At 38.1% G+C, this 72,089-nt stretch overlaps 1 long non-coding RNA gene across 1 annotated transcript; it reads left to right on the forward strand.

Moving 5' to 3' along the window:
* Nucleotides 1-25,969: 25,969 nt before the first annotated feature.
* LOC116784489 lies at nucleotides 25,970-41,075 on the forward strand. The gene is made up of 3 exons (XR_004356093.1): nucleotides 25,970-26,061; nucleotides 37,485-37,628; nucleotides 41,027-41,075. It is a non-coding gene; the product is annotated as an uncharacterized LOC116784489 (long non-coding RNA).
* The last annotated feature ends 31,014 nt before the right edge of the window (nucleotides 41,076-72,089 follow it).

The raw sequence follows: 72,089 nt of genomic DNA on the forward strand, positions 1-72,089 counted from the left end.
GCTGCCCTGCCTGACCTGCATGATAATGCTACATTTAGCACATTCTTTTCCATTAGTGTAGCAGGCCTTGAAATGGTAGCAAACAACATGTATTGTGAAGGTTTGTTTTAAAGAAAGCTGCTTTCCTAGGAGAGTGGAAATAAAAAATTATTTATTGTGTAGAGTTGGCAGACCGACAGCTGGCCCTGGAAATATTTAGGCACTAACAGTGGTGTGAAACTGTATATTCTTCTTCGTGTTTTTAGTAAAATTGCTCTGTGTGAAAGCTTACATTATGTAAAACACACATATTACGTATGAGCTTATACTGAATCAAGGAAGTTTTCTACCTATGGCATTCAGAGACTGATGAAGACAAAAGCGGCTTTTGGGCCTGTTAGGACAAAAAATATTCTAGCACTCTGGCATCTTCTAAATAGATTTTTTTTTTTGCTCTGGCTGTGCTCACAACCCCTTTTTAATGTGTTTATGTCAGTGAAGTTTTGTTTGCACAAAATGCTCCTGAAAAATTAATTTTAGCTCCTCTGAGCCAAGTTTCATTTAATCATAAGACAAAATTTGTGTCTCAACCATATGAAAATCATTAGGGGCAGAAGGATTCTGAGAACATAAACAATGCCATGTGACTTAGACACCCAATTGCACAGCTTGAACATATCAACTGGTGAACATATTAAAATGCTAAAGAGAACACTTACAGTCAGCATTTGGTGTGCAATGAGTAGAGAGAAATTTGTTTGCACAAAACTTTTGACTAACAAAGAGGAGTACCGAAGGAATTAATAACAAAAGACTGTAGATAATTTCTGAGCAGAGAAAGGGATTAAATCTGTTAAAAAAAGCTATTTCTTGCAAACTTTTTACCAAGTTAATTTTTTAACAATAGTTTTATACGTTCAGTTTTGCTCTTTCAGTTAAGGAAGAAGTAATTAGTGTAGTAAAAATTTCATACAAATGTGAATTGTTTACAAATAACATTCCAGATCCCTGTCAAGAAATGCTTATTTCTTCACAATCAAAGATTCCTAAAGAGCTTTCTAAGGGGAAAGAGACTTCCACTCATTGCTTTAAAAACAACACTCTTATCTCTTCTGTGGAGTGTATGTGGGCTCTGAGCCATATTTTGCAAAGGAAAAAGCAAATTCTTTAGCAAAACATCTGCTAGATAAGAGCAGCATTCCTTAGAATAGGTTTTCTGATGAAAGAGATCCCAAAGCCTTGATCCCAAAAGTACCAATATGCTAAAACAACTACTGTCTGTTCTGGTACACGCTTTCAGGAACAATGTCAAACCCTCGGTAACACGAAATATACGGAGTTGGTTAACAAGACGCTTTGGGACTGCTCAAATCAGCTTACCTTTTGCATGGTAAAAAAAAAAAAAAGAATGAAGTATCAATCTGATTTTCAGGTATGTTTAAAATAGCAGGAGATGCAAATGTGGACAGCTGATAGGCAGTCTCTGTGGCAGTTATGAAATGGATTTCTTTTCTCTACTGTCTTTGTGTCATGAGCAGTCTGTGACTCCAGCAGCGGTGCCCTCAGAATTTCTCAGGGCAGCTAAAGGGCGATGGCTGCTCTGCATGGCCTGAAACCTGTGTACTAGGGGAGATGTTTATGTACTCTTGCTCCACCAGGAAGGGATTTGCAGAAATGCACTGTTACTCTATCATGCAAAACCAGAATGTGGCATTGAAAAAGGAAATGGTAAATGGGACTGAATACAAATTTATCATGTGTCCATGAAAGCCCCTTGGTAACACCAAGATAACCTCTGAGCAGAGACCTTCCAGGGCTTGAAGGCTCTGGCTAAGGCCCTGGATTTAGTAGAGCACTTGGATAGCCTTGCTGTTTATTCTGGGGAAATGTTCATGATCCAAGTGAGTATCTATTACCAAGCTGGGTGCTTTCAGTTCCCATTTTTCACTCTCTGTCTTCCACATCTGTTGCTACAGTTCCAGGTTTCTGATGTCCCCTACTGCTTGGTGTAGTGACTGCAGAACATCTCTGCATTGTCAAATATTCCTGCATGATGATTTGAACCAAACTTTGGCACATGTTTATGGAAAGCACCAACTCGGTGACCTTGTCTAATGAGGCACCGTGATCTTTCCCGCTTAAGCTTTGGCTCAACTGAATTTCTCATGGATCTGTACCTTCATCACATGCTTTCTGTTTGTTTGTCTTCCTCTTCATTGCACTCAAGGGATGTTGTGGTCTGTGTTTTGGGAACTTCCTCAAGTGAAAGAGTCAGGGATTTGCACTGTAGCTGGAAATAGGAAAGGAGGAATACAGGGTCTGTAGTGAAAGAGTAGGGATTGGGAACGTTCTTATTCTTTTCATCCTTCAGTTCCTGTCAGGTGCTGACTGCATGTGGTTTTGATTTTAGTTTTTCAGATGGAATTCCACAGTTTGTAGACCATCACATCACAGCTTATATATGATTATGCCCCCACAACCAATGACTCCACCCAGCCCACCTCCTTGCTGGTCCTGGATTTATATTCTTGCCATTTTCTCCAGTTTTGCTTTCAAAGCCCTGTAGAACATATTTTTATCTTTGTTCTTTCTTCATAAATTGGTTCCTTAAGCTTCACTGTCTGAAATTCCCATATTCTGTATGTGAATACCACAAGATATTGCCTCCAGCTTGGCCAATGCATATTAGATTTGGTTTCTTCCAGTAAGTACTAACTTCTTGAGCAATTACTATCATTCAGACTTAATGTTGTAGGGGATCAGATCAAATTTCAGATCTGGATCTTTCCTGGATGGATTTTGTTAGGGGAAGGTAAGGAGAAGGTATTCATCTTACCCTGTTTTCCCACAAGCTTTTAAGTGTTCACATTACTGAAACCTGGAAGAGTTATGAAATTTTTCAGCAGCAGTACCCTTGCCCACATCCATGCTACTCTAAAAAGGTTAAATAGAGAGTTATGTTATGTTAAATATATATCAAATTGTTCTTGATAAAACTTCCAGGACTCCTTTGGTACATGTGGGCTTATTCGGAAAAGCATAACTGTTAAGAAAAGCATTTGAGCACAAGATAAAACATGATTCTGGATAAGAATCAACAAACATATATTCAGATGCTTTTCAGTATAGGTCTGTACACAGTTGATCTCACATCATCATTTCCTTTCTTATTCTGCTCTAATCTTAAGGCCATTTGCGATAGATACTTTTCAAATATTTGTATGATACCTTCTGATATCTTGACACCTCTAGATTTTTAATAGAGTTCCCCAAATTTCTCTATTAAAAATGGTACCAGTGCTCCTGTTTTATGAGTGGTGAGTTACAGAGAATAGCTTTTCCAATCTCACAAAAGAAAAATCGGGCCTATGTAGTTCAGTCATCCCTGCTTTCCTCATCACAGGCTCCTCTTGAAAACAGGGGAGATAATTTCTTTTGAGACAGTGATGTTTCACAGAGTGAGAGCAGCTCTGCTCTCATGTTAAGAAATTTAAGCTTTTGAAATCCCACTTGCTGGCAAAAGACTTCTCTTTCAAGACTTTTAGCTATGGGTGAGCCTCTGTTTAAAGTCTTGTCCAGCTGTGCTTTATAAATATCTCTTAACTGATAAATGAATTATTTCCTTCAGCTTAGCTCTCTATATTGCTGTGCAGAGTTTGCAAATGCACAGCTTTGCAGCAGGCTTGTTAGTTTTCCAAATTAGTTCTCTTGTGTTTTTAAATTTGGTAGTTATGCACTGTATATTTTTAACTTGGTGGCATAATTTTGACCCAATTTGGTGAAGTGTTGTCAATCATTGTTATAAGATGTAGGAAACAATATTGGAAAATAAGGTCTTGCCATTTTTAATCTGACAAAACAGCTCTGTTGCTGATCTTGCTGGCTGTCTAACAGATGGGCTAGTGTCCCATGAGAAGACAGCCACTTCCTTGCATAATAAACAAAGAAGGAGAAGTTGTCTGCAAGCCATTAGTGTATTGTAAAGTTAGATGCAATGTCTTGATATTGTCAGAGTGGGTTTCTCAAGCACATTTCTTTGGCATTCTGTCATAAGTCAGACACAAGACGGCATTAAATCAAAATTAAAACTTTAAAAGGCTGCCAGCTGTTTAACTTTTCCAACAAAAGAATCCCAGTAAAAATATCCTCCATTTCCTAAATACTGATAACCAAATCATAGACAAGGATGGAGTAGGCCATTTGATGGAAGCAAGATCATTTGGCCCATGTGACACATTACCAGGATAAGTGGAGATTCTCATCTCCACTCATCTCCATTTATACATTACCATTGTATAAATAAAGATGTTAGTTCTAAGGCTATGTTTGCTTGAATTACAATTTTTTTATCATATAGTAGAAACTTACGAAAACTTTGGAGAGTTATTACATTACAATGGGGTTTTTTGATGGGACACCTAAGGAAAATTATAAGACCCATAAAAATCAATGTGTTTTTCTTAAGGGGGTATTTTCCCTTAAATTCAGAAGACAACACACTGTTTATACCTAAAAGTCTATGTCTGACCACTTTTCACAAGAAGTTCCAGTGAAGTAGAAATAAGTAACAAGTGTTGTCATTTGCAGAAGAAATAATTTTTGTGCTGAAATGCATTCCCCACCTTTTAAAAAATCATTACATATGGGTGTTCCAATATTGAACTGGAAATTATTCTTTCTTTATGGTTCTGCCAGAAAAAAAATTAGTACAGCTCTCCATTATTTGTTTTTTAACCAATTACTCATGGTAGTTTTGGCATCCAAAAAAAGAGGGATAATCAAATCCCAGATTTATAATTCTGTTTAAGCCTGTAGGACATGAAGATGCTGAACAATGTGCTACTTACCTAGTTGCCCTGACAGGTCTTAAGACCTTCCCATTAAAATTTCGTATTTAAGTTAGAGGCAGAAATAAATCCAGTGATCTGGCAGAAAAAAAAAGTACACCCTATCTGAATAGATCGAGGTGATAATCCCTTTTTTATCCATCTTAAAACTAAAAAGGACTTAAAGACACAAATAAAGCCTTTCCTATGCCCATTGATAAAGTCTCTTAAAGAACTACCGTAAACTGAAAAACTGAAAAAATCCAATGAATATTACAAACAACACCGCAAGCTGTTTGTTTGACTTTTGTCATAGTTTGACAATTTGTATTTCTGTTTCTAGAACACATCAGTAGAGAAAATTTAAGAGAAGACACACTGAAGTTAGTGTAAGCCCCATGTCACAGTTTTTAATCTACTCTTCTCAGCTTTAGTGACTGCAATTGGTCCAACTTGTGGAAAAATATGCGGTCCAACTTGCAGAAAATAAAAGAGGGATTTTTCAGAACAGTCAGTCATGGCTGAGTTTTTATATTCAGAATATGTGAATGGATATGCAGCATATTACATGTCTGCTGAAGTGTTCTGAGTTTTTGGATTGGTAACTGTGTGTACTTTTGCCACCTGGCCTCTTTTTTGAAGTTCATGGAAAAAATGTAAAATTTTCTTAATTGGATAAAGGGTAGAAAATTCTACACATTTACTAGAAGCTTTACCTTGACTTGTTCACTGCTTGTAACTCAACTTGGTTTTGTTTTACCCCGTATGCTCTTTTATTTCATTCTGGAGATGTAGGCAGCAAGTTACTAGATCATCATAAGGCAGGTGAAGTGTTTATGATTTTTATGTTAACTAGTGAATTAAATGACCCAGATGTCTTTGGGAAACTTATGTTTAACTTTGCATCATATGATAATTATCAGAAAGCTAATTTTAAAATATCTTCCAAATAATCTCCCATCTCTGTTGATTGCTTTTCATCTTTACTTGTCATTCTTAGGAAATTAAATGAAACTTCTCCACAAAGGCTATGTAACCTGTGAAAGTAATAATGCCACACTTATAAATGGCAAGTAGTATCATAGGGAACAAGTGTCTTATTTCACTGTTCATTCATTATCATAGAAAATCTAAGTATTCACAAAGGACATTAGGACAAGTCTGTGGGATACAAAACAGAGCCAGGGGGCTTGAGGCAGAATTTTGATGCTTTGAAGCAGCTTTCCAGTGTATTTGAAACAGTATAAAGAATAGTAACTTTTTCTTAATCCTCTCTTTGAATAAAAGAGTGTCATTACAAAAGGCTGAGACAGTTTTGAAAACATAACTAAGCTAAACCCCTTTAGCTTTGCATCATGCTAATTCTGTGGGTTCATATGTAACAAATGGCTGAAGAGAATAACTGAATCAAGATTTGTGCCTCTAGTTTGGCAAGACCTCTGGTTCATATTTTGAATCAAGCCAACCCTGAACATTTTTTCCCCCATTGATCCCTGCTAGGAAGTTCTGTAAAAAACACAGGCAGCATAATGCATCAGGTCCTTTCATCAGGGTTTTTGGGTTATGGAAAAAATGAAGAGAACAAAAATATTCAGGCTGCTCTGTTTGTAATGAAGGTCATGGCACTGCACTTTGTATCTCTTATTTTCCTCAATAAGTTTGTATCCTTGTTAGTGTAGACTGGGAAAAATAGAGCTAGAATCTATAGGTTTGCTCCCTGTAGGCCATGAAACAACAGTTTAGTAAGGTGAATACTTTTAAAATAATATAATTGCAACATTTTTTACATAGCAATATGTAGAGTAATTCCTAGTATTCCTTTGTTATTCTTAATCTCTTATGTCAGAGGAAAATTTTAACTGCTATCATGAAATCGAAAGAAAGAAAAACTGATGCTACTGATACTGTGATTAAGAGGTGGAATTAAAAGATCTGGTTAAAATGATACAGAAGGAAAGCAAGGAAGAAAAATATATCAAAATCAGTGAAGGAAACAGTTTTCCATAAGTCTTCACTGCATCCTAAGACCATGACAACTATATGTATTCAATTTATATTAACAAATACAGCTGGTGGCCTGGCATCAGATACTGTGGGCCGATGTGCATTGAGTTACAGCAGAGATCTGCTCCATTCCTGGACTTCTGCAGCATCTGTCCTGGCATGTGGGGTAGCTGCAGTGATGCTCAGTGCCAGAGCTACCAGTTGCAGACCACAGCACTGTGTGTGGTTTGAGAATCTGATTATCAGAAAACTCTAACAAAAGTGAGAGTTTGGGCTCACTGACTCAACTCCCTTGCTGTGGTAGACAACCCCATCACTGTAATTGTGTTTATAAATCTAATGTCCCTACTAGAAAGCTGTGCCAGAATCATGCTGCTGTGACAGTTGCAAATGTTTTCCTAGTTTTCAATCGCACTGGTGGCTGTGCTGAACTCTTTGCTGCCTCTTCTACCTAGCACAGATAAAATAATTGAACATATGCACTCTTGGCCTATGTTTTATAAAGTTAATAAGTCAAGTTGTCTTAATTTTCTCTCATAAGAGAGGCTACCCATTCCTCTTATCATCCGAATAGACCTTCTTTGTATGTTTGCCAGTCCTTTACCTTTCTTGAATGTCAGTGATGAGAATTTATATGCAAGGCCTAAGGTGCATTAGTACTACGACATGGCGCAACAGTTTCAGTAATTCCCTTTTCTACTTTGCCTGAAGCTTTGTGAGGTTGCATTTGCCTTTTTTTAAGTGCTGACTCTGATCAAATAAAACACCATGGTCATGTTCCTCCTTTGTTGCATAAATCACAGTTTGTAAGGGAAATTCTGTTTTTCTCTTGCTGATATATTGTTATCCATGCAGCTGAATTATGTTAAGATCATTCCTGTGAAAGATACTTGCCTTCCTTAGCATGGGTAGAGCTCCCCAGCTTCATGTAATCACTTTGAATTGAGTATTTCTACTGATTGTTTCCAAAATCATTAACAAAAGTATTAAATGCTGCTACTAATATTCAGTATTATTTTTTTGCATTGGAAACATATCCAATAATTTTCTGAAAGCCAGATAATTTCCTTTTTCATATAGTAGTTGTAGCATACCTTTTGCATATCTTTGACACACCTCAGATGTATTTTATTCTGTTTTCCTTTTATCTAGAGTGGTCTTTACTTAAACTTTACTACTTATTCTTAGCTTCTAGCATGTTGTTGAGCCCAGGATGGGACCTGGGATTGCTCAGATCATTTCACACTCTAAAATACAATTCTCTAGTTGTGTAGTTCCAACATAATGGTATGAGTTCAGCATTTTTGTAGGGAGATTTCTTAGTGTTTCTTGACTTGAGTGCATTTAACTCTGAGCTTTTCTTTCATTTCTGCACTAGCATTCATATTAATTACCTTTTTCTGTGTGCAAGTGTTCAATATCATTGGAAAATGAGCTGCTCTCAACAGCAATAACAAGATCTTTGTGAGTAATTTCCCAATATCATAATTAAAATCTATGTTTCATTAGGTTCTCAAGTGTTTTGTTAACTCTAGACAAAGGGGGGATTTTCATAGTCACAGATAGGATTTAGACATCAAAACTCACCCTTTCACCTTTAGAAAGTCTTCCCATGAAAGTGTATATGATTTCTGAACTATTGTTTCTCAGGAGGTGGAGAGTAACATAAGGAGCAGATACCTCTGACTTTTTTTAATACCTGCCAGCTCTGTAGCACCTCTGGCCTTTTTCTTCAGGGCTTCAGTAATTAGAGCTGTGTGAAGTTTCACACGTAGAATGGAACTGGATGATTCTGGCATCTAATCAGGTCAAAGGCTAAATTCCTCTAGTGTGCAATATGTTACCATAGGCTGAATTATAGCCCTGTAAACTGGAATGGTTAGATCCTTAACTTCACAGTATTAACTTGTTCATTCACTTATTTATTTATTTATTTATTTGCAATAGATGAGGAATCACCACATCACACAATTGTCAACTTTGTATCCCTACTGACATCTTTTGCCCACAACTGAATTGCAGGACATTTTTCCATTCTGTGTTTCAATACCTCTTTGCTTTTCTAGTTGCAGGAAGGTATGTGGATGACACAAAGCATCACACAGCCTTCACCCAACAGGTTGATCCACTGCTGACATAAAGCACTGCAGCTGCCTAACTGAATTGTGTGCTCTGTGGATCTGGCCCGAAATGGAGCAATCTCACTGCAAGTGGTAACCACTGGTCTAAACTGGAATGTGTAAGCTGGCATGCTTGATTTAAATTCTATAAACTGGTTACGGCCTTGACATTGCCATGCAAATTACAAGCTCTGATCATGCAAACCACGGTTTTAGAAGAAGGAGGCTTTGAAAATAAGTAAGCATTTGGGTACAAGTTTTAAACAACCTCTGTAGAATTTCACTTTGTGCCAAGTGCCTGAAGAGCTAGACAGCCATTTGTTGCATGCTTTCTAAAGTTGGACTGCTGATACTATTTTGTTTCTAATGTATTTAAAGTACTGAAACCTTTCCTTAAGATTTATGTGTCCTTCCAAAGGGCACCCAGTGAATAGGCTAAATGCTTGGCATGCTTTCATCCTGGCTGCACAATCTGGCAAAGGCTATGGATAACTGGGTCCACAGTTGGAAAATACAACTCTCCTCCCTTTCTCAGCTGAGAGTCTTAACAGAACTCTTTAGTTTGGCAGTCGATCACTTCTATCAAGATGCAGTTGCCTTTGGCCAAGCCTCTGGGATCTCTGCAAAGCTTTTCTCAGCTACAAATCATTTCTTCATTCAGCATGTCACTTGACATCTTTGGTGTTATAAATTAGTTCAACGGGGTGGACACCCATTTCAGCTCCTCACCAAGGACTCAGTTCTCATGTTTTCTGAAGTTATTTATTTTTGCTTTAGGGGACAATGCAGTTTTACTCTCCTACTGCGCTATCAAGAGAACAAGTCCCTTTGAGCCAAACACCTGCTTTCCTTTAGAAAGAATGATGGGGAAATGCCTTTTTAAAAGCCTCTATTTATCTACTTTCTTAATTTACAAAAAGTCCCTTATTACTCAGATCCCCAGAGGTTTACTAAAAAAGTATGGCAGACCAAAGTCAAAGAGAAAAGGAAAAATAAAGTACTGCATTTCTCTTGCCACAACAGGGACAAAACCACGGCAATGTGCCCTCAAGGTTACCAGTCCTTTATTCTCTCATGGAGTCAAAATCCAGAAGCGAGTGGTCTCCACTAAGAAAACAATAGGTCACTTGGGAGGCTTTGCTGGCCAACACCTGCAAGATGGAAGCCATTTGAGACATACCGAATGTTACTTTACCACACAGGCTCCAGTCTCCTCATCCAGACATTTCCCCTCAGGTTGAACATGGAGATGGCTACGCTGTTTAGGAAGCACCGGGATATTCATGGAGGCTTTGACCTGTCATGACCACTTTCTCTTCTCTGACAAATCTGGAGAAAGGTGGCTCAAAGTTTTATTCTTATTCTTAGCTAAGAGTGTTAAATGCCTAAATCTTATTAAATTCCTAATTCTCATACTATTTTTGGGAATCACATCCTCAATTCTTCTTTCTCCACAGGTTTTAAGGTGGCAATTAGCAGACATAACATGACTGTGCTGCATAGTGTTGCCACAGTTTCTGGGTATGTCACATACCTTCTGTCCATCCAACATGAGTGGTGTCTTTTAGTGCCACAGGGAAGAGCTGGAGTCCTTACACAGTGCCAGAAATTTTAAGTAGCGGGATATGTTCTGTGGACTAGCAGGTAAAGAGCACAAACACTGTAAGTATACATGCAATAGACTTGACTACAATTAATTTATTGTGACCTCAATTACTCTTTCATTGTAACAGTGCCTGAAGAGTTCAGTCACAGACTGCAGCTTCATTGTACTGTACAAACACACAGAGGAAAAAGTATGTCTTGCTACCAAATGGTTTATAGCCTCGGGTCATCTTGCTTCTAGTTTATTATTTTGATCAAAAATGTGCAGAATCGTGTGGTCTAATTTGTTTCTAGTTTAGAAACATAGAAACTCCCAACATAGGACAAGGACATGACTATAACAGTGGCTCCTACACCTACAGCTGATCCTGAGCACTTCAAACAGTTGTACGGCCAGTTTTGGCCTTGGCAGATGGGCTGTGGCCCATGAACCACAGCACAGCCCTCCACTGCTGCCTTCACATGGCTTTCTGCATCTTCCTAAAGTGAGTCCTCTCTGAGGCTTGGTTATTGCATCTCTTTCTGCTTTGCCTTCTGGGCTGCTGTGCATTCAACTGGTGACTGAAATAATGGAAAAATCCATTGCCTTTGGATTGGATCATTTTCCTCCAACTCAGCCCAGATTTGGGAAAGTATCTAGGAGTCACAGGAATAGGAATCTCTATAAAAAAATTACGTTCACTAAAGGTGATTTTGCCTTGGGCATGTTGGGAATTTTTGCTTGTTTGTCTGTTTTTATTTGGGGTTTTTTTGTCCCATGTTAATGAATAGTCAGAAGAGCCTGATCTCAGTATATGTAACATTTGGATGCAGGTCTCAGATCGGGGTGATTTGGAGCAAGGACTGAGGTTTGGTTCTTCCCATCAGGAGCAACTATCTTAATCTGGAGACTACTGTGGGGAATTTTTCATGTTTTTCTCTGTTGAAGAGAGTTAAAATAAATAAATACATGTGGGTCAGATTTCTAATTAAAATATCCTGAGATTTTAAGAACTCAAAGAACAATTGTTTACTGCATGAGCAGAAGGGGCAGATTGACTCTTAACAGAGATATTTTGCAACTTAGCAGTGAGAACAGAACAAAGTTTTCAGAGAGCTGTCTTTCAAGAGGGGCAGGGATTCTTGCCTTTCAATGCCCTAAGCATTAAGCTTCCTCACTTCCAGCAGTTAGGTGAGGGCAGAGAATGAAATAAAAAAATCAAAAAAATCCTAATCTGGAAACCTTTACAGATGCAGTGAAGAACCAGAAAGTATATTAAGTATAATAGCGGATTGGCATTGGAAATTTGTGGAAAGGACAAATATCTATGACATATATTTTCTAGCTCAGCATTTATTTTCAACTTGGTCTCAGATACTGTAGTCTAGAGTATGTATACAGCAAATATGATGTATAGAGTCTCCCTTAACTATGCACTTAGGCACTATTTCACTGGCAACAGAGCATGCTTATACTTAAAAATATTTTCTGTAAGGGCAGTTTTAATTATATGTGACTTAAAATGTGAAATAGTTCAAGAAACAATTGAAATTGCACTTAAATTGAAAAACCAATTGCAGAAGCAGAATCTCATAGTTATAATAAATTTTACTCAATTTTTCAAGCACAACATTTCCTTTCTAGTAACCAGGCATATTTCCTCCCATTTTCATGCCTACTGTTTTAGTAGGACGGTGTCTTGGAATTAGCATATCCCTTTCATGTGAACAAATAAACTAGGCTTTATAGAGAATTGCAAAATCACTTGTGTCTTGTGAAGCTAGTTTAACTGAAGATATAACATACATAAAAGAACAAGAGTCTTATGCCTTTTATCCTGGATAAATATGCACTTGATGAGTAACCCCATAGACTCTAGTCTGCTAGTCAGTGGTAAAAAATCTGAAAGTCTGAAGAAATGTGAAAAAAATATACATTTTCCTTTTCATTTTCCTTTTTAATGCTTTGAAAATGTTAATTGCAGCTTGACTAAAAGTTTCTAGTGAGTGTGTGAGGGTAGTCCACGGGCTGGATCTCTAAAATATGAGGGAAATCCTTTGTATGTGCTTTCATTGGCAGAGTGTAGCTTGTGCAATAGAGAAGCTTCTTCAGTTTTGAATCCATTTTTGTTAAGGTAGCATTTTAACTTGCTCTCATCTCTCTGGATTTGGTTAGGACTTGCCTCAGAATGGCCCAATACAGATTAATTTTCAAAAATTGCTACACTGAGAAAAACAGTCATTCTCAAGAGCAAATACATAATCTCATACATGAAACACACCTTGGGTTTTACTCATTTCTCACTGACATAAGGTGTAATTTAGTTGTCTAAAATGGAGTCATTCGTGATGTACATCAGAAACAGGCCCAGAAAAGCTATTTTTAACACACACACACACACACACACACACACACACAGAGCCAAATGACATTTAATTTTTTCACATTCACTCCCCAGTGTTGTTATATACGTCCTCAGTGGCATTATTAAGTGGAGCTTTTCAAACAGATGAAGTATGTTACTTACTGTGGCTAAATTGTAGTGAAAGAAGATATGGCTGTTTGCCAGTGAATGGTGTGTAGCTTGTAGAAGCATGTAATTACATAAATCACAAACATATGCAGAAGATGTTTTCTCTTTACATTTAACTGGTGTTGCCTGGAGCTATAGCTGCTTGCAACTCTATTTAATTACCATAATTATTTTAAATGTATATATCTGGGCAATCTTTGAGCTTTATGAGAATGTTATTCATACCTTATCTGCAAAAATCTAAAGGGTCCCATTCTTCCCCAAAGGGGCTGCTGTAACCAGGTTTCTCTAGATTTCAGGCATAGGGTGGCTGTAATGTTTATACCTTTACTTTGAAATACAGGTTTTTAAAAAACCTGAGCCTCTGAAGCTAATCAGGTCTTGAAATCTCAATAGACGCCATAATTTCCTCTTAGGAAATTAAGCATTGTACATTGTTTGTGGAAAAAAAGTACCTAGAGAGGTCCTGATTAGCATCTTCTATGTCTTAATTTGCTGACTGTGTACATGCTGTTTGGTCAAACAGATTGACAAGTGTCTAGGAAAGGCATTGATTGTGTTAAAATGGATACTTCCTATGGGAAATGTAAAAAATCCCTGACAGACTGCTTGGGATTTTCCAGTTCATTTTGTCAAGCAGTCAAATGAATCAGAGTGGAGCATTTTTTTTAAATTCTCTTTTGCACTTGTATAAACCCTATTCAAATAGTTGATGCTAATAGAGTTGCCCCAGAAACACCACAGGATAATACAGGCTTTTGGGTCTTCTGTCATTTATGTCAGTTTTGTGTTGACTTTACGCCATTTGATATTGGTTGAGTTACTTGTAGCTCAGACCAATACAAATGAGAGAAGATGTGATCCCTGATATATAGGATGACTGGCCAATGTAGACATGCCTCAGTTTGCCCTGACTAATGTAAATTGGAGAGTATAGAATTCCTGCAGTTGAATACATTGGAAGGAGTAAAACACTCGGGAATAAGAAATCTGATAGCTAAATAACCTCAAAAGACCAAGCAGTAGGAACCATAAGCAACTGTCACACATAACTGATGAAGAATACTTAAGAGTACTGTTACAGAATCCTTACACACTGAAAAACCAAGAAAGGCAGGTTTTGTGAGAAGAGGGTAGTATAGTTTTTCTATTGGGCTCTGCATTTATAAAAACATGTGTTTTCAGATAAATGAGCTCTGCCTACGTTAGAAAAAATACCAGTTGGTCAAACACCTGTATGCAAAGATAGTGAAGTTGCAAAGGGTTCATGTTACAGTAAAACAGGAAATAGAAATTATTAGAAAATTTTGAAATCTAGTCCTAGAAATAAACTGAATATAAATACACACCCAGTGGAAAATAAGGTTGAGCCGACACAGTACTTTTACATTGTTCAGTGTCAGGGGAATAGGGTGATAGTTTGCACCTTCTCTCTTTTGTCACTACTGTAGTTAACCTTGTATGTGATATCACCTTAAAGAGCTTTTGTAAGTTATAAGATTGTGTTTGTTTGGTTATAATGTGACATGCCAGCTGTAGGTCGTATGTGAAGTTTTGTGACATGGCTTAGTCTTTTCTTCCACCACCCAAGAGGCAACATACACAAAGCATTATTGTCAGAGATCAGTTGCTACAATCTCTGGTGGGAAAAGAAAAAAAAAAGAAATGCAAGCTTCTGGAATGCTTCTGGAATGCCAGGGAACAATGCACTTTCCACATCAGAGACTGGTTTATTTAATAACCACAAATTATTTCAGGTAATTTGGCACCAATTTAATTGCACCCACAAGAATATCCTCAACAACAACAACAAAAAGAGGTAACAAAAGAACCACCCCTACTACCAACCCCGTCAGAAGGAACTGAAGGCAGAGTTTCCATTCATTAAATTATGATTAGCCTTGCTAATACCTTGTCTATCAAATCCCCAACCATGCTGCAGACATACAAAAAGGAAACATATATGTGATGTTTTGAAAAGGAAACTGATGGAAAGTAATGTTTTTCCCATGAGTTAGAATGACAATAAAATCCTTCAAATGAAGGTGCATTCTAAAACAGTAATTAAAAATGCAGATTATGAACAGCTGAAATTAAAATCCAGACAAGACACTGTCAGTTAATGTCTTTCATTAATTCAAAGATCAATATTTTCTAACTTAGAGGAGCAATTAATCTGGATTTGTTGGTAGATTTCATTTTGTTCTTTTTCATTTCACATACTTCCAAATTAGTGTGTGATTGAAAGACTCTGATGGTTGCGTTCATCTACCATCTCTGTAGTATCAGTATCTCTACAGAGAGTGATGTATGCCCTGTCAGTAGGTTACAAAGCTCTTTACTCAATAGCAGAAGAATGTGGGAATGGTAAATCCCCCTAGTTTGGCCTCTAGGAAGAATAAATCTTGGTAATTTCAAATAGTGAAACTGAACATAGACATTTGTACTCCTGGGAATGATGCTGTGCAGGGCTAGGAGTTGGACTCAGGATCCTTGTGGGCCCTTCCAAATCAGCATATTCTGTGATTCAGTGATTCTGTCATTTATTTTAAAAGCTGACACTGGAGAGCTGCTGTGAAATTCCATTTCATTCGCTTTGGGTTTGGGTTCTCTTGAGCACAGCAGAGAAATTTCCTTCTGGCCTCCCTGAAATGCTTTTACCTACAGTTGACCAAAGGTAGTGCCACAGAAAGAACAGAGTTCTTTGTAAGAAGGACTTTGTACTTCTTCTCATGAAAGCCGTGTTCACTATGTCTTTTTTCACAGTGAGATTTTACCCTTCCAAGGACCAGAGGAGAGCCTACAGGCCAAGTTTTGGTAGAAAGTCCTTGTCTAAATATAAGAAAATAATGTCATGCTAATTGAGTCAATATGATTTTTTCCTTAAAATCTGAGCATCAAGGATCAAGAATTCCTTAAGATAAAACAAAATAGCTGATTCCAAGTCAGAAGTAGACCATGGTCTGTGTAATAGGTTTGTAATTCTCAGACTACTTACTGTCCATGTTTCCAGCTTTGTTTCTAATGGCTATTTTGGCTCTGACCATTGCATCCGCCAAAAAGTGTATCTCCACATGTATTTCCTTTATGTTTGAATATGCTGCAGGCAATTGGATATGATTTTTTTTAAAATCCTATTCTTTATCATTGTATCTGTTCAGTCAGGACTTTCAATGACTAGCTGCAGAAATACTGCTGCAATTAAACAGAAATTTTCAAATCTCTAAATCATAAGAATTTTGTACTATGATCAAGTTTCAGCCTGAATTTTATTTGGTTTTGGAATTATTTCTTTTCATGGTGACAGAAACTGTTACATGATTTAGGGAGAGAGGAAAAAAATAAGTTCTGCATGTTAATAACTAGACGACAACTGTGAGATGAAACATCATAGCATGAATTACTTAACTTCATTTGACTTTGAAGTCCACCAGTTTGTCATAAAGTTTGCAAAACATTTGAGATTCTGTTAGGAATACATGGTAAATTCCCCATCTTAAAGTTGTACCCATGCAATGAAGGACTTGAGACTTGAAGTGAAAGTGCCTGGATGTGATCACAAATTGAACTGTAATGCAGTCTATGCTTATCCAGTCAAGTTTTCCAGTGATGGTTGAGGTTGGCTAATAATTTCTTTCCTGTGCACTGCCCTAAGAATCTGTTCTGTTTCTCCAGGGCACCTTGGCAAGAGACTTGCAGATATTTAAAAGCCCTAATTAATGCCAGGTATTTCACTTCACTTTTCTTTTTAAATCATGAAAAAAATAATTACGAAGCCAAAGAAAAAAACAAATATTTTCCATTTGCCATTCATTATAGATGTCAGACAGCCATAAATATAGAAATGGTCAGCTGCAGGTGTAACCTAGTTCTGTTGTGTAATGCACACTCTGTTCCTATAACATTACTAAAAATGGTCTGTCTGGCTAATAAATAGCACTACCATTACATAGTAAAAGGTGAAAATTAATGTGAATGCTGCTGGTGAGTTAGCTACATTAACAAGCCAATCATGTAGTATTAGCAGTTATAATGGGGAACAACATAAACTTTTAAGAGCTTCTGCAAAAGCTTTCAGTCCTTTCTATGTTGGGAATTTATTTCTTTAAATTTGGTAGGAAAAATATGTTGGAATTTTTAAAAGAAAGTCACTGACATCTGCATCTAAAAATAAAAAAAAAAAAATTAAGAATTGAGTCCAACCTAAATATATCACTATTATCTCAGATGTGCTGCTGATAAAGATCTCTTGCCTCCATCAAAGGTTCTGGCACATGTATGATAACCTTTGATAGCTAACTGATAGAGAACTGATAACCTCTTACTGATAGCAAAATCTTTTCCACACCAGAGCAAGAAGAGAGTGCAATCTGAAATGGCAGTGAGTAAAGGGAGACAATAAACAAACAAAAGACTAATTAGTGTCTTTTACTTAGACACAGAGCTGACCAACAGCCCATCTGGCCCTGTGTCCTCTCACTGATGTTGCATGGTACTTTGGGAAAAATTTAAGGTCAGATCATATAACCTATGTTACCTCCCTGGAGTTTCTTTCCAGATTGTGCCAGCATTTGAGGGAGTTTTGAAATAGATTTATCTTGGCCATTGTAGGTAATAACCAGTAACAGATCTATCGCCTCCAAATTGTCTAATCTTTCTCTGAATTCAGTTTGGCCTTGATAGCATCCAGTGTCAGTGAGTACCACAATTTAATTGTATACTGTGTGAAATGCAGCATGCTAAGAGTTACAGCCTTTGCTGGTATGGTTCTTACCTCCCATTTGTATGTCCTCAAAGACTGACTGTTTTGTATAGTCCTACAACGGCTTCTTCTATATCCTGTGCATCTGGGGAGAAACCACATGCAATCTGGCCCAAGATGATAAGTAGGAAGATGAGAATCTGCCTGATTAGTAACATATTTTGTGAGTTGCTTATATTTGAGTCAAATGTACTAATTCCCTCTCTCTGTCTTTCTCCCATTCTTTTAATTTTGTTCTTGGCTGCAGAAAAATCACTAAAGAAAAATACCTTGAAGGACAGCTTATTATGCTTGGCAATGCTTTGTTATGTTGCTGTGCCTCTATACCATATTTGATCTGAACTTACTTCTTGGAGACAAGTAGATTAAAAGAAAATTAATTGAAAATATTCCTATTTCACTTATTCATTGGTAACACACATCAGAGGGTAAAAATTAAAAGACAAATGTCTATCAAGTTAGAAAAGCAAGTCTGCTCTCAAATCTAGTGCTCTGAGTTCCTGTGGAAAACTTCACAGTGATATTCCTAACCTGCTTAAACGAGCACATATGGAAGAACTGATAGTCATTTTATTCTGGTTTACACTTCTGAAATTATTTCAGTGAAAAACTTCTATTTCCTTAAGTCAAGTGCCTACCAATTTGTAGACTGCATTTTTAATTGCAGTCTATCAGTACTGTGATTACATGCATGTTGTGGTGAAGAGGTGAAAGAGGAGGGAATTGAATTATTACTTATTTATAAAGTGATGTTAAATTCTGACCTCAGTCAAGTTAATATCAAAGTTGGGAGTTCAGTGGGAGCTGAATAAACCCTAAAGATCTGCCGTTATCACTTGTGACCAAAGAACAAAAAGGCAAGTTCAAAAATTCCTTGTCTCCAGTGTTCTGCTGGGAACACTGCTGCCCAAGAACTATCAACTGTTTTCAAATGGGGGCCCAAGAAGATGTGGATGCAGATTGGGAACAGGGGCCAGCAACTCAGTTCCTCTTTTTCCCCCTCAGCGCATGTTCACATGGAATTTGATTCTTACAGTCTTTAAACAATTGGAGAAGGCAGCGGTGGTATTTTTCATGGCAAGCACAGCCCTTGCTAAGGAAAGCAGTGTAGTGCAGATCAGAATTTGCTGTCTGTGGGTTTAACAGTTGGTTTGAGAAATGGCTGTGATTTTACAAGCCAGCTCCACTAAACCAGACAAAACTGCCCTTGGTGGTCTCTGTTTTGAGTAGTGTTTTAAAGTTATTGGACTTCCACAGTTACATTTAGCATACGCTCCCAGTGAAACCCAGATGAAATGCTGCTACCAGGAGATATCACCTGGGAAAGAAAGGACACATAACATAAGGAGACAGGCTTAGAAGTGCCCCAGAGGAGCAAGATCCTATATGAACTACTGCTTCTTGCATTATTTTCTCTGATGCCTGAGATGAACTAGACATCTTTCAAGAAAGCAGATTGCAGGGAAATGGCTTGTTGCTTTTGCAGTGCTGATGCTATCCTGAGTTAAAGAACTGCATGATTACCCATCCCTGCTCAAAATGCAAGTATCTGTTAAATGTTATTGAAGAGAGTGACATAGAGCCAAAACAGCTTGGCATTGCAAAAGACAAAGAAAGAGAGCATATCAGAGAGGCAGTAGTGATTCTATGCCTCCTCTTGTGTTCTGGAGTTTGTAGCGGTCACAGAAACAATTTATAGTTCTATTTAGGAAGGAAATAGTTATAAATTATAGCTAAGTTAGTTCATAATTCCTATAAAGTGTACTTAAGAATTATCACTGTCCTAAAAGAAACTTCCACTCTAGATAACTGTATACCACAAATGGTACTTCCAAATTCATTCTTAAGTTTTAACTGAATAGGCAGGAAGCACCCCAGAAAAAACACTATTGTTATATCTGTATAAATTATAAGGTGTTTTGGGGATCCTTTAAGAAAGAGCAGCTGACTGGCTCAAAAATAAACACAAGAACTGTTTTTATGATAACAGATGGCTTTTGTAAAAAACCTGTGTTAGACAATATCTGAGTAATGAGTTAAGCTAGTATTTTTCATTGATGTGTCATCTCCATAATCTTCATCTTTCCTATAACTTTTCACTGTTTTTTTTTTCCAGAAAAACAGCAAGAATTTAAAATAGTTTGCTACAGAAAAAAAAAAAAAAAAGGGAAGAAGTTGAGAGTGAAATACTCTTTTCTAAAACCCATTAGTGAAAACAGAAAGGGAAAATAAGAAAGTGGGAAAGAGATAGGACCATTTAAAAAGTCAGAGAGGAAAAAAAAAGGAGTGATAGGAAGGGAAAATGAAAGGACAGAGTCTGGCGAAAGAGCTGATGGGCAGGTAAAATGAAGTAGTAATAAAGAAGATTACAAAGAAGGGACAAAAAGGTAGTAACAAAGAGAAAGAGATGGAAAAATGATAGGCAGAAGTGAAAAAGAAAATAAAAACAGGAGATGGAAGGAGATCTAGGCAGGAAATAGGAAAATGTGGGAAAGAAACAAGAGAGTTGTATTTAGTTAACACATGTTGCTACCATTCATCCGAGGGAAGTAGATGCAGGGCAGTCAGGATGGAAATATAGAGGGGTAATGCCTCTTTTCTCTCATTTTTAAAACACTGTTCAAGCTTTGTTAGCCAAGGATGAGCATAATGAGGACCAAAAGAACATGTTTAAAACATGTAATGTGTGTTTGAAAGTGAAATGCAGATGCTAGCAGCACTCCCTACTGAGGAGGTCCCCATCAAGCACAGCAGGCACAGTGTGGGCACTGACATCCCTAAATCATTCTGCAATTCTAACCTCTGCTTCCAGCACTTGCAGTGTTTATGCTTATTTTGTTATATTTTACAGAAAAAATACGCAGCTGGGGTTGTCAGGCCTTATGCTGCTTTGTATGGCTGCAGAGTTATAAACAATCTGAATACTAAATATTCAGCCTTTGCTGGGGACACCCATTTCTGTAGTGACAAGGTATGTCAGTCTGAACCAGACAGCAAGCTATCAGATACAGGAAGCTACTGTAAAATGGACTCTTTACCCTCCATTTTTGAACTCATATTTTCACATTAGAAGTCTAGTGTTGGTGTGGTCACTGCTTCAAAGTGTTCTCTGTAGGCAGTTTTAATGAGTAATAATTTAAAAGGCAAATTGCAAGCTCTTCAGTGAACATGAACTGATGAGCAAATTTCGTGCTGAAAGGTGGTACAGTGAGACTCTTGCCCTGAAGTGCTGAGGACAGACAGCAGGGCTGCCAGTGGCAGGTTTTCCTCTGTAGGTGGATCAGAGTCCTTCACAAAACCACAGGGATCACACCTGCAGCCTAAGGGAGGGCCAAATCATGGACACGTTTTACTGAGCATTAGTTACCTTTGACTTCCAAACGGCAGTGGCTAGGAGAAGGTTAGTTTTTATAGGTTTAAAATAAAAGATCAGTTTTTATAATCCATCAGGTTTGAAAGCCTTAATATCTTTTATTTTTCAAATTTTGCTCAAGAACGCTCAGAAGACTTGGACTCACAGGTCCCTGCTCCCAGGCTACAATAGCCAGTGGAAAAATCAACACCAGCATCACAAAGCTAAGCCCTTGTAATGGTAGGTAAAGTCCTCTGACCAGCAGAGGGGAAATCCATAGGACACTGAAACCTTTTCTTCCTTGGGCCAAGAGGAAGTCTCCATCCCCAGCATGTGGAATATTTCTGAACATAATAAAGGTGTGAAGATGTAAAATGGGACACATCTACCACAGCTCCAACAGCCAAAGCAAACATAAAAGAGCTCAGAAGTTACGGTTTCAAAATTGCTTGTTCATCAGTCCTTTTCATATTTCACAAGCATCCTCACACACACTGGCCCATGTACATAGCAAACCCCAAACGGGTTTTAAAACTAACCTAGTAAAGAAAAACAAAAGTTCTGTGGGTCAGAGGAGTCTGCCTGACCCTAGATTCTGTATTACCTTAACATGTTTTTTTTCTTGTTGCTTTTCTCTCTCTTTGTTTGATTTTAGAGGGAGAGTTGGTTTTTTGTTTCATCCTTTCCTATTCTTTTGTCTTAAGTTTTTCAATGTACCAAACAGAAAGTCAGATCATCAGTTTTCTTCTACTCTTATTTTATAGACCACTGAGAGAAGTTATAAAAATTAAATTATTTTTTGGCTTCTTATTTTAATGCTAAAAGAGAAAATAACCAGAAATAATGTGGGCAATGATGTGATTTTTCCAGCAGTGTCATAATCATCAGGGAGAGTATTACTGCTGCTTGATTAAATAGCTCAGATTTACTGTGATTCATTATTTTCTGAGAAAATCTAGACAACAATGATTCTGTCTTTACTATTCTCTCAACATTTCTATCAGTAACCTCTTCGCTACATTTACATTTGAAAAAAAAAGAAGTTGAAGTTAAGTTTGTTACATTAATCTAGAACAGCAGAAGGATTATGCTTGTGGATCTGTCTACTCAAATAAGAAACTGAAGTGTGATCTACTTACTTGGCAACCATGTACAAACCACATAAAATCTACCCAATGTTCTGTTTGTTGCCGAGAATTCAATGAATTTCGAAGAAAAAAATAGTCTCTCAGAAAGGCTGACAGTGCAATATCAAACCTCTGTCTTTTCTCACTACCTGTTCATACCTGCAGACATGTGCATGGACATATCTTGCTGCTCACCTGTTTTAATAGAGCCCCTGGCTGCAGTGCAGCCAATTTGTTTAAAAATGATTGCTCAAATATAATTTGGATACTAGGTATCTCATTTTTTGTGTTATGTATTTAATTCCAGGTTCAGAGGTTACTGAGCACAGAAGCCTCTGAAAAGAAGTCATCATATTTACCTCTTTGCACTTATTTCACTAACAAATATGGCAGCCAGATTGCATATGTGTGCAGGTTTGGAACTAGGAAGTTTTCTTCAACTTAATTTTGCTTGACTAAACTTGACTAAATGGAATCATGCAGATTCCCCTAACTTTGAACTCTGTATGGAGCTGTAAAAACCATGCTTTGCTTTAAATGATCCTTGCTCTTTCAACCACAAACTTTTTTTTTTGGTACATACTGGCATCTCAAACCAGCAAGTACTGAGCACTATGGGGCTGATCCAGAAAGGCATTCCTGTAAAAGTTTGATTTCAGGTCTTGTTGAGTGCCAGTTCCTGAAAACATAAAGCTAGTTACACATTTGACTACTTTGTTGGATTGAGATCAGGGCACAGGGTCTTAGAGATGGACATGTCCATGCTATGCTGACAAACACCCACACCTGGCAATGAAGCCAGCTTCACTTACAGGCTCCAAGTTCCACTTGGCTATTTTAGTACAGGTTAGGTACCAAGGCTAGGTGAGGGGGGAGGTGGTTTATCATGTGAAAAAAGGTCAGAAGTTTGCCTGCTTGCTCAAACCAGCCAAATCTGGTTTTAATCTATGAAAACACACCAAAACACACTTCTTGGAGAAAAAGGTATGTTGTATTTTTCCTGACCGCTGTTTTCCCTGGTGGCAAGTTTCTCATTCAAAATTAAATCCACAGCTTTGTTTATGGGACTTTACAGAAGTATTTGCATGGGTTACCGAGGGGAGGGAATACTCCCATATGCAGAAACACAGAAACCATTAAAGCACATGAGGCTCTGTTGGTTCCCCTCCCCAGCTGCTACTAAGTTTATTTGCAGGCTGCAGCCTGGAAAAGGGGCTGTGGCCCATCTGCACCACATATGTGGGAATTAATTTCCAACATAGCCACAGGAGTGTGGGTCCGACACACCCTCCCCTAACCTCCTCTCAGATCCCCCTCCACGCTGCCTTAATTGGAGCCAGAGCGGCCGCCACCGAGCGCTGCAGTGTCACGGGGCGGGAGGGTCAGGGGCTCGGCTGCGTTGCTGGTCCTTGGAGGACCCCCGCCGTTCCCTCCCTCCCCGGCACATCCATGGGGTTAAATGGCATAGCGAACCTTGTGCGGGCCCCCCCGCGTGGGGCGAGCGTCACCCCTGGAGCAAACCTGGCGTCACGCTGGACAGTGGGGCAAGAGAAGGACATCAAAGGGGGCAACGCTGTGCTGCTGCACCGCATCTCCTGGGTCTGAGCCTTTTCCCTCTACAGCTGCAATGCTGACACTCGCTGCTCAGTGGTGGGACATGGGCGGGGGGGAAGGGGGATGTTGTGAGTAAGCATCCTGGGAGGAAAAATCAAAGCACGGCGTTGAAGCTGAGGCAAGGAAAGGAGATAGTATTACTTAAATTAGATCGCCCTCCTATACTCTCTTTTACACAGGAGGAAAAAGTTAGTTTCTTTTTATATTTTGGGCCTGCTTGGAAGATGCTGGAAAGGGCTGTCTTGGAGTGCTAAAGGCAAAGGCCTCATTTGTTTTAAGCTTTTGTTAGAGGCAAAGGGACAAGTGTAAGAGGGTAGAAAAAAAGAGATTAATATTAGCAAACATAATTGCATTTGTGAAGGTGTTTGTCCTGAGAAGGCAAGGACTAAGCTTTTGGGGGCTCTTTACTCTTTTGCACATATAAGAATAAGCATTAAAAAAAGCAGTAATTCTGTGGCTAAAGCGAATAACTAAACTAATGAAGAACACCGTTTTAAAACAAATGATTGCATAAGATGTACATGCAAGGCAAATGTCAGCAGGCAACCTAACTCTATAGTCAAAAGCTTTTAGACATATTAGCAGTTTTATAAATATCCACTTCCATGTCTGAGGTTCAGCTGAGTATCTGGCCCCAGAGCCATCTCCACCCAAAAAGTGAAGTCACATTTAAAGTAAGCAGTGACCTCTGGATCAAAAATAACAAAGTCATGTTCTGAAGAAGAGGTGTGATGGTCACATGTTGACTTTAAGCTTCAGGTTTGTTTTGTTAATACTAATTTTCTTAAGGCATTTTTTTTTAATAAATGAGATTTCTAATTATTTTTTTCTCAAGAACAAGAAATTATTGTTAATTTTTGACAAATAATTTCTTTTTATAAAATTCATAGTATGTAGAAGCAATAAATCTGGCAAAAGTGTTTTGCTTTCCTTAAAAGCAAGCAGAGCTGCTGAGGTCCAGTTCATGGCTGTGGGACCTGCTGCCATGGCCCCAAATACCATGTTTTATCCACAGCATTTTCCTGGGAGGGGTAATACCCTCTCCCAGTGCTGTCTCAGTGTGTTGGTATTCTAAAGAGAACTCCACAAACATCCATTTAAAACTCCCAGATGTTGACAATTGGATTTGGTAGCTGCTGGGGACGTCAGTTGCTGTTTCAGGCTGCTGCAGAGCGAAGCGGCGCTATCCGATGTGCCAGCGGTTACCACCCTCAGCTTCTCCTTGGTCCTTCCTCACCAGCTTTCCTCAGCGCCTTAAAAGAAAAATTATAAGTATTTATTTAGGACTTGTATTTCTCCGGAATAGATGAAAAGGGAATGGTTTACCTTGGAGTCTGGGAGTTTTGCCTGTAAATAACCATCTGTAATACCTGTCCCCTTTGCTGTAGCAAACCAAAGTCTAGTCCTCCTCTGATCTTCAGAGAGAAAACCCTTATTCACTCTGCTATTAGCCACCACCTTATTTATTACTTTTCCATGGCTACTAGTATTAAACCAAAGTTTGTTGCTGAGGCTGAAAGATGGCTTTAGTATTGGCTCTAATCATGTATTTTGCCTCAAGCCACTAACACAAACATTTATTTGCTCAAGGATCACCAGAGAAGTGGTTGAAAAGCACCTAAAGATTTTAACTGGAATTTGATTCGCGTTCATGTTCAAGAATTCAAATGATCCTTTTATCTGAAGAAGTAAAGCCTTAAAATATTGAACTGAAAATAATGTAGGCAAAAGCTTTCTTGTGGTATTTACAAAAAATTTGAACAGGGCAAAAACTCCTGGGAAGATGACTTCCCCTTGTGATTTTACCACTTCTATACTAAATTTGGGAACTAAAAGCAAAAGGAACAACTCTTTTGGGTTTTAATTCAAAATGGTCCAAAGCTAAGTAATTTGACTTTCTTTTCTCTGTAGAGGAAAGTGCTATGTAGGTCTAGCATTCACCCCAACAATAACTTGGGTGATGCTAAAAATTTGTGTTTCTAGGATTCCACCTCAAGTAAATACTTGTTAATTGTATGATTTTTTTGTAGAGATGATGGAGTCAAAATGACTGCTTTGCTTCTGCTGTATGTATCTTGGAGCTGGATTTTTTCGATGAAGTCTGTGGAAGCTTGTTACCATGTTAAATGCCCAGCTTTCATTAAATCCACACCTGAAGGGTAAGTAAATGAATCCTGAATTTCACATTTGTAGGTATGTGTGCTTTTCATGGATTTATGCCAACTAGATTTTAGATTTAAAGAAACATTGTCATAACCTTAACCACACTGTGGCTAGACTAAACCTCAAAGATCTTGTTCCTAGGGGCACTGCCCTTTGAAGTGGCACCACTGACAGTTTTAGCTACTGTAAGTATTTATGAGGTACAAAATTATAAAGTAAACAGGCATAAAATGTTATTTTAACAGCATGCAAGCATCACCAAACTGGATTATATTCTTGCGTTCCAAGGATTTGTTTACTCAATTTGAGTTTTGTTTTCTCTCAGCTCTTCTCTTTTTTTCCTTTTCTCTTCTTTTTTCCTCTGTGAACCTGCCCTGAAGAAACATAGAGGCACTGTTTGCCAACTGCAATAGAAGATCTCTAACAGCTCAGATGTATATGTTTACTATGAACTGAACTCTCAGCTCTTAAGTTATACTGTGTGTTTAGCCTGTTTACTCCCCAAAGTAGTTGGAAGAATATCTGTGCATTTTCCACATTGTTTCCAGTGTGCTGCTTTGTTTGATGGTGGTTTATTAATGATACTTGTGATTTATTACTCTCACTTTATTAGATTATTTGCAAATCGGTTACAAAGCACTGTGTGGATCATGCCTTGTTAGTCATAAAAGCATTCAAGAAGCCATGAAAATCAGTTAAGCTTGAATCTATTGAATGAAAGAGCATAGTGCTCTCTATTGATCAGTAGCCTTTAGATATGTAATGAATAGTAGTACTTTTAGCACTGTTTAGTGTTTTCCTTTGGATCTGATAAATTACACTCTTTTGTATTATTGGTTTGAGATTTGACATAAAACATTCTTGTACTATTATTTCTTTCAGCTCTATTACTGGGATGAATTTACATGCCCAAGGCATAAAAATGTTGTTAGAAAAACTGATATTTGCTTTTCTAACACAGTTTTAACCATTGAGTTAACACTGATCTAACTTTCATATATGGCAGAATATTTAGGGCTGGATAGTTTGCAGAATATATTTATAGCCTATATGCATGGTATATACAGTCTCTCATATGAATAACATACACAGATTTGGATTTTAGCTAATTTCTTTATTAATACAGATTTAATTTTGAATTTCTTATTGAACAGGCAAACAATATATGAGATTAAGTCTTCATTTGTTTTTTGCTTAAGGACACTGTGCAGCAGGCCCCAAGTCTTACATTTGTGTCATTCTCTGAAAGATATCCCCATTGATACCAATAGTCAAATGATTTGGAGGTGTTCACTAAGACATTCCTCTGGATCATAGAGTCACTTTCTCCTTCCATCCACTCCTCTCCCTTGTAAGAAAAATAATCAGAAGAATGAGCCCAGTAACCTATTTTATTAATAGGATTAGGGGCAATAAACTTTCAGAAGCTTTTTTTTTTCCTGGATGTTTTCTAATGCTCCCTTCAGTGTTTGCTCAGGTTATCGGTGTTTGAATTAGTTCCTCTCAAACAAGCCTGATTTAGGCCATAGTATCCATAACCTCTGGGGACTGTTTGGCAGCACAAAAAACAGTGATAGTAGTTTGAACATCAGCACTGCCCTGGGATGTCAAATAAGAAAAAGGTTCCATTGAGCTCAATATAAGATTCTTAGCTGTGTATGCAGTTACAGGCAAAATCCAGTCAGACTTCCTTCTAACCTGAAAGCAGGAGCAGTGTTTAGTAAAATCTGTGTCCCAGTGTTTTTTGCCTTTCCTGCACACAAGGATTCAGTTCCTTACTCCTCCTAAAGGCGACAGCTACAAGGGCTGAGAGCTGAATTAAAAAAATATGAATATAAGTAGAGATGTGATAGTAAGCACACAGGCTTCTCTGACTGGCAAGGCTTGGGGACAGGGAAAATGAAGCTTTTGTAAACCTCTACTTGAAGCTATTATTTTTCAGTCTCTCTGGAACATCTGTTTTGTGACTGACTCTAGAGAATCCAGTTGTAACAGTTCTTTTCTTCCAGCCAAAAACCTCAGTAGGTTAACCAGTAGTGACAATTTCAGCATACAAATAAAAAATGTTTGCTAAGGTGGATGAACTGTGTACTGCCTGTTGGTTTAGCTACTGATTTCAGGACAGAATGCATGCAATTGATATTTTGACCCTTTTTGTCTCTTCAATTACTTTGTTGTGAATTAATATAATTAATTCTTATATTCAAAAGCTCTCTTGGCAAGACTGTAACATGGTGACCACCTAAATAGTAAATGAAAACATAACTAAAAAGACTCAAAACTTAGTAACATCTGCAGTACATTAAGAAAGGTTTTGGAGCTCTAACATACGACCCAAGTGCCAGCATCCTTGCAGCATGTCTTTTACTACAGCCTGGTTTTGCCCTGGTCTTTCTAAGAGTTGGCTTAAAGGGCAAGTTGTCTCCGATGACCACATTAATTGACCCAACAGAATAGATTAAGGAGGGAGAAGTGATTACCATCTCAAATCACTAATTTCTATGTAAATTTTAACATTAAATGAATCTAGGTCAATGTCTAGCTCGTGTAATAAATGTTTCTTATTCTACGAAGGCAGCCATAATTAAGTTATAGAATTACAGAAGTCTGGCTGAAAATTTCTAGCTACAAAATATTTTGAGGTTAAGGCAAATAATTTCTTGTGACTGTGTAGCAATCCTGATAAAAAGATTTCTCTGCCTTTTATCATAAAAATCAAAGTCCCTGCACTTTGAATTTCATCCCATCATTTAAATCTCTACTAATAATTTCTTTTTCTGCAAACAATACTGAAAAAGTGTCTATAACTTGATGAGTCAAATAATGATACCATACTCAACCATGTTTTGATGAAAAAAGAGAGATCATAGTATACGACTTGCCACAGAAATCAGATAAACTGGGCTGAGAGACAGTTTAATCAGGAAACTCTTCCATTCATATTCTTGCAACCTTCAATGTATCTGTAACCATATCTCCTTACCTACCCAGAAGAGTTTCATTTCAGTAACAATTTCAGAGAAGCCACCTGTATGAGGTCCAATGTGGCATTGTGGCATACTGTTCTATCTTTTCACATCCCATTTAAAAAACTCAGTTTATCCATGCTACTTAGAGACAGTGAGGGACAATAACAAGCAATGGATATTATTCTGTCCCTATTGTGAAAAATCCAACTCTGTGGCCTGTCCTGCAGGAAATAATACACAAAGAAACCAAAAGGCAAAAAAAAAATACAGACAGAAAGAAAGGTTATCCTTCTCTTTTTCTCCATTAAATTGTGTCTTTTCATATCCTCCATTGGCTTCCACACCCCAGGTTTAGAAATATTTAGCTAGTGATATGTCTGTCATTACCTGCTCTGCGTGACTTAGGAGTTTTAGTAAAATTGAAACTCCAAAGGCTTCATAAATGTGGAACAGGACTGCCACTGTTAGCAGTGTGACAAGAACTAGCGCACTGCTGGTATGTAAATAATAATAAATAGTAGCAATATTGACAAGAGAGATGATTGACTTGAACACAGCTCTGTGCCCTGTGCAGCATGGACAATAAAAGTTTCTAATGTAGCTGTTTGTGTAGTTGTTAGGAGATCAGTAACAGTCCAGTAAATTTACTTTACTGTTTCTCTCAGTGAAAAAGGACACATATAGACACATAGCTTAAAAAGATTTATTAGTCAGCATAACCTGATGTAGCACAAAAGTAGTATTTTCTACTAATGCACTAAATTAAGATGACAAGCAATGTGTTTGGTGTGTACTCAATTACTATTCTTAAAGCAAAATACAACAAAAATTGAAGTAGTACTTCCTGAGAACCAGAAAGATGCAATTCATATTTTGTAGCTCATATATTTTCTTGGTTCTTGATTTGGGAACTGATTAAGGGTCTGACAGTCTTACCTTGGGGTTAGTCAAAGCAAGACTCTCCTAAACTGTTCTGTTCTCCTGTCTCTCTTACTCCTTGTGTCTCATGTATGCTTCAGGGGACTTTCTTGTAGACCAGCTATGGGGACCACCAGCACCACCATCAAAAATAGTGGCTTTGCTATTATTATTTTTTTGCAATAATATTGTTAAATGAAAGTAGATTCTTGATTCTAGCCTCCGCTTCCCCAGGACTAGACTAAAGAGAAGACTTTTATTGTTGCAGTGAAATCTCTCAGCACTAACTCAATTTGGTTAAGAAAAGAGAGTGAAAGCATGAATAGGGTTGATTTTTTAAACAGTTTAGCACAGTGCTGATCACAGAGGTTTAAGAAAACCAGCTAACCCACATTCAAGTAGATAACAAACCCAACTTTGTGAAATGGGTATTTCTTTTTATAGCACTGAGAAATAATTCCATCCATAAAACATTTGCAAGAGATATAAAATGGTGAAAGGTGTCCTGAATATTTGAAACCTCGCTATTTTGTGACTTCATGAGCAAAAAATATGTTAGTAATGCAATTTCTATATATTCTGCATGGACCCATGAAGTTTCATCTTAAAATTAGCATTAGTCTTCTTGTACTCTGTTCCAGTATCCCACTTTACGAAAGATTAGATACAATCATACCACTAAATTTTTGTCCCACTGAACATTTTTACCATATTTCTCTGTTTTTGGACACGGAAAAGAAAAAACAAACACTTAACACAATGTAGCCATGACACAAAGTAACATGACCATTGTAAAAGACATTTGTGTTGTTGACATTGGAAAGGAGAGCGCAATCTTCAGACATTCATGCCAGTATTTTGGGTAAAAACATTTTTATTGAAGAGGAAAACTAGGATTGAGCTTGCTTTGGTTGATTATTTTTAATTTTTTTCCTAAATAGAAAGTTCCAAAAAGGAGGCCAAATAGTGCTATAAATTATTTTATAAGATGACTGTAGGTTGTATATTACAAAACAACTAAACCAAACAAACCAGAAAGCTTTGGTATTAAGCAGATGAAAAACCCATTCCAGATGGAAAAGAGATCAAGATTCAGACCTGCCCAGAGTCCAGAACACTCTGTCAAAATTAGGTTATATTAGTGTAGTCTTGAAAAGGAGGTTTTGAAGAGACACAGAGTTAAAACAGGAGTTAAACTGTATTTGACAGGCTGAATGGAATACATTTCCTATCTCCAAATGGCAGCACAGTACACCTGTAATGGGTGTTTTGCTCAAAGCATAATGAGAAGAGAAGAGAAGAGGGAAAATTATTTCATTTATCTAGACTATAATCAATCACTTCCAGGAAAAAAGTCTTTCATTATTTTCCAGCAGCAATAGCAGTTGTTAAGTATATTAGTTAGATGTACATTTGCTTCATGAAAGACAAAATGAAAAGTTATTAGAGAAACAAGATGTACAAAATTAATCTGTAAATTATATAACTATTCTTAGTCATTCTACTGTCTTTGTGTCTCAATACATGCCTTTTTTCTTTATTATCTCTAAACTGCCACCAGTCATAAAAGCATGAAAGCAATAGAAAAGATGGAGAAGTCTCAAAAGAGAAGGGATTTTTTCATCTGGCAACATGTCCAGCCCCAAACCATAAAGACCTTTCTTGAAACTTTTTGATAGTAAAATCTTACTGAATTTTGCGAGATTGCATGATTTTGATGGAAATTCCCTAATGGTACTGGTGGTTTCTGGACAGTGATAGGATTACATAAGGTGATGGTAGGCAAATGATTAGCAAATACTGTGCACAGCTATAATACCCAAGAATTTCTCAATGCTTAAATTTGTACTGTCTTATCTAGTCACGAGAATATTATCACTCCCAAATTTAAACATCAGGAATGTTGAATCACAGTAAAGTCAGTCTTATTTTCATTGAAGGTAACACTATAACGCCTGGAGACTGTCTTTGGTAAATAGAATGCAAGACCAAACCCAGAACAGTAAGGATTTGATTTTGCTTGCCAATGTGCACTTAATTAAAAAAAAAAAAAAATGGTCCATGGAGCAAGTAAAGGAAGGAAGTTAGTGGCTGCACTAAGTATTAGCTTCCAAGAATCATTTGGCACGGAATATCCTACAGGCAATATTGTGTCTAAATGCAAAACTGATATTTTGCAAAGAGTCTCTGGTAGGCCCCTGGTACAAGGAGCTATCAGGTAAATTGGTTATTGAAGCAGCAATGGATGGATGGAGTCTCAGCTGTGGTCCTGAACATGCCTATACAGTGCTCTCCTGCTTTGCAGATGTCAGGAAAGTCATCTCTTGTGATACTGTTCTCTTTTCAGTGCCACCTGTATCAGTCTGTTATCTAGGAAAAGCCTGGGTTTTTTAAAATAGTAAGTCAATTCAGAAGCAGACAGCTCTAAAGTGTAGGTTTAGGTATTATGTAGCTGCATGTCAGTTTTATGGACATAATCCCCCAGTTTTAACTGAGCTTTCTAATTTCACCTAAAAAAGAAGCCAGCTGAATTCTTCCAACCCCATTTAATTCCCATCTCTGTGTGCAGCTTCACTTTATGTTTCTTATAACAAAAAGGCTTTTAAAGTTGATAAATGGCTGAAGAGATTTTGCTTTTACTTTGTTGCTTTTCTGTTTATTTAACCAAGAGCAGTTCTTTCAGTCCTGACCTCAGTCTCTTGTCAAATAGACTGTGTTTGTCAAACTGCTCATGCTCCCATTAACTCCTAGCTGTTTCAGTTGTCACGTTTGATGAATGGCTCAAATGCTGTGAGCATCATTAAAAGCAGGGATACTGAGGGAAGTATTATGCTATACTGAGTCCAAATACACACCATAAATAGGAAAATTCCAGGCAAAGAAAATCTTTTATTGCATAAAGGAAATTGCAAGTGGTTTAAACTAATCTCTTTTAATGTGATCTTTCATATGTGCAGGAGCAAGAAAAGGCCCCTCAGGTTTCATGGTTGGTATTATCTCTTTATGGTTAAAGGACATTAGTAGCTTTATAACCTTATTTATACATAGTTCATGTCAGTGTTTGGGTCTGCTTGGAGGAATAGGGCTGCTTAGTGGGAATAAAAGCGACAGAACTGTTCCCACAGTGCTCTGTAGGTCCAGAGGGTCTGTCCTTTCCCAAAACAGAGCCTGCTGTTTCTGTAAGTCGGAACTTCCCTTAAGTGAAATCATGAAGCATAGTTACTGCACATTGTTTCCCCCTTCTAGACTGACAGGGTGCAGGGTGCTGGGCGCCCATCCAGCGCTGCCCTGGGCTCTGCCCACGGGAGCAGCAACCACAGCTGAGCTCGCTCTGATGACCTGCTGGTAAAAGCTGCACAAGTTCAGTCTTGCCAGGGACTGCAGAGCTCAGTTCTCCACTTACACTCAAGCCAGCATTACAGTTTATATTGTCCAGTGCTCCTGTCTGCCCTTTGTCGTACTTACAGCACAGCAAGAAGCAGAGTTCAGAATTAGTGCTGGGAAGTTGGGTAATGGCTTCAGCAAAAAGAATAAATATTCTTGGTTTTGTTGGTGTTGTGGTGTTGTTTGGATTCTGGGCTATTTTTAACTGTTGAAGTCTACCTAAAGGCCAAAGAACTTCGATTTGATTATTTTATTTTTTTTTTTTACATTCTTGAGGCAGATAAAATTATTCAGAAGAATATTTATATAGATACATTTAAATATGCAAAGTTATACACTTCTAGACTGGTGGCATTTCTGTGCTTATTAGGCTCAAGACAGTATTAGTGGGGCAGGTTTTTTATTAGTTTTGTTTTTAAAATTTGTAATTCTAACTATAAGTGCATATACATACAGACTGGTTTTAATATTCCTGAGTGTTACTCATGTGGAATTTTCATCATGAATAAGTACACTGCTGGAGTATATTTTTCCTGGGCAGTGGTACAAACCATTACAATGAAGACAGCAGGCAAACCATTACAGCAATTTTGAAACAGCATCAGAAGTAGGTCCTCAAAGTTTATATTTTCCCAAGCTACAGCAGTACATCAAGGGGTTTTTTGTTACTAGAAGATAGAAGTTATTCATTGATCTCAGTTTTTTATGAAACACAGAGAAAGCAAATAAACTTCCATTTTTGTCAGAAACTGCATCAGCTACTTTACCCTCAGTGAGTGTAACTCTGTCTGGCTGCTCGAGGGCAAGCAATGGCAGAAATTCTCTCGGCTTTTGCAGATAACTCAAACTTTAGTTTTGAGATCATCTTTCCAGCTAAAGTTTTGGAAAGATGAGGCAGGATGTCAGTTACTGAACTTGAGGCATCATTACTCTAAATCAGTGATTCGCAACACAAGCAAAGCATAAATTTAAGGATATCTTGAGAAGAATTAATAGTTAATCAATTCATATAAGTAATTTTTCCCTTTCTTAGATGCCATAAGTGGAGCACAGAGGTGGGCTGAGGGCTCCCAACAAGTTACTGCTGCCAAACAGGGTGCAAGGGTGGGCAATGAGTTCCACAGAAGCCTTACTCCTGCCAGCTGTCTGCACTGGGTGTATTCAAATCTCCCCATGCACTCACTGGGTGAGTGATGATAGAATTTGTTATTTCCTCCCAGGTGGAAAGGTGCTTCTTTTGTCTGGACTAGATTTCCCAGATTTGTATGTATTGAGATCAGAGGGACTGGATGTTGACAATACAAACTTAATTAACATATTTCATCCAGACAAACTATGAAATGTTATTACTGTATATAATCAAGAATGTGTGTTTCTGTTCTAGGGTGCATCAGGTAACTAATGTTTGTTGCCTAGAATACTAAATATATGTTTGGTTTCCTAAATAGTTGTGGGGTTTCTTTAAATCAATGGAATTCACAGTTCTTTTGTTATTCACTGGGTGGTAATACTGTTAGTAAGCAAAACACTTTCATTAGAATAAATACTTTTTTTAAACCTCAACCTTTTCTTGTTTCTGCCTGTACCAGAATTAAATATTAAGCAAAAAAAAGTAGGAAAGCTGCAGAGATTCCCTAATGACGCTTCCTGCACTTTTAATAACGATATGTTGGTGTCGCTGGATTTCTATTACTCTGAGGAGTACTGAATATGAATTCGTTTGATTAACCACATTCAAACTGAGCCTATAGGAACATGCTCTATACTTAATATTGCTTTCTATAGGAGAGAATTATAACCATCAGGGTACCTGCATCTCTGAATTAAATATAAGTATGTACATACACAGGTAGGTGCCAAGGCCCCAATGCACAGGTGCTCTCCCACTAAGATCTGTGGAACCAGCATTTATGAGAAAATAGACTCCGAGTTCTGCAGGCTCAGTTGGTCTCTGATGAAACATGATCTTGACCTGGAAAAGTGGGATTGGAGATGTCAGTATCTACATACTTGTTAAAGCAGTGAAATGAGGAATCTGGCTCACAGTTCACTGAAAAGGCATCGGCAAGGTTAAAGCAAAACATAAGTTAAAGATTGTTTGCTGGGCCCCCTTGTTTAGGATATAAATGATACTGTCAGGAGTTTTGAATCGAGCACTTCAGTCTGTTCCTGGAAAGCATCACTGGCAAAAAAAAATTATTTTCAGTAGAACTCAAGACTGAGGGGGAAAATACTGTATAAATTAGTTAACAAGCTGACCCACAGGCAGCCAAACTGCAGAGGACTCATTTCCTATGGATTTATGTCTCTTCTGCCTCACTGTTTGCTTTCCAACTCTCCTCCACCGTCAGCCCTCCCTGTCCTTCATGCCTTCAGTGTCTGGCAGGGAGGACTGTGCGCGTGGCCAGGGCAGCACGGCTGTGTATGCAGCCGTCGGCTGTCCCCATTTTCCATGAGACTTTTAAGAACTTGACACTCATAGAGGCCTCTGCCCTTCTGCAAAATGGAGTTAAAACTAGGGGGAACGAGCAAACAGATGATAGGCAAACATTTGTATGACACAATTATGTTGTAATCTCATTTCCCCAAGGAACTATGTACTTTTGAGCAGTCAGTATTTTTAGAGATTGGATATTTTACTTATTTTTAAAAGCAAGTAAAAAGATGCATAGAAACAATCAAAGAAGTGGCACCATGCTTTCTCTGAGTAAATATCCAGAAAGACTTTCCAGATTGTCGTACTCAACAACATACATATCCTAACCCTGCTGCCTATATGGCTTGGGTTAAGCTGCACTCCAGCTATTGAGGACCTGCAGTACAGAAGCCCCATAACAAACAACCTGCCCCCCTCACCAGGATTGCTACATTTATGCCATCTAGACATGTTAACATTTGAGAGAGAATTTAAAACTGAAGGAAAGACTCCTACTTGACAAAACAAAAGAACACCAGTTTCTGCCTTGGAACAATGCTGGTGGTGTCAGTAGGATTGCAACACATCAATTTACTTCAGCATTTCTGAAGTGGGAAGTTCTCTTTGATAATGTATGTCATATTTTTTCTATAATGACCAATTAAAATTGTAGGACTAACTCAACAGCTATGATACCCTCAATACCCTGCAGCATAGTTGTCAGAGCAAGTACACACTTTTCTGTTTCTTTACTCTGTTTTGCTTGTTTGCTTGTCACTTCAGTTTGCTCATGAGTGTTTGCCTTGAGCAGTTCCCACCCAGAAAGAATGTTAGGGCTGGGTGGTAAATAAACGACAAAGATAGTATCAACATAGATAACAATGAGGGGGTTTGTATATGGCTTTTAAGAAAGAAATGTTGAAAAAAAAAATGTGTCATTTGAAATTTTGTAGCTTTTATTAAACAAAAAAAAATATTTGCATTTCTATTGAAATCAAGTAAGCTATAAGTAGAGTGGGTTGGTTTTTGGGTTCTTTTGCTCAGTTCTGAAATTCACAAACGTGTGACTGAAAAGAAAGATTTTCCCTGACCTTAAAATGGTAAATCGTCATCCAAGCTTGCCTCTGGACTCATAGGCAATAGTGTATGTATCTCCTGTTCTCTATTTTACTTCTGTATCACACACATAATGTAAGAGCCCTACTTTTTTCAAAGAATGTTCTAGTACTGTGTAGTTTGGACAAATTTAGCTAATAAGTTACATGTGCAGCAAGTCCTTGCTGGTTAGAGAGTTCTTGGTATTTCTCCTTTAATTTTTCCCTTTCCAATATATACATCCTACAAAGTTTGAAAGCTTTGGAAAAGACTACATGTAACTTAATCACTTACCAGCAATTTGGAAATATTTACCTGGACCTAAATTTTGTTCTTCCCTTTCTCTTTGTCATTTCTGGACCAAGAAAAGTATTTCTAGCAGTGGCAAAAATATTGGCATTGTCCCACAGCACCTAGAAACCATAGAAAAGGTTTTTAGTCATATTAAATGAAACTTAAATGAAGTTTTTAGTCATATTGTGTGATCTCTGACTCTCACCAAAGTGAGTGAGGCTGAAATTCCCTCATGTTATATCTCTTGTGCTATAAGTTATGATATTGCCTGTTTCTACAAAAGTTTTGATTTTATTATCTAACACTACTTTCTACTTGTCTTTTTTGCTCGTTGTCCCTCTAGTCATGTGAATCTTCAGCCCACCCAGCTTGACTGAGCATTTCTATCTGGAAGCGTATTGGGACTAGCTTTCTTCTGAGATACCTGGTTGTTGCTGCTCTTTTGCTTCAGGATCCTAGAAATTCAAGGGTCTTCTTTACTTCAAAGGTATGGGAGCTATTTCAGTCAGATAAACTGTAGTTTTAGAGGAGAATAATCAGCTGCTTACAAGAATATTTCAGTGGACTTCCCTGCAATTCTGTGTTATTATTTCATGTTACTATTTCTAAATACTCTGTTATGGATCAGCTCCTCCAGACTATTTAGAGGTATCCTACAGACCTTTGTCCAACTTTAAGGATAGTTTGCGTGGGTTTCATTAGGTTGTCGGCACACTGCTAATTGGGATTATATCACTGAGACTTAAGTGATGCAGAGAACCTAGCTAACTCACAAAGGCTAAGGGTATCCGAATTGTTATGATCTGACCCATAACTGTCCTAAGGAGTTAAATTTAACTAAAAGCTGAGAATCCCCATGTCTGAGTACTGCACCAATGTTCTTAGATTCCAAATCATCATAAATGCATGTTTTTCCAAAAACCAAACACTCTTCTGACCTCTCTAATTTTCTGATATAAACTAGGAATCTTTTCATGATAACCAGAGTCAAGTATCAGTTCCAGAAAGCCATCACTGTGCATTATAGGCACTTATGCACATTAGAAAACAAAACAAAACAAGCAGTCTACCACTCTCCAGGATTAATGCTATGAAGGATTTTATGTGTGGTCCATAAGTGGACAGAATGTTGCACTAATGTGTGATTGCATGGCAATTAAGCTTAATTAGGGAAGGTTTTGAAAAAGACAGACGAAAGTAAATTATGGGAATGAAAGCAACTGTGCTTTTGGGGACCAGACTGTGCCACACTAGTTCAGCAAAGTGTTGCTAAAAATGTCCCCTTTCTGTCACATTCTGACACATATCCAGCAGTTTGTCAAACCAAGCGTTTTTCTCTAGAAGAGGAAATCTCTTAGGAGCACATTCTTCACCCGGTCGTTGCTGAACTCACTGGTTTCTTCAGGAGACAGCTGTGCTTCCATAGTAAGAGCAGCAGCAGATGACCCTTAATACTTGGCCATCCGGTTTAGTTTAGCATTACCTCTTCTCTACATGGACTAACAATGGTAATGATGAATGTGGATTTTCATGTGCGCTCTTGGGAATTTTTTTACAATTTCATATTTTTAGTGCTTTCTCAGATTTACAACTGAGCACCTCATATGGAACATCTGATTCTGGTTGCAATGATTTTCCCTGGTGAGAAGAGCTCAGTAAGGAGACCTGGAGCAGTTCCCAAGCTTCCACACTGCGTGGTTTGAGGGTATTCCTTCAAACAGGCTCTTTCAGGGCAGAAAACTTCAGGGTTTCTGTGCTCAGAGACAGACTTTTTCAGGAGCCTATCCCTCCTTCAAGGAAATTTTAAAGGAAACAAAATTTAATATGCGGAAATCCTCAATGAATTGTTTTTTTCTGCTCTGGACTAAGTGGTTGTTACTGCAGGCACCATTATAGTATGCTGTATTATACTGGATATTATTAAATTATGAAAAATAATTAAGTAGAAAGATGGGGAGGAATGTTACACAATCTGCAGGCAGATCTATTTTTTTTTAGCTTGGATGGTGTCTGGCATTGCTTTCCAGCAGGACACAGGGATGCTTTTTTTCCCTAATAAACTTTTTACATCCGAGATGAAATACTGATTCTGTGGACAATTTATTAAGAAAAGCATCAGTTTCATGAGAGTTTTCAGTCCAACAGGGAATTTATAAGTGGAAATCATATATAGGGTATAGGGAAACACCTCATAAAAAGAATGACTACATGATCAGCAGCTGTAATTTATGTTCATTCTTTTTTAATAAAAAAATACATGTTCAGACCAATCTTCTATTTTTTTAATTGAAGCTCAGTAAGGTACCCTCAACTGTAGTTGTTTAACCTTTTGACTTTCTTTGGTTTGTTTATGGAAAAAAGAAAGCTAAAACCAGCACTTTGTGTTTTCAGTTATGAAGTTTATTCATATGTGAAAGGTGCGATAAGGATGCCTTTCTCCACTGAAGGCAGCTGACGTAAGTGTTGATAAAAACATCACACACAAAAGAGTGTTAAAATGAAAACAGACAGACAAGAGGATGCTAAATAGGAACAAGAAGCTAGATCTGGATTTTGATGGCTGACCATGACAGCTGTGCACAGGTAATCCAGATATATACCCTATGCCAAAGTTCTCCATGTTAAGGTATATGTTCACCTGCACATACACAGATACAAAATTTGCAGATGAGATATGCGCCACAACTTTTCTGCAGGTCAAATTTTGCAGAAATCTGTCAAATTAAAATTTATATTCCTAGCAAGAATGCTCTAATGAAACCTCTAGATGGGATCTCATATTTAGCACAAAGTGCTGTTTCTGAAGAGAGATCCTCTTAGCTGGGGATCAGATCCCCAGCTTACTCAGATCCCCTACTCGCTTCCATCTCTGTAACTGGGAAGTGAAGGCACAGCTGAAGCCTTGCTGGTACATGAGGTAATAAGGAGTTCTAGGATATGCCTGAGTCTGTGGTAACATAACACTTGTGAGGGGAACTGGCACAAATCTCCTTGGCAGAGTTGTTACAAGACATTCATAGACTCATTCTGTAATGGTGATGATCAGATGTTGGTGGAAGTTCGATGCAGTTATGAAGCAGCAGGTGAACAAGCTCCACTAAAAGCCCAAACCCAGCATTTACTTCCCAGTTACTTCCTGTTAGGTCACAGAAACATCACTGATCTGTCATTTTGACAATAACTATTCTCTTTCATCTTCATCTGCCTAAATACTCTGTCCTACATCTCTTTTGCACATGCTGTAAATGCCTCCCCTCCAGCAGGTTCCCAAGATTTCCTGTATCCCTGCTGGCACCTTCTGCAGCAGCCTCTTGGGAGTTCCTGGGACAGACTATGAAAGGAATTTTCTCAGTTGAATAAATTAGTAAGGGTAAAGGCCGGCTTTTGCTCAGTTAATGACAAGGAAAATTCACCTGGATTAGTACTGGCTACTTAACAGGAACATACAGTCCATTGAGATTTGGCCTTCTATGATTTGGATACTTTCTAGATCATATTTTTTACCAGAATGCTGCAATGTTTCTTGTTGGAAGAGCTAGGGAAAAGCAAATTTTTACAGCTTGAGGAGCCCTGTGACACCAGCTGGAGCTATTCTCCTTACTCTTTCCCCACACTGCAAGCCTTCACAAAGCTTTAAAGCTGTAGAAAGTGAGGCTTCCAAAAGGGACCTGCCAAAAAAATATACTAACGAAGCAAACAAGTCCATTATTCCCAGTTTTCTAGAAGACATGTTTCTTTCTGTGTGTAGTGTATTTCTGCAAGAAAAGTTTAATATTTGCAGTTGAAGGAACTCAGGCTTGCTGGTATTTTTGGATTCCTTTCTATTCAGCTCTCATTTCTTTTTCTCCCCACCTCCTTCCCTCTTTTGTGGCTTTCCTGTGTAAGTGGCCACAGCAAACCCCTGTTCAGAATCCAGGAGGAATTCTTCACCACCAGCCCAAGGTGAAACTCGGCAACAGCTGCTGAAATGCCTTGATCACACACTCCCAGCACCCTACCCTGGCAGCAGCAAGAGGAAACTCCAGTTTATGTTAATAAGGTGAGGAGAGTGGCCAAAATATTTTGCGAATTTTCCAGCTCGAAAGGGTAATGAAGCTACCTCTGTCTCAGTACACTGGCACAGGAGCAAGCTAAACAACTGGGAAACATGTTTCAAAGGAGAAATACACAGCACAAACTCCCTGGGTTTCACACTTCCACTGAGGGCTGAGCTTTGCCTCTTTCTACGTCTTTTCCAGGCTGGCTGCACCCTTTTGCACAAAAAGAGGGAGGGATGGAGGAGGGCAAGCAGGCTTTTCTGTGGATTAGCTTCAGGCAGCTCTTGCCAGACCAAAAGTTACACTGGAAAGCATTTCTTAGTTTATACCAAAACAATTAATTTTTTAATATGTTAAGTAAACCCAGAAAGTTATTCTCATAAGTTTGGTTTAAAATCTGCCTTTTTATTAGCTCTGAGCAAAAGCTCAGATTTCTGCGAGCACAGTCAGATTCTTTGGGCTTTCTTCAAAAAGCTCGCTCTTTTTGTCATTCCTCTCTGACCTCCTCCCTGCTTGTCCCGGGATGAAAAGCAAGCCAAAGATCTGCTGAGAAATGGGCCGAGCCACTGCTGACCTTTGCAAATCCAATTTCTTCAAAGCGAGAGCTAATCGACGTGTTCCCACGCTGTGTATTGCTGAAAGTTACGATGCAATTCAAGGAATGAATTCACCATGGTGCAATCTCATTTTGAATCCAGTTTTCTTGCTATGTGTCAGAGGGTGAAGGAGGCAGAGTGTGGTACAAGTTATACAGAGCAATCACACACAAGTTTCACAAATCATGTAAGTCTTTCTTTGCAAGATTTTACACTTTGAAGGGGCTCTTTCCCCTAAAATTTAAAATACATTGGCCTTCCCCCCGCCCCCTTCTACCTTTCTCCTCCTCAAAAACAGAGAGACATTTTGTAGTGATTTAAAACAAAAATAAGCTGATGAGAGCTTGTAATAAATAATCTCCAAATAGAAAAAAAAAAAAATAAGTCTCTGAGGGTATTATCTGATGTGTAGCTGAGGTGCCCAGTGGGAGATTTGTGTATACAGGAGCTGTAGGTTAATGGGATTGTGCTAGAGGGAGAGCTTTAAAATTCATATTTAAAATTCATATTCTCTCACTTTGCATATCTGCTTTGGTATGAGTGCTATTCTGATTTCACAGGAGCCAGTGCAAAACTCTGTGCAAGTTTTGCAATCTCTGTTAGGTACTGCAGCTGCGCCTGCAGGATCCGTGCAGGAAGAGTGTATTGGCATTCTCAACCTAAATCTTAAAATCTTATTTCAACAGGTGCCTGGAGACTGGCCCCCTCCCTGTTTTCCAGAAGGAGCTGCTGTTTGTTTCCCGTGCTGCTGGCCAAGCCCTGCCTGAGCCCAGCGTTAGGCAGCACAATAGACCCAGTGGGAGCAGCGGCAACGCACCGCAACCTGCTGATGTGCCCCAAGTGGGCACGTTTGCATAATGCTGCAACTTTTTGTCTGGGGCAAAAGGGACAGAAGAGGACTCTCATTCCTCATTTAACTACTGTGGGGCGTATGTCATGGGTAACACATGTCAAGTCCTTTCATCAGCATCAAAGAGAGCAGTTATGTCATTCCTAGCATAGAGTTGTACTTGGTGTGCCTCTCTAGGGACGACACCTCTCCAGCTCGGAAGCCCTGGCATGACAGGTAGGAGTCAGGCTACTCCACATTTGGTGCCTTACCACAGACCTCTCAGCCTATCATGCATCTGACCAGTTTGGTCGTACAGTAGAACTAGATATATCACAACTTACTTATTTTGTTCATTACCATCTTCATTGCACGATTCCATTAAGGTTGATGTAATGGATAATCAAGTCCTTGGGCTAATGAGCTAAGCTCTACCCTGGCTGTAAACTAATGGCTTCCAGAGGAAGCCTCAATGCTCTAATTTTGTAGTTTTCCTTAACAAAGCAAATGAAAATATATCACTGTTCTCAAAATTGCTGAATGAAGCATGTCCTTTTTTAAATTTGATTTCCATAGCCATGAATAGCAAATTTCCTCCATTCATAACTGGTTTATAAAAGAGTTTGCTAACTAACCAGATCTGAAGAACTTTCTTTCTCAGCAAGTATTGCAATAAGAGAATTGCTTGTGTTTTTATTACTTTTTCAATATTTTTGTTATCCTCGTTCCCAAGAAACGATTAGATTTTCCAGTCTTCTGGACATCAAAGATTTTGGAGAAGAGATTGTATGAACTGGATAGGTAACAGCTGTTACCAGATGGATTTACTGGTGGAAAGGGGAGAGGGCTAATTTGTTTTATGTGTTTCCTCCCACTGCTGGCACCTTTCACTGTGGCACACTGTTCCTGTCCTGTGACAGGGAGTGTCTTTGCACAGAGGGAGCCATTGTCCACAGGATTACACTTAACTTTGGGTTTTGCTGTTGTTTGTAAGAGACTTTTCCAACTGCCTTCATCATAGCTCTTTAATCTGGTCTTCCAGTAGTTTATTAGAGAGAAAAGAATGGGGGAGCAGCTCTAACTTTGTTAGATAATAACACTGATTGACAGATTTTCACTTCTGACCTTTTCAAGCCAGAGTTTTGTTTGCTCTGCTTCTGGATATCTGATGACACTTTAAGTTGGATTTATTTCTGTAAAAAAAATAATTGAATTCTTCAAGAAAGGCCACAGTAAGAAAGGAGAGTTTCAGCTTGAATGAACTGTATCATCTCTGCTGCACCCTTCCTTTTAACATGGGAATGAACATTTGCATGAATCCTCTTTATTTCCTCATCTAGTGTAAAATTCCTCATGGTCCTCTTTTAGGTTACTCACCGTTTAGGAAAGGTCTTGGAGGGGAAATGGTGATTTGTAATATTGCAAAGTATTAGCTGGTGAAACAGATTGTGTGCATGTATAACATGATTTTTGTGTATTGTTATGCGAGCAATATCTGATTCCATTGAGATAACAGTAAAACATCCTACAGCTTTGACCAGATTCAAAGAAACTCATACTGCTTGTTCTATTCTTTCTAATTTTAGGGTTTCATCTACTTGACATTTCAGTGTTGTGTTTTTAAGTCCCGACCCTCATGTTCTTTAAGCTTCAGCAAAAGAGAGCACTTTCAGTATACATTGTCTGTAAAGATGTCCCATGTCCTACAAATATTCTAATACATCCAATCTGTTCTAAAAATTCAAGAAGGACTGGTATCTTCTCAATCTAGTCAACTTCTTCCTGAGGTAGCCTAGATTAATACTTTTGATCCTTTCCTGCTTTGAGCAACTTCAGAATCCATTGCTATTGCAGGAGAGGAGACTGGCTTTACTCAGTCTGTGAGGATCCTTAGGTCATAGCAAAAAATGCTCAGATTCTCACAGAGTTTAACCATCTTCTGCAAGCTGACCTGGGGGCACTGGGCACCACATCTGGGGGACCATCATTGGAGCAGATAATCTGGATCAATGGCTGCTGAGCTGCTGTCCGGAGGATGAATCCTGGCTGAAGAAGGACAGAACAGAAGCCATATCCAGAAAATCATCTCTAATGTACTTTTTTTCTTTATGCTTTAGGCCTCAATTAATTTCATACCGCTTTCTTCCATCTCCTTCATTAGCCCCCTGACTACTCCTTCATACAGTTAAAGCAAATGACCCCGAAAAGTGAGGATGTCCATTTGAAAGAGCAACTGAGTTTTGTGCAAAGCCCAGAGTATTTTTTTCTACACAATCAGTGGAGTAATGACAACAGCTCTGCCAGTTTCAAGGTAAAGTTTTCCATCTTCAGGGAACGTTTAGACTGCAATAAAGATCAAACTAAAACACCAAAAGCAAAAATGCAGAGGAGGCTCAAGACTAGCTGGGCAGTTTGCTGCAGGAACAGGGAAGTAAGTTCCTTGATTTTTCTTTGAAGAAAACAAGTTTGCTGTATACAGCTCCTACAAATAGGGAGAGAAGGAGGTGTCTGACTAATAGTGAAAGATACAGTGAAATCTAGATTGCAGTCCTTGTTATACACACAGCCCTTTCCATGTGCCAAGTTAGGATCCATGCAGGTGAATGTACACTGGCAAAGACTGGTGTAAAGATGTGTTAAACAGGACAGTCTCTTGCATCCAGAAGAGGGGATCTTGTTGGCAAGCCTAAGAATCAGCAGGAGCTTGTGTAAGTGGTCCTACCAAATGGTTGTCAAGCTATGAAAGCAACAGGTAATTCAGTGTAGGCTTGTAGAGATAGTGTATATCAAGATAAAGATATCTTTCATAGAATCATCGAATCACAGAATGGTTTGGGTTGAAAGGGACTTTAAAGATCATCTAGTTCCAACCCCCCTTGCTGTGGGAAGGGACACCTTCCACTAGACCAGGTTGCTCAAAGCTCCATCCAACCTGGCCTTGAACACTGCTCGGAGCAGGGCATGCAGTAATTTTTTTTTGCTTCACTCCACAGGCTGTTTGCACATGAGCAAAAGGACTGGGTTCAGCACTCTATTGATAGACACTGTTATCATTATTTTTACTTGTTACTTATCATGTATTTCAGGCTCTGCAGTGACAGTGATAGTGATTAAATAAAAACTGAAAAATCGCTAGCTTGACTAAGTATTTGCGATAAAGGAACATTTATTTAAAATGTCATAGCAATGCTATGAATAGTACAGAAACTGTGAAGTTTAATGTATATAGCAAATGGGATTAAAGCTCTGTGGCTCAAGACCTCCACTACAAACCCACTACGATATTTTTCTTCTAACCTAGTTGCATCTTCATAAAATCTGTTAAACTGCAGCTTGCAGGGGAAGTGTAAATCACAGGGCAAATTAAAGTACAGTAACTCTGAAAGGACAAATTGATTTAACCAGAGATGTAGTACTTACAGGAAAAAGAATTGAGATTACTGAAGGTTCAGTGCACAGAAGCAGCATTTAGTATGATGGAAAAGTGTATACCACGAATTAATTCTGTCAGTTTTGTGCTGGCCTGTTTCTCATTTTACATGGCAAATTGTTTGATCCATGTTATAATGTAGGTGCTTTTACAACCCAGGGAAATTTGCTGCCCCAATCTAAAGATAAATAATTTAATCATAGGTATTTCACTAGGCATCTTTCAAACTAATTTAATTAGGTTTCATTGTTTACAGCCTGTGTCTGATGGTACTGCATCCAGAGTTAATTTAGGAGAACAACCTGCTTGTAAACTGTAGTTTGAAAAAAAATCAAAAATTGGTTACTTGTTATTATTTATAACTCCAAAGAATTCCAATTTGAATATCTGTGTTTCCTCTTTCTCTTAAGGAATTTCCTCTTTTTATGAATTTCTGTCTGTAATCTTGCCATTCCTGTGCCTGTAAATACATATATTCTCATGTAGTTTAGGAAGGAATTATAGCATTACAGTGGTTTTGGACAGATTTTGAGCTCTGCTATATTCCTATAACATCTCAGAATTTCCAGGGGCCTCAGAAGGGTTGTTCCAGATTTATAGTTGTATAAACACCAGCAGAATTCTATTCCTTTACATTTGCATTCGGAGCTAATGCGTTAGTCATCCAGGTCCCTAAACAGGTTAATTATCTAGTCCAGTTCTTCAGTGCTGTTTTTTAACTGTTGCACTCATAACTTTTATGAATTTCATATAACATTAGATAACAATAAATAAGCTTAAAGATAAACTAAACCTTTAAGGATGGAAACTACTGATCTTTTTTACTGATTTCTAGATCTTTTGTATTATTGGTACTCTTTGGGAAAGTTCTGATTTACAAAATATGATCTCACAGTGTGTTTTATCTTACTGGCTTCTTGCCATATTGCCAGAATGCCGTGTATTCAGAGAGAGGCAACCAAAATGCACGCTTCAGCATGCAGAGAAAGAGTGCAAAGCTGGTTTTCATTTTCTAGAAACAGATCCTAGTTAGTCTTCCTCCAACTGAATGGCTTTCTATTGTTGGTTTTGTGCTTTTGATTGGGTTCTTTGGTTTTATGTTTTTGAGACGTGTATCATACATTGACAGGAGAAGTCCAAGTTTCAGAAGTTTTCTTAGAGTGAATTTAATGCTTCTGAAAGCATTACTGGAAACCATAATTTTCTGCCTGCTCACAAATTCAGCACTTACTTATAGCTCTATCTGCACCAGTCAGGAAAGATCCCTTACAAAATGCTACATATTTTTCCACCCTTTCTTAGAAGGTACTACTCTAGAAAAGAAAAGATAGCCTGTTTTGTATTATGCTGAGTTTCAAAAATTGTCAAAAAAATTCTATTTAAGAAAATGCATCTTAGAAATAGTATCTTGAAGAAGATATCAACTTAAGAAGTAATATCTTGTTGCTAACCTCTATGAAGAGTTTTTTGGTTTTCAAGCATCTACGTAGTTCATACTGTAGCTACACTGTTCATTCCCCTCCCACTAGTAATTTAATACCGCTGTTTTCCATAGAACTATTCAGCAGTGTGCAAAATGTCATTAGCAGAAGGGAAAAAAGAAAGAAAAAGAAAGATTCTGATCAGAAATGAGAACTGCCTCAGTAAAAGCCTGGTTCAAATATGCGCTGAACAGGAGTTGTCAGTTTCATTTGTGGGCAGTTCATGTGAGAGTACTTAAAATGGTCTGAGAAAAGTGGTGCAAAACAGCTCCTCAGTGATGTCTTTTCTTATCTTGAGCACTAATATTTTTTTTCTCCTTGCCTTCTTTTCATCTTTATTCATCTAACTGTATATATAAATTAATGACTAGTAATAGATGGATGGATACAGATACAATAATATTGCTTTCCTCCCCACACCCCGTCCTTTGTATTTTTTTCTCTCTTTCCCTCCATTAGCTTATTTGAGTAATATTTTATCTCTTTTGAAGCAATGCAAATATCTCTGTTCTTATTTGCATTTAGGTCCCAGTGATAAAATTCTGGTAAGATTCAAGACAGAATTTTAATTTCCAAGAACTAGACAGATTTCTGAAACTAACTGTGGAATACTCAGTATAATTTCTTGAGTGATAAGTTAGCACTTGGTAAAATAGCAAGGAGCATTTAACAACTCTGCAGAAAGGATTATTTTACTGAGAGTGTTCAACACAGATAAAACCAGGGAATTTAGAAATTGTGTGGAAAGTCATGCTCTCACAACATTTGGTCACAGTCTAGGTCAAGAGTTAGACGATGTTTACACAAAGTTCATGTCCTGATGCTTTGCCACCCATAGGTGAAGAACTTGATATGAATTTGAGCATCTGATTATGCAAATGGTGCACAATTTATTTGTTGTTAGCCTTTTTATTTACTACATGTTAAAAATCTTCATATTTTTCAGCCTGAATGGTGTTTCTCTGGCAACACTTTTTATGTGGCTTTATAGTTGTGCCCAACAACTAGTTTTGTTCTTGCTTCTGTAACATTTTCTGCAATTTTGGCCAAGGTATTGACATATGTGAAGAATTGTGCATTTGTTGAACTCCAGGGTTATTTACATTTCATAGGCTTTAATCAATAACCATCAGCTACTAAGATAAAGTATGAGAAGTGATATTCACTGGAAGAAGCACAGAGTACTACAAGTGCATTGGAAGATGAAAAGATGGTATACAGAAATACTATGCTATTGGGAAGTTTAGTAACGTCAATTTTGGAGTTCTTTCACAAGCTTGCATAGGAGGTGGATTACTGGATGTAACAGGTTCAAATCTGTCTTACCTCAGGAGTGATTCTACTGAACACAGCTGACTGCACAGTCTACCTCCCTTTTAATCTGAGTACAGGGATGGAGTTGTTTATGCATTTTAGACCACACCACCAAAGTAGTATCTGGACCTATGTGAAGCTTAGCAGAAAGAGGCTGAATGTGGCAACTTAATTTTTATCCATCACTCTCACTTTGGTTTATAAAACCATTTGAAAAAAAGCATATCATATTAGGTCTTCTCAGTTTTGATAGTCATAGTTAACCTCCTGAACAACTTGCCTTTAATGATATTTTCTCAGTTAGAATGTAATTCATGAGCTGTCTTGCTGACTGAGGAAGCTTCAGATACTTTTTCTTTCAAAACAGATACTTACCCTTATCTCCCCAGCTGGACAAAGCCATTGATGAATAATCACTCTTATAGTTTTTCTGAAATATCAAAGTTGTCTCCCCTCAGGGTAGAGAATTCCATACTGTCCAAGGGGAAAGTAGGCCATGTGAATATCCTTGCTGAATTCCTAATTGTTTGCTCTGGCACTTTCCAGTGAAGCAGCTGGTTGTCTTTGGAAAGCTATGCTTGTTGTTTTGGGTTTGAACATCATATGTCTTTAATTTTCAGCACTAGCCACAGGGATAAGTATCACAAATATCTGCTTGAAGGCCTTTTGCCCTTGGGAACCCAATATATACTTGGCAACCTCTCTGACGGTGGGACTGAGAGGATAATCAAAGTTGACTCATTGCCTTATATCCCCTCAGGGAAAAAAAAAAGAATAAAAAGGGCAATTGGTTCTTCCTTAAGTTGCCTGAAGCAAGTCTTTCCAGTTTTGTAGAGAATAAACTAATGTAATTTCTAAAACAATCTTCCCTCTGTATGAAAAAATTATTCCATCCTGTATCATACAACTGATTCTGGGGCTGGATTTCCTTGCATCCTATTGTGGTCCTGGGTGGACTTCAGAAATCCATAACCACACACATAACCAGAAATGGACATTCATATCTTCCATTCAGTACCTACTTCCAACAGAATCTACTGTCATTTTCTTCAACTCAGCATACAGTAAACTGTAATGAAAATGAGTTTGTATGGTGCTGTTTAAGCTTGCAGGAGGAGAGAACATGGAGTGTGCTTTATTTATTGTGTCCAAGCTGTTTACAGACTCTGATCTTCTATTGCACAATTAGGACCAACATAAATGGGCATCTCACTACGTGTTTTAGTGAGGATATATTCATTATTCTGCCCATGGGTATAACTTCCCAAATATTCCTCGTTTTATATGCCACACTGAAGTGAAACAGTCATTAGTGTACTGGTAATATCATAACACAAAGAGGAAGTCTGAGCCCCAATGTATGCATTAGCTAAAGATTAAGCAGGGTGCCAGATGAGCTTTGATTCATTTTAGAAATGTTGCTAGGCAGAGCTCCAAGCTCACACCAAATGATGCCAAGATATTTGCTCATGTCTCCTTCACCCCTTATCTCAAATGGTGCAACTGCCAGAAATAATTTTCCTTAATAAAAACTTCATGCATTTTGTATGTTGCTCTTTCTTATGGCAATCTGATTAGTTTATGATTTTGATTTGAAAATAGAATTCAATTGTTGTATTTTAGATCTGAAAAGCAACTTTCTTTAAGAGAGCTTTTCCATTTTTCAAGGAAACACATTCCTTTTATTTTATAATCAGCTCAACGCAGGCACAAGGATCTTACAGGAGGTGGTGGCAATTATCAACTAGGTCCATCACTTTATTTTTAAGTCTCAAAGTTTCGCTGTTAGTCCTGTAATTCAGTGCTTTTCTAGGGAGTGTGCTTTTGAGTTGATGAGGGATTTGTTATACTACTCAAATACAAAAGAGAATTTTAGCTGGAGAAGAAGCTCTCCAAGATGAATGGATGTATTATCTTAGCATGGATCTGAACTTTGTCTGCAAAACACTGCACAGGCTCTCAGTGATACAGAGCCCATTGAAATCAGCTGTTGTCTCACAGCTGAAAATAATAGGGCTCAAAATGGTTCTAATCATTCCTAATTTGAAAGGTAAGTTGGTTTGACTTTTTCAATGCTTCATTTAAAATATGCTTATATAGTATTTAATTATATTGATATATGTAATTAATCACTGTCCAACAAAGAGAATATGGCCTTGACCTGTAAGCAAGATCCACTCTTTACACTTGCAGGAGTGTATGCCTGCACATAATTGTAAAATTTGCATTGTTTTTGCTTTGTAACAAGTTCCTTAAGTTATAAGCACTTCAGTTTTCATTAAAGTGTGATTCCATTAGCATCTTTTATGTTTACTTCCATTAATTTATTTACATGCAAGGACCAAAGCTCCTCAATCAGTGTTGTGTGTTTTATACAGAAGAGCCAGACAGAGGTGTGGCACAGGGTAAGGTAATTTTATTTCTCCTTTCTTATTTCTTTTAGCTCTGCTTCACACTAAGGTACAGAAACCACCTTGCACAACATTACATAGACATAGGAAGGCACCAAGTACTTGAGCAAGGACTGAAGCAAGAAAAACAAATATGATGCTAAGAGCAAAGCACAGCAGAAAGTACTTTAGGAGGATCTATAAAAAGTTTAAATTGGTAAAACATGTATGTGGGTGGGTTAGAAAGAGAATAAAGCATAATTAAGTTACTGAAGCCTCAGCAGGCCTCTGAACATTGTTCGGCATGCATTGCAGTTTGCTTTAAAGAAATGTCAAGAATACCCACATCCTTAGAAAGGGGACTTTTTTTGTAGTTTAGCATTAATTTTAACAAATGCATGAAGGCTGCCCTTTCTGAGACTTTGAGTCATTCTGCTTCAGGGTACTGAGTGTATTACAGGAACACATGAAGGCAAAAGTCCCACCTTCTGCAAACTAGTGACAGAGCAGGGCTGTGCATTCTGGGTGCAGCTGAAAGTTAGAGGAAACTTTGCCATCCTGCATGACAAAGGGCACTGGGTCACAACTTCTCCAAGATCTCTGCCTCTCTGCCTTGGTGGGGATAGCCCCCAGTGGGGGTCCCTGCATGCACACTAAAACCAGGAGAAGAGTGGATGGCTGAGAGGGAATAACTTTACCCTGAATGCCTTTGCAGTTGTGGAGAGCAAAGAGTGCCAATCACTGAAAAGTATCCTTGCAGCTACTGAACAGCATTTCTAATTCCTCTATAATGTAGACAGTTTAGGTCCAAGGACCCCATGCCATGAGTGATCCAGACACTGTCCTGTTCTCCTTCCCCCCAGCCCCTGCTTGTCCTTCTCTTTTCCTGGAGCTGGGGGTGACCCTGAGTGACCACCACAGCGAAAGACTCAGGCTTCTCCTTTACAAAACCCCGTGTTGCACCAGAGGCTGACAGAAGAAAACACAACTGTGATCTTCATAAAGCATCTTTTGAATGATAGTACTTCTGCTATCACAGCAGACCAAATCTCCTGAATGCAGCCGTGCAAGTGCCACGGTGCACACAGTGCAGTACAGGCAGGTCCCAAAACTGAAGCCAGACAGAAGTTTTGGCCTCCACTTCAATAGGTAGCCTTTCATTTAACTCTCCTTTTCACAGTCCCCAAAGCCCAAGGCCTCTGCGCATTGGTTCTGCCCCTTGTCGAACCTATGTCCTCCCCAAAACATCCTTAGAGGAAGGCTCAACAGGCTCTGTCAGAGTGGGGTCTCCTGCACTGGCAGATTAGTGTAGTGTTGTGGCTGGGAAGGTAATGTACAGCAGCTATAATTGTGAAATTATGAAGAGTAATGAGGATTTGAGCTGTTATTTTTCTCATAAATGCACATTCTAATGTGCAGAAAAACCACAGCGTTGACTGAAAATATTGTGATCTTCAGGGGAAAAAAAAAGATGTAAGCCAGAAATGTCGTGCGTTTCCATATGGTCCACCTAAAAAAGAATTAAAAATTACCTTTTTTAAGATGGCTGCCAGCCAACATTTCAGAAATATTTCTTTTGTGTTTCTGCTCAAAGTGATTTATGTCCAAGTACTCTCTAGCCGGTTCTCAAATTGCAATAATGATTTTCATTGTTTGTTTATAATTTTATCTGAACATTTCTGCCTGCCATGTCATATATTCTGAACCAGCAAAACTGTCATTTACAGGCAACTGCTGTGCCCATGTAGATTCCATTGTTCTGTCTTGTCTCTGACTGTTCACATGTATTATTTGTAAGATTTTGGAGACAAAGAAGGAAAGAAAAAGGACCATGTCCTCACCCTGCTGACCAAGAAAATAAGTTTTTGAGGAAATTATTCTGACAGATGTGTAGGGAAGTCAGGATACTTGGACCAAGTGGCAATTTTTTCCATGGGGAGAGTTAATGTACTTTCCCATGAAAGAGGTAAGTCCAGAGCTGTTTGACATCAGCCCAGAAGTTGTGAGGCAATCGGATTATGACAGAAGTGCGGTTGGGCCCAGCTGTGGTGAACAAGGTCATTGTGCAGTCCACTGCATGAAGGATGTGCTCCAGGACTTCAGGATTTGCCTACAAAATGTCACAGAGGAGATTTAGTTGAGACATTTGAGCTGAAAAATCTGTCTACATACAAGTAGACATACTGTTTTGCTCAGTTGAGACAAACATGCATGTTAATGGCTTGTATGTCCTTTAGATGATTTTGCATGAAAACAGAGGAAACGGAGAATGGATTTTAAGAATAAATAGGGAGGGAAGAAGTAGACAGTAAAAAGAAACAGTATATTTATCCTGGAATAAAAATTCAAGAAAATAATGTCGGTCATATCAATATAAATACTCATAAGACAAATTAGGCTGTTTCAGTGAAAGAACGTTGGTTTCTGTTTAGATAAGCTCCAACAAATACTTCAATGTTTCAAGAGAAGCTGAAAATTTCCCCCATCATTATAATAAAACAAAATAGTGATGCATGTGGGTTGTCAGTTTCTTTACTTTCCACCTTGTGAAAACAAGGGACAAAGAGCTAAGGAATAACAAAGAAGAAACTTTATTGTTCAAAGAGAAAAACACACAGTATGCAAAGAGTTTGTTTGTTGTGAGTTTTTTCTGCAGAAAGTACCTTTTCTTTAAGTGTAAGTATTTTTCTTTTCAAAATATATAAGAGAAATTAGAACTAAAAAATATCTTATTCTCCTTTTTAGTTGAGACTCCTATAGATTCATAGACACTGGCTAACAGTCTGTTGTGATCACTGTCTCATCTGACTCATATAAATCAACTTGTATCATTTCACTCAGTAATTCCTTTACCAAGCTTATAACAACATAGTGCTAATTAAAAGGTTGTGATCTGATAGTGTTTTCACTTATGCCAAGAGTTCCAATAACTTTAAATGAACTAATCACACCCATATTAGGGATTAAAAATACCACATTAATCTTAAAGCGTATTGATACTAAAAACATGATGAAACTACTGCTATCATGCATTCTGAGTGAGAAATCCACAAGAATTTTCTGCTGGAGGGATGGTTTTGGAGGTGAAGCCATGGTTCTTTCTTTCATCCCCTTCTCCAGCTCTCAGTCTGCCTATAGACAACTCTCAGAGGATCGTCATTGGCTGTTGCACAGAACTGTGCAATGTGGAGCGTGTGGCTTTTGCCACAGATACCATTCCAGGAGTGGTGCTCTGTCATTGGTCTACATGGAGACTTCACAGACCCTCATGGCATGCACCACAAATCCACATACACCTAAACAGAGAATCTGAATCTTGTTTTGCAAGAACCTGATTCTGGACAATCCTGGATCATGTAGGTCTTTATAAAAGATACCATATTCATGCTTCAGTGTGCCTCATGCCATATTTTCTGTTTTATAATTGCAGGGTAGATACACAAACAGGTTTGCCAGCCGTGGCTTTGATTCCTCAAACATGCAACAAGGAGTCTTAAGGACACACTTTGCCTTGGAAAGTCAGTTAAAGTCTTGAGAGGAGAACATGATAGCTACTGAATTCTCTGGCTGTTGGTAATTTAGTGAAACTTCTTTTGGCACTCACAAAAATGTGACTTGAAGAATAAATCATTCACAAAGGACTCCTCGGGAACAATCTAAAGCTTCAGGCCAGAGAATTTGTTTTAGAAGACTGTTGCTTGAGCTAATCTATTCTTGGGTCAGCTCAAGCTTTTCTTTTGTTCTTGTCAACTTAGCATCTTCAGTTTTCTTACAAAAAATTTACCAGGCGTCGGAGATGTATAATGGTGGGAGAAAAAACATGGGTTTTTTTCTGAACGACTAATCATCCTTCAGCTTTCAGACAACTGTGAATATCCTCTCTTTTCCAACATTACTCTATTAAAAAAAAAAAAAAAAAACAAAGACAGAATTGTTAGTGAAGGCAGGTATGTTAATTAGAAAAGCAAGTCCCCCACCTCTAGTCCAATTTGTTTCGCAAATAGATCTCAGGAACTAGCAGCATCAAGGAGCAACCCAGCTATCAGCAGTCACTGTATCCCACATGCTAATGTTAATTTTAACAACACAGTCCATGAAATTTTCAGAAGACACAGAGAGTACTGGGAGTGGAAAGAACAGAAGTTTTCGATGGAGGGAAGCAACATTCACACTTTGATAAGCTCCAAAAATGTCTTTTCCAAACAGAGGTGCTTTGTATTACACCGTTCCTGTTGGCCGTTTGGGGGTTTTCTATTAGATGTATGAACTTCTTGCCACAGTAACAAAGGTCAGGCACTATTGTGCTTTTTTTATGAAACTGAGTAGCACAAGTCATGTATACAAACCCAGGAAGTATTTATTTATGTGGAATACATACTTAAATAGTGGACTACAAATCATTTAAAGATGCCTGTGATATGAATCATACCACAATTTCATGGATAAGTGGAAACATTATGCAACTTATGGAGTTTTTAAAGCACTAACGAATGTGAACTATACAGCAGACTTGAGCTGGACCTTTTCACCTCTTCTAATACATGCTGCGGCTATTTAATATTCCTCACTAGGGAGTAATGCTGACCTACAAGTCAGCAATATATTAGGCACCAGAGCCATGAACCTAGTGAGAACATAAACTAAACTGATTTTCAATTTTGGTACATTACAAAAAGGGCCATTATTGTGAGGTTAGAGATGTCAAAGTTGGTGACCTGGTATAATGAAGTATTCCCTGACACATAGTCAAGCATGAAAAGTAATTGGAAGCAGTATAAACTTTTAGGGTCTTAGGGTTTTTTCCCTCTCAAATTAAATATTCTTTTTCACACTGTTTTTTTTAAATTAAAAATAGTAATTTTTGTGAAGCATTGTAAAAGCAGAAATGATGCTCCTGTAAAGTTTGCAGTTGACAGAGAAACCTCTGTTTAGAAATGAGGTCACATCTTAACGCTTGGGTTACTTACATAAGGCACTGATGAAAAGTAAGTTGCTACCTGCCAACTAGGAATGACATTAAAATATTATGGCAGTATGTGACCAGCTTTAGAGCTTAAAATCATGAAAGGACATAGACAATGTCCCCTTTGAAGAACATTCCTGAAGGTCACTTTACAGTTTCTTCTAAGCTTTAAAACACAGAGTAAACTGCTCCAAGTCTAAGCAGCAATGATAAAAGTCTTTACTTCTTAACTGCAACATCATGTTTGAAAACCCACCACTAAAGTGTGCACAGGTCTTTCAGCTTGTGCATCAGGGTTAGCACTTTGTCTTGGGAATGATGTATTAGTACTGTGAATCCCATGCTTCAGATGTTCATTATGGTTTCACATCCCAACTTTCTGCACTAGATTTGACCAATTTATTCCTGATTTCCTCTGGCACAGCATTGTGTGAGCTGGCACAGCATATCTCCTCAAGAACTAGACTGCAGAGGGCACTCCTATTTAAGAAGGAATCACAGTCTCCAGGCTCATTTACTTTTAGTCTTGATGATTCATTGGTATTTTTTATTATTTAATAATTAATGACATTATTATTACACTAAAAGAAAAATCCTATTATTCTTGACAATTGGCTTTGTTATGATTATTTACTACTCCACACACCCCCAAGTTTATACAATTATAATGCCTGTCAGTGCTCATATCATGTTCAGGTCATCAGCCTCAGAAATTAAACATACACAGAAGGGCAACCTATTAATATGTCGTCCCTGGCAATAACGTGAGTGAAGCAGCACAGAGTATGCAGATGGCTTTTGCCAGGTGCCTGGAAAGTCAGAAGTGCTGTCTGAGGCCAATCATCCATGAAGCAATATGAAAACCACTTTCCTCTTGTCCCATCTCAGGAAAGGTTTGTCGGAAGCATTGCTTTGGTCTGGATTTCAGCTGTGACAGTGAGGAAAGAAGCAGCCTCTCAAACAGTTCCTGAGCCTCGTGAAGTGGATTTCTTGCTCCCTGAGCTTTTTCAGGAGATGGGGCTGGACAAACAGGCTACAACTAAATGTGGCCAGACATCTGTAGTTTGCTGGCACAGCAGAGGCAGTACGTTGGAATAGAGACTCTCAATAGCAAGCAGCTGGGTTCAGGCTGCCTTAATGCAAACAACTCTCTAGAGGTGTGATGTTACGCTATTAAAACCCTGACATGCCTCAAGAATAGGAATAAGTAAGTGTAGTTTATGCTAGCCTCACACACCCACGTACATACACACTCACACCCTTTTTATGAACGAGAGATAAAACCTATAGTGACATCATCCAGCAACTCAATCTTAAGTCTGAATATCTTAAACTTGACTCTAGGAGTTCAGATGGAGCCTATGGAGCTCCTACATTGTGGTTTAAATGCGCTTCTAATATTTAGCTTTATTTAATAAGAACAAGTCTGTACTAGCTTTGGCTTCTGCAGGGGATACAGCTCGTGTATCATTCAACTGACAACAGAAGGGTCGTTTTGTTTCCTGTGAGTAGTGGAAAGTGATCTGCCTTTTCACACTTACCTCTGGAAGCTTGTCACAGGGAAAGCATAAGATCAGGCTAATGCAAAAGAACTGACCAAACAAGAAGAGTGGGACCTGGCTGTCGGAGCAACACACACACTTCCACAGCTGGGCCTTGAATCATGTTTATTTTCAAACCAAAGACCTCACATTTCAAGTGAGAGATTTGCTCAGTAAAATGCACGCATTTCATATTTCATTACCACATGCTGTATAACTCATACAGTGGTTAAGAAGTGAAGGAGTGTGGAAAGGACAGTTATCCAGGGGAGCTGCAACCATAAAGATTCCACTGAATAGGATTTTCCCTTGTTCCAAACTGGTATCTCACTGGATAAAAACATTCTGCTTTATGATTAAGCTAATTGTGTTGGACAAGCCAGTCTGCAACCCCAGAAGCCTGGATTTTCAAATGTGCTGAGCACTGGCAACTGCAACCAAAGTCAGTGGGGACATTTAAAGTGCAAATAATGCAAAGTTCTTTAAAAAATCAGGCCAGAGGCTGTCTGGGAAATGGGAGTAGAGGTGCTACCTTCCCTCACAGGGGTGCTGTGAACATTCGTGGTACAGCTACTTACACTAGTGAAAAGTTACACTGAAAAGCCTGTGGGGAAAAAAACTTTTTTTCAGATCAGGTTTTGGTTATAAATGTTAAGAAAAGGCCTCAAGCCACAGACTGAAAAATGAAGAGGAAACAAATATGTAGACTGAATGGATAACAGATCCTGCCCCTCACTCCAAAAATAGGTTAAAAATCATACTAGGTACACCACACTGACTGAATTAATGTTGTGCAGGCATATCTAATTCTAGCATTCCCTAGAGCATTCCCTCTAAAGGAGGTGTGTGGTTTTTTTCTTTTTTAAGTGTATGCAATATATTTGTAAATATAGGTAACACGCATAAACAATGTGTATTTGTGTAAGAATTCTTCATAGATAGTCCAGTAAAGATGATTAAGGGACTGATGCATCTGACATTCAAGGAGGGGCTGAGGTGGGACTGCTAAGCTTGGAAAAGAGAAGGCTTATGGTGGGAATCTCATCAACTTGTACAAATACTCAAAGGGAGGGTGTAAAGGAGACTCAAGAGATTCAAGCTCTTCTCAGTGCTATCTGTTGAAAGGAAAAGAGGCAATGGGCACAAATCTCCTGAAAGACAGGAGATTCCATTAAGAATATTTAAGAACATAATATTTTTACTACTAGGGTGATCCAACACTGGAAAAAGTTGCCTGGTGATATTGTGGAGTCCCTGTCCCTGGAGATATTCAAAACAACTGGACAAGATCTTGAGCAACCTGCTTTCATTGATTCTTCTTTTAGCAGAGGTTGGACTGGACAATCTCCAGAGGTGCTGTCCAAGTTCAACCATTTTGTGATAAGTGAGGAAATATTTTTTCAGATTTCTTCCTTATTCACTTTCTTTGCAGTGTTGACAGAATAGATCAATTTGCATTCTGTTCTGTTTTGGGTTTTCTACTTTTTTTCTCCAATGTCAACTCAATTTTTTCCTTTTGAGGATGCTGCTCTGTGATATTACAGGTTATTTAATGGTTTACTGGGTCTCCCGAGATTAAAACCTGTTTCTTTTGTGAATGAAGCTTCAGAACAACATCACACTGACAAATAAAAACAAATAAAAACTGTAGCATGGATTGTAGCAGAAACTGAAATGAAAATATTCTCCCTAATGTCTCTACAGTACCAACTGAATCTATTTCAGTGTAATTTTTCAACTGAATAGGGAAAACACTTGTAATAGGTGAGGACTAATTTGCCCATAACTATCTATAAACTGAAGAACTGACCAACAATGAGAGCTGACATCCTAATAATACTGGTAGACTGAAATTATTATATAAAAAGAGAAATTTGTAATTTAAGTCATTTGGGGGAGTGGTTCTAAGGAAATAGAAATACCAAAGTTGAACACCCATAAAAACAATAATTAGCAGTAAATATTGCGTTGCATCCTGCTGTTACAGCTGAGACAGTTTTGTGATATTTTAGATGCCATGACACAGTGATTTATGTGTGTCTCTCTCTTTCTAAATGTTAGAGCAAAACTATGTTCTATTCCTTTAACATATTTCCTGCAATTCCATGAATGATTGTGACTGACCTACTCACTTTACAGTAAATTTTAGTAGGTTTTCAAATTATTATTTAAACATATAGTGACTGACATGACATAAACTCAGCAGTGTACCTTACTGGAGTGATGGAGACACTTTAAATACTGCTGTATAACAGGTGGAAGTACAGCAAACCATTTATATGATTAACACAGTTACTATTAGCAGGCTGGAAGATAATTACAGAATGATTCACCATGTTTTGTTATTGTAGTAGTTACTTGTATTTGGATTGTGGTAACATTCAAAAATTGTTCAGCACAGTTGCAAAAAAAAACCCCTATCAAAATCTATAAATACTTCACAGGCAAGCAGAGGCAACACTGTGTCACACTGCACATGTTAATTATGGAAAATCTTCAAACCAGATATCAGGGTTTTTTTCTTTCACAATTTCTTCTTGTTTTTTTCTTTAACATTAGTTATTTAACCACTTGTTCCAGTTGGCCTGTATTGCTATTTCTTGTGGATTTTTTTGTTTTGTTTTGTTTTGTTTTGTTTTGCTTTAGTAGGACTCTGGAAAGTACAACTGACTGGTATATTTATATCATGTGAGTATGTAATGAGTGCTATTAGACCATCTTTTTGCTCATTCAAATTTCTAAGTAGAATGGATCTTCTGTGCCTGATCTGCCTAGCTTCAACAATGCCACAAGCACTTTTTTATAGTGATATTCAGGCTGATTTTCAGACTTCTTTTCTCACATATTTTGTTTTACTCCTAAAGATCCTGATAGGGGGTTCAAAATATCACTTCATCTCTTCTAAAACCTAACCTGGATTGATTTTGCCTCCATGTTTGCATATTTTTTCGGTCAGGAAGAGGAAATAGAAGTGGGGTTCAACAGACACAATTTTAATATTATAACATCCCTTAAGAATGCTAGGTAGTTTGCTCACCTTGTTTTTTACTTCCTTCTACTCTGAGAAGTCTTGGAAAAGTTAGTGACTATGTGTTTACTGGGACTTGCTCTATTCCTGTAATATGAATGAATTTTTTTAACAATAAAAAATCAAAAAATGAATCTGGGAGATTTAGATTAGGAAAAATTTCTTCACTGAAAGGGTGGTCAAACATTGGAACATGCTGCCCAGGGAAGTGGTGGGATCACTGCCCCTGAAAGTGTTCAAAAAATATGTAGGTGTGGTGCTGAGGGACATAGTTTAGCAGTGAACCTAGTCATGCAAGGTTGGACTCGATAATATTAGAGGCTTTTCCAGCCTTTATGATTTTATGCCTCTATGGTAATTAGAATTCTTCATGGCATTATTATGCCATTGCTTAAATCTGTTGTCCAGATTAGTGTCCATTGAATGATATAGGAAGAGAATGAATAACTGCAAGGTTTTCCCTAAATGCCTTGGTGACAAAATGGGTCACTGGCAGTGGAAAGGAAAGATGAAGAGATCTCATAAGCCCCAACAGAAAGACTGAAAAGCTTAAACTAGTATTTTTTTCCTTTGAAGAAATCTGTTGATGAGTTTTCAAGACCTCACATTTCTTAATATCCTGAGCTATGGTAAGGATTATTGGTTTTGGTTAAAGACAGTTTCACAAATGATGACTTCTAGGAATAATGAAAGTGTTTTGCTGACTCCTTTCTGTGCCATACCTGACAACTCAAAACAGAATGAAAACGGCCAACTTAGAAACAGCAGTTAAAGGACCCAAAAGACAATTTCCATCAAACGTAAGTTATTTTTATACCCAGTTGGGGGTGTTTGAGGTATATATGAGGTCCAGATGGAGAAATTAACATTTCTGAATAATCCTACAATAAATTATGAGTGTGACCATGCTGGATTGTATAACATTTTCTTGTATAAAAATATTTTCCATTATATTTTGTGGGACATTTCTAACCCGAAGGCTTCAGGCAAAAATCCAGAGCATTATTACAACAATACAGAGGTCAATGACACATAACAGAATGATAATTGTTTACTATAAAGTATGGATTAAAATGTAGTCAGTGCCTTTAGTTGTTTCTAAATTTTGAATGAAGGCATGGTAATACCACGGGGCTTATATAATGCAGGCAAAACTACGTGCAACCTTTCTTTTTCTTTTCCTAATACTTTTTAAATTCACATGAATTATAGTCAGAATGCTAAACCAAAGAGATAAAACATGAAGAATATATCTCCATCAAAAATATTTATTCATCTCGGTGACATTGGGGGACACACAGATAAAAATATTTTTATCAACATCATCATGTGTACTGCAAACACATTGACACAATGACTGAAGGAGGGACCTCAGGCACCATGTAATCACATAATAAAAAGTAGTTTTTGTTCTAAAGTCTGTGTTTAAAGTACATACATCACACAGCAATGAGAGAAAGCGGGAACGCCAGGCTGTGACTGGAAAGTGAGGCATGAGAGGCTGGGTGCCTGGCTCAGTATCGCTCAGAAAGCTGTACCAGCAGCAGGGACTGCTCTCCCCTAAATCTCGGCCAGCACATCAATAGCAGTAAAAAGGAGAACTGGAAGAAAAATAAATTTACTAACTTTTAGTCTTCCTTCAATGACAGCTTTAACTCAGTTTCAATTTGAAGTTCAGATGAAGGTTGAGTCTTATTTTATCTAAATGAGTTCATCTGTCTCAAATCATGCCTCTACTTTGTTACGCGTTTTAGCCTTCTGCTTTTTTTCATGTGAAGTAGTAAATACTGGCTCTTTTCAACAGATGAAATGTCAGGACGTGATCATTTTGCATGTGCTAGATAAAATCTGCGAAATGCTGCATTTCTTTTCCAATGACCTCTGGAATGAAATCACAGTTCGTAGGGCTAGAGGGCTGGAAGTGACGTCTACAGTCACCAAACCTGGTGCAGAGAGTTCAACACACAGCCACCACATTTATAATCTCTTTCACATGCCCACAGACTGTTGGAGGTCTTTTGGGTTGTTTGGGTTTGTTTGTTTGGGTTTTTTTTTTTGCAAGGTTTGAGCACTACACTGCAAACAGACACTAGATTAGGAAACAAAATATTGCTCTTTGATGAAGACTGAAGTCAGCATCCTCAGCTTGAAGGATCAGTCATATTTTATATAGGTGATCTGGTATGGGAATACTGTTGCTGGATTTTGCCACTCACATCAGTGGGTGTTGTGAGATCCTGACTCCACTACAAGTCCCCACCTCAGGGATGCTGCCCACCTTATCTTGCTGTATTTCAGTTTTCCCACTTTTTCCTAGGAACAGCAAATCTAGAGTGGCTTCAAATCTGCTGGTGAACAGCTTTATGTAAGAGCTGTATTCAGTCTGAGGCAGGCCAGAGAAATCCAGGCATCTTCAGTATCTGTTCTTTGTGAGTACTTTACCCTGAATTAAAAATAATCTTGATCCTCTCTTACTTTTTTTACGATCGGCAGTTTAAGTTGAAAGGGTCACTCCTTTCTCTGTTAGGTCAAGTTCTGTGGTTTTGATACATCCTGTCATAGGACATCAGATACTGCATTCCTCCACACTTTTTAAATAATTGCTTCTTTTTATAAGAAAGTAAAATTTTGTTAGAAACCCATTCAGGTTTACTTCCCTTTGAAAAAAATGAGACCTTCATATTGTAAACCATTTCCTCATCCAGAGTTTACTGACATCTACCAAATCTAGTTTTAGACAAACAGGGGATTTTTAACAGGGATTTATCATTCATTAAATCTGATCTACAGTTTCTCTTTTTTATAAGAACTATGATATATTTTTCAACATCAAGCCCTTTTTGAAATCAGTCAGGCTTTTTGGAACATAATGGAATAATGGCATAACCTTCACTACAACATCTCAAATGCTACAATATAATACGTTTGCTTAAGTCTGAGAGAAGGAAACCAAACCAATTTATTATAGCCTGTTGATTCACACTCACATGCTGTGCAGTTCGTGTGAAGGTCCCATTTACTTTTTCACATGAACTACCACAGCATGGTTTAAATAGAGATTTCTCTAGCAGTAGTGTTAAGGTTTCTCATTAACATCATTTCTGGAGTCACTGGGCCAAGCATCTCCCTAGTGCAATTCCACTGATCTCAGTGGGGTTATCCTTGAGATATATTTGGTCCATTGTTTCTACAGAATCCCTTTGTTCTTTTCTGATCTCTTAAAGAATTTTGTTACTTTGAACATTTCTCACATAGCAAGTCATCATGCTGAAAAGTTTGCAACATTTGTAAGTAGTTTCTCAGGTTTCCTACCTATTTGAACACTGAAATAAGACATTATATCCAATAATTTATTGCTTTTTTTATAATTATTTTATAACATACACATATATCCTCTTTTCCAGGAATACAAGTTTGGGTTCTTATTTATATTTTTTTAGATTCCAAAATTTCATGCAAGTCCTAAAATAATCTGAGACAGACTGTAGGGACTTTTGGCATTATTTTCTACCCAGCTTTACAGTTTGCAATTTTTTTAAACAAATAATAAGTGAGCAGTGATACCAATATATTTTCACATTGAAAACTGAGATAGTCAGGTGTTCTATATGAATACTGAATGTTTATCTTCAGTAGTTCGGGGTAGGTTTTGTTTAGTTTTTTGAGTTTTTTTTTTGGGGGGGGGGTATTTCTATTAGACAAACACATATGCAACATTAAAAAAAAAGTTAAATTCAGTCTTTACACAACATCTTGCACAAGTTAGATTTGCAGTTAACATCTATTCTGTACATTATACATGTGATTTACATTTTGTTCAGGAGAATGAAAGGTCAGGTCAGGGAAGACAGCATACCAAAATGAAATTATCCCTGTGATATATGGTTAGGTAAATGGAAAACATATCTTTTTTCTCAAAACACCATCTCTATACAAAACACCTTTCTGTACATTACTGCAGTTTTGCACATGCATTTCTTGGCCTTAATAATGTATATCTATTTCTTCAGCAAACTGTAAACTCAGCACACGAACCTCTTTATTTACTTTGCATTCACAGACTGTTAGATATTACAAAGCTAATGCACATAATACATAGAAACTAAATCTGGTTTTTAACAAATTCATAATCATCAGAGGGAAATTACTTGGACTGGGATCCCTAGTTCCCTTAGCTCATACTTATCTTGCTGTCAAGGTCTTTTACTTCTCCAAACTCTTAAAAAATTAAGTCCTAATGTGAGATTGCATTCTGCAGAGAACAGAATAGGGGCCCCAGAGAAATTAAACCACTGCTAGTTAACTGCTGCTCACAGAAGTAACTTCTTGGTCCGATGATAACAAGCAGAGGTGAAAATGCTGGCATGGGAAGCTCTGCTGCTAACACGGCCTTTGCTTTACACACAGAGACATGCATTCAGGAAAGCACTGCAAGAGAACTGCACCTGTGACTTGAGTTGCTTATTCTAATACTGTGCTCTGTTTTTTTGCAAAGCTTCCAGTATGTTATTAACACTGAAGGCAGAAATGATACTGCTTCTAAGTAAGAATGTGAAAAACTCTCATTTAAAACTACTCAGAAGCAAAGCTTGTGCTCAAACTGCACACATGGGATTAGTTTATGTTTATAGAGATTTACATGTGAGACAAAATGGAAAAATGTAATTTAGCTTTATTCAACATCTCTCTCAAAATCCTTTCAGATGAATGAGGTGCTGGTAAGTACAGTGACTATGTAGGCAAACATTAACAGCCAAGCTTCAGTCAGTAACAGTCCTGTATGTTATATGATGTGTTAAGAAAGTGAATGTTAGTTAGAAACCTGGGGTTGTCCCCATGCTCTTTTCAAAAGTGCAGTGTGATCATTTATCTACAAAATGCGAGACTCAGATAAAGAGCTGAAGGTCTCATTTGAAAGCTGGTGCCTTCAGGCAACACCTGGTACATCACTGAAATGTTTGTATTATTACACCACTCCAATCTCAGTGTGTTACTCATGTCTTCCTGGTCTACAGGTCACTGAGACCAAATGGCAACCTGTTGAACCATATTTTAACTCTGATCTTTGCACATGGAGTGGTCCATCAACAGAATGAAGTCAGAAAATTAGGCAATAACCTGAAATGTCCATTTCTTGATCAACTCCTTGAATTTCCTTGTATCAGCATCAATTGATTTCACAGGGAGTATATGAAGTCATGACTTTGTATCAACTAACAGCTGGTCTTGTGCAACACAGCAGAGCCTCCTAAGGCACAGTGACACACAGTGCATACTCTGTGGATAGAAAACAGGACACACAGTGTGTACTCTGTGGATAGAAATGCTCTGGTAAGCATACATTACCATCCTTGGGATGCACATCCTGCAAAATGCAGCAGAGACTGAGAGAGTGAGGGTTCCATTTTGTCATGCCCAGAGTGTTCTGGGGGCCTGACAGCACTACTTCTCCCACTGAGTCTCAGGGCCACCATGTACTAATTGGAAATTAAGAGTACGTAGGACCTTGCACAAATAAAACCTTGCAGGCATGTCCTAGAGGGGCCTTTCCTCCTGGCAGCAGCCATCCTTGGACCATTATGGCTGGTGCTCTTAAATTGTGCTCTTAAGTCACTCCTAAGGGCCCTCCTTCAGAGACCAGTGCAGATTGGAGCTCTTCATTGTGCTATCACTGCAAGCTTTCAGAGAGCTCCTGAGCACCACAGGGCCCTCCCATTCCCACCATCCTTTGGCACAAGTGGAGAAGAGTCCCTTGAGGGGCTTTTTACAATTCGGGACATTTTTTGTCGGTTCCCAAAATCTTCGTTGCAAGGGCAAAACCCTTTTAGTCAGGGGAGAGCTTAAGCACAAATGACTTTCTCATACTGGAAATATAAGAAATCCCTATAACATTTTTTTCCACTCTTTCTTAGCTCAAGGGCCTGGCCTCAGAGCACAAAGCCTCATTCGTGCCAGCTTTATGAAGAGAGAAAAACTGAGGACTTTGGATCTCAAAGTGCATAGATCTGTACTGTGTTGTAACAAACTCATTCAGGACACGGGTAAAATCTGCTTTCCAGATAAATCAAACAAAATGAAATGTAAAATACTTAGTTGTTTTTTGTGTTTAATTTAATTTTAAAAAACCCTCTGTGCAGAATCATGCATGGGCATTTTAATAGCACTGGATCCACTGTTGAAGGACGTAGTTTCTTGGATTATTTTAGTATTTTCAGTAAGAATCACTAACAGTGATGAGCAATTTCCTGCATAATAAGTGCATCAGGCAATGCATGTTGTTCCTCAACCCGTTAAACTCTTAACAGGGAAATTCCCTTCTCTGTTGCTGATCTACCCTGGGTTTTTGTCTCTTCACAACAGGCAGATCTGTATAGAGTCAAACACTGAGCAATCAGTACCACCAGGGCAGTGTTTTTAATGAGAAAAGCAGTTAAATAAATGGAATGTCGTTAAGACATACGACTGTTTTGGAGATGATGCCAACAGTATAATAGAAAGTTAGTTTAAAATATTACTTGCTATGCATTTATTTTTAATGCATATGAAATTATAGAAACAAACCACTCTAACAAGCTGAAGAAATAGAGACTCTTTGCACACACTGTTTCAAATCCCAGTAGTATTTCAGCCTTTTGAAGTTGTCTCTTCACTGTCGAAGAGGGATATCTGGACAGTCTCCCTGCATCTCTGACTCTTACATCCTCTAGTGGCATGTATATATGCTTAACGAATGGGTCAGCTTGCAGACAGAAATGTCCTGATCTTACCAAAAAAAAGCAAAAAGAAAGATTGGTGGTTAGAACAGTGCTATGAAACCCTTTACCCTCAGCTGGCTGGGTTTGTGCCAAGATTCAGTGTTCACTTACACATGATATGAAAAAAAAAGTGATGTGGCTAAATATTCCTGTCACATGCTTCAGCTTTTTTTTTTGACAATGCTTTGTTATGGGACTGCTTAGTTCAATGCATTCAAAATGCACTTCCAAACCTGACATGCCATTTCTCCTGCAGCAGTTAGAAATTTGCAGATATTTTAACCTAATAAGGGACTTTGTTTTTCTTGTTTTGTGTCTATAGTAACTTTTCTCATTCAGAAAAGATATTTTTTTTAATTCAACTGAACATATGTTAATGCATAGTTGGCTTTAGCTTTATAATAACTACACACAGAGTAACCCTCTTCTGGGCCTTGCACCTGTCCACCTCATCTACCATCTATTTATTCTTTTTTGTGACTCTCCCATATAATTAGCAGCTCACAGCAGAGTCACAACGTTATTAATGAACCCCATGAGTTTTTAAAATTCTAGCTGTTATTGCGTTCTTTCCTAGGTGAAATGAAGATCAGACTTTTCTCTGGAAATCAGCCTTTACATGCCAGCAATGTACAGGTCTCAGACTACAGTCCTGCAAAACACAGGTTAACCAGTGCCAGGCAGTGGGGACTGGAAGAATCACTGGAGACACAAGAAAGAAGTAAAAGGAGGGCTTGGATATTAGAGTCCTTAGAACTGCTACTTTGGAATTTTATTTGTTTTTCTGTTCCCAAATTGGGAAGTAATTGGGCTCATTGGTTTTTAACAGTATGAACACCGCTAGAACATTATTTAGTCTACTTTCTTAGGAAATTTTGAAAAATGTTTTGTAAGCAGGGTAAAACAGACAACAGGACGGAATCTGTTACGAGTCATCACTTTCATTTTCAGTCAAAGTTCTTTATTTTTCAGTTTTGGGGCATCTTCGATGTACCCCCCCATGGGAACCACAATGATGATATAATTATTGCTGTTTTCACCCAAGAAATTTAACACCCTTTTCTGAGGGGGAACTGAAACTCTTGGTAAGCAGTAACTTCCCATATATCTAAGGACAAAAGTCAAATTGCTTAAACTGTTTGGATTTACACAGCTGCAAGGAAAACCAGCATCTGGGAAAGACGGTTAAATATATGGTATGACAGGTAGTTTCTTACTGCATTGTAATTAAATGCAATATTATAACCTGGAAGCAGAAGTGTAAACTAGATAGTACTGAATGAAACAGATTAAATTATTATTTTCAGCCTAGATAACTAATGTTCCCTAGATATCAGATTCCCATGAGATGCTAAATGAAGAAATGTGTTAATTCATACTCATATTCTCTGTTTTTCCAGTAAGTTTAAAATAACTCTACAGAGACATTTCAGTCAGATGGGTACAACTTTACCATTTTGCAAACATCTATGGTCCTTTTGCCTTGTCCATAACAATTGTCAAAGGAAGAGGGTTGATGTGACTTCTTGCAGCCAATGTATCTATTGGATACTTAAAATATCTAGCACTGAATGATTTTTCGTATCATGACATCTGCATCTAAAACAAGTATTAATATTAGCAGTGTCAGCCACTGCAATACAATCTAATACATATATTTTTTTAAAAATAAAAAAGATGAATCTAATATCTTACAGACCTTTGGGGATAAAAAAAAAAAAGGATGAAAACAATCTTCAGTGGCTTTTTACTGTGTGCCCATTGAGGGTAAAATTGGTTTCCTGTCTTTGAGAGAGAAAAAAAGAGAATTAAAACTCAATTGTAGTTTTACTAGAAAAAGTCCCTCCAAATTCTTCACCTCTGGAAAAATTCGTGCAGAAGATGATAGAGTGGGGGCTATTTCAGCAGTCAGGAAACCCCAGAAAGTAATATAAATGCATTTTCTACATCCTGAATCACCTCCAACAGTGTGACTGGCATACATTAGCAGGGGAAAGAATTATACACAACTAAGGATTCTGCAGAAGGTATCTCACAGATTCCGATCCATAGCTGTATATTGCTACACCAAAATACTTTCTGTATCCTGCTACAACTAGCAGAAGGATTTATTTTTAGTTGAATAGGAATTTGAGAAGGAATAAGAAAATAATTAGAGGTGAAGTCCACAGAAGGAAGTTATACATACCTCAATTCACCGGACCCTAGTTAGGTTCCAAGGCTGTGTGGGGAGAGTTGGGTACGTAAGAATAGGTTTTGCATAGTCTGACATAGTGCCTAGAAAGGCACCAAAGCCAGGCAACAGGAAATGCTGTGCACAAAATTCCAGGTTTCCCTAGAGTTGTATTGCATTCATAGCTGGGGTGGCACACAAGAAAAACAAGCAGTGAAATGTGTGAATAGGACTTTAAAGTAAGGCTTACTTGGAAGAAGAATGCTAGAGATTCTTTCCCTGCTTTGTTTAACATAAAATAGTGAACAATTAATCAGAGCAGTCTGAAATATTCATCTCTCCCCTTCCAGGCAAGTTCCCTATCCTCAAGGCCAAGAGCTTAGCAAGTATTTAATTATTTCATTCAAAATAGAACAGTTTTCACAGAAACATTCAGAGGCTCCTGTGATCCTAGATTTCCCCAAGGCACTCTCCAGAAATTTTTGGAGAGAGATTTTTAAGTAAGAATTCTGTTGGAAAAAGGGAGGAAAAAAACCACCAGGTTTTTCAAGTCCCAAAGGAATGATCTAACTGCTGAGGTGCTGGGCAAAAGCACGAAAGCAAGAACAAAAGCCAGCATGCTAAGAATACTCAAGAACTCCATGAGTCTTCAGATCTAAATTTTTCATGAAACACACAGCTGACTAAAATATGGGGACCAAAGTCTCAAAGGCTCCACTGAGACTTGTTGTGGAACAGAATTTTGAATAGAGATTGTTTTAGCTCTGCTTCCTTTTTTGGGGGGAGAGTGGGTTTTTTTGGTTGGTTGTTACTGTTCTTAAACCACTCTTGTTTGTGTCTGTTGTTAGACACTCTCTCTCAGCCATCACTTTGTTTGCTTCTCAGAACTTCATTTGTTATTGTGCATGATTAACATCAGATTCATGATGAGGTCGTAATTTCCAGAATTTCTTTTAACCTCCTGTAATTATGTTATCTAGTTTTTGACTTGTTATTTACAAAATTCTCATGTTTTGGAGACATTCTACAAAATTTAAAAGAAAATAATGAAATTAAGGAGGGAGTGAGGGAGTTCTTACAAACCTGTTACAGAAAAACTCAGAAACCTTGCTGTGGAAATCACTAATGGAATTGTTTATATCCAGGACATTCCTAGCTAGTTTTTGCCTTAACTGCATTTTAAAAATTCTCCTGAAAGACAGCCCACAACTTGTCCAGGACCTTGCCCAAGTGACAGACAAACTGAAAAATATGAATTCTTACGGAAGTCTGATTTCCAGAAAATACATATTCAGGCTACCATAAAAATCACAGGGTCTGTTTTAGACCCTCCCCCCCCCCCCCCCCCCCCCCTCAGCTGACTAGTGTTTTTACAGAATCACTGATTTTCAAATCACATGTGTAAATGAGGTCCCTGCACCAAAGGTCTTGCTATTGATTGAGATTGCGTAGGCTAGAGATGAAAAAACCCACTCATACAATTAACAAATTGCAAGCAGGTGAACTGAGGGTTTGGAGTTGACAATTAGTGTGTTCATTCCTCTGATTTCTCTCTCCAGTTTCTGGCTTTTGTCAGGGTCTAATGTCAGGGCAGGGGCAGGTTCCTTCTCTCTGGCCCTTCACAACTGTTCTTTTGTGGTTTTATGGGAGTGTCACAAAAGTGTATTTTGAAGAAGAGGCCAAGGAAAAATTCTCAGAAAAATGAGAATGAATGAAAATAATGGAATCTGAGTGGCAGTAGGATACAGGTTTGTTTTTTTTTTTAACTGGGCACTGGGGAAGCATAATGAAAACAATGGGCCTTAATTGTAATCTCTATATAGCCTCTAACATCACAATAATTGTGTTGCCATTGCTAACCACTGCTTAAACTTCTACCAGCTGTCCTCTGGCAGTAGAGCAAGCACCTATGCACCAGGAGAGGGCAAGGCTAGGAGGAGAAGTACACAGTCAGTTCCCGTTAGTCCAATAGAGAGCCATGCCCCAACCTCACCACCCCGGGCAGAGAGGAAAGGGAAGTTCTCTGAGAACCCTACTGGTTTTAAAGAAAAAGGAATTTCTGGGATCAGGACACTCTCCTGAGTGGATCAGGACACACTCAGCTGCTCCTGAGAAGCAGCAGCTCCAGGTTTATGAAAAGAGAAAAGGAACTGAGAATTGGCTTCTTTGTAAATGTGAAGAATATAAGATCAGTAACTTATACAAAGTAACTGGGCACAAAGAAAGGGCCTAGGAGACTGAAAAGAGATAAAGCAGTACTGTGGGCTTAGGCATATTGCACCAAGCCCAGTATAAAATAAAAACCTGCATCTAATGCAGAAGTTGAAAAGACGTATAGAAAGGGATTTCTAGAGTGGCTGATTTATATAATGTGGAAGGTAAATATCACTGGGTATCAGTTTAGGTGGTCT

Source organism: Chiroxiphia lanceolata, chromosome 3, assembly GCF_009829145.1.
Source record: "Chiroxiphia lanceolata isolate bChiLan1 chromosome 3, bChiLan1.pri, whole genome shotgun sequence".
NCBI lineage: Eukaryota > Metazoa > Chordata > Aves > Passeriformes > Pipridae > Chiroxiphia > Chiroxiphia lanceolata.